A 72,089-nucleotide genomic window follows, 5' to 3' on the forward strand; every position below is an offset into this window, starting at 1 on the left:
GACTGCAGCTACTGAATTTAAATTTTGTTGTAAAATCTAAGAATTAACTCCAGAAGAGTCCAACAGTGTGTGAGGTGATGGCTGTTGGCCAGGACTCTCTAAGGACCCTGATGAAAAGGAAATCTCAGGGATAGAGTTTCTCATAAATTGACTCACCTTTCGAGCCACATGTGAGTCCATAGGTCCTCTCATGACTGGTAACCAGGCAATGATGTAAAAACTTTGGTCTACTTCTTCCTTCCCATATATCTTCCAGGAAGAAGAAATCAGAAATGCTAGAAGGGGTGTGCCCCTTTGGCGCACAGTTTTGGCTTTGTGCCGGTGGCTGCACGCCGCAGCCTCTCAGGATTTATCGGGTTGTCTGTCCCCCAATGATGATGTCGTCAGAGTCGGGGAGTGTCCCATGGCACAGCAGGCTCAAGTGGAAAGAGCCCTTAGTTCAATCCTCCAGCCAGCCTCCCAGACAGGAGGGTACTCTCTCGATATTCCCCCCCAAATTAACCAACTTCTATTAAATACAGAGGCTTACCTTATGCAAATATTCACAAAAGGATCAACAAACTCTGTTAAATAAGTTCAATAAGCTGGAAAAATAGTAAGCTGGAAAAGTGAGGCATATATTTAAATAAAATGCAAAAGCCCCAACAATGGTCTATGTTTCACCCCTAATAGGGCTTCCTCAGAGGGAGAAATAAAAAACAAATCACAAAATATGCTGCCATAAAAATGTATGTTACTTTAATCCTATGGCACTAAAGCATTTCCTACTGCTAATGCTATTTATATCAGCATTAACAGAGTCAACACAAACACCAAAGCTCAAAGAAGTTATAATGTTAAGAGTTATCTTTAATTTAATCAAACCATGGGAATCTATTCCTGAAGGACCTGATAGGTGTAGCTAAATAGCAGAGTATTTCCATTGAAGAGTGAAGGGAGGAAGAAGTTGGAATGTCTCACAAGTGTCTGATTTAAGATAATGGCACCTGCTGAAATTCCACCTATATTATGTTGTGGAGATTAGTGGAGTAGCAGACTCCTCTTCTTGATATTTCTCTGGAAACAGATACAGATGTGTATTGTTCCCTGGGACATCATGATTGGGTAGTAATGAAGCAGCTGATGGATATTCTGAATTCCTGTAAGGATGCCACAAAGGATCTGAGTTCTAGCAGTGCCACCCTGGTTTGGGTCATGGCTATTGTAAATATTCTAAAGGAAAAGTTAGAGGGCTTCCATGAACATGAGGGAAGACAAACTTTTGCAGTTAGTAGACTCTTTGCAGCAGCAGGTACAAGAGAGACTAAAATAGTACGTACATGCTTGCCACACTTTGTGATCCAGGGGTGAAAAGGAATTTTGCTCTCCAGTCCCATCATCTTACATCCATGAAGGAGATACTGGTAATTACAGTGTGTGAACAGAAGTGCCAGAGGTAGAGACACAGTAGGGATATATTACAGGAAATATTGGCAGAGGCAGAAGCACAGTAGGGATGTAGCAAGGAAAGATTGGCCACCATAGAGAGTAGTTCAAGGAGTAGCAACACCCTGTCAGTTACCAATTCTTCCTCATCTTAATATGCCAAAGACACATTACCCACAATGAACAATCTCTCCTGACATAGGCCCAGGGCTGGCATGTCCCAATAGGCAAACTAGGCGGTTGCCTAGGGCGCCAGCCATTATGGGGTGGCAAAGAGCAGCCATATGGGGCCGCGAGCAGAGCCCATCCCATTTATGGCTGAGAGGAGTAGAGACTCGATGGGACATGAGTGAGAGGAATTGTGTGGTATGAGAGAGCAATGGTATTTAGTGAGAGTGAAGGGTGTAAGGGTGTGTGTGTGAATGAGACAAGGAACCTAAGTGTGTATAAAGAGGGGCCTGTCTGAGTGAAAGAGCTGGGGCTGGAGCCAGAGCCAGAGCCTGGACCGGGTTGGAGAGGGAAAGCAAAAGGCAGATGGTTCACCTAGGGAGCCTAATACCCTTGTACTGGCCCTGCATAGGCCATTGCTAGAGCAGCTGTCAAGAGAGACCTTCAACCCACCCCAGCAAAGGACACCCAAGAACAAATTTCTTTGACATACTATATGCAATATTGAAAGAGCAGTTAGCACTTAATAGCCAAATAAGTAGGGATTTTCTGTCTATCTAATAGACAGAAAATCCCTACTTATTTGGCTGCTAAAATCTGGTTTTATTCAGTGGCCACTAAATAACTGGATAAGTTACTTATCTGGCTATCTTTTACTTGGATGAAAACTGAATGTGCAATGGGCGAATGGGAGGCACTATTTAGCCGGATAAGTTATCTGTCTAAGTTGTGATCTATACAGGGATATTCAGCAGCCTTGCTCTGCTTCTGAATATCTCATCTAAGCTGGATATGTCTAGCCTGCTAATTTTGATACCCAACTAACTTTTCAGTATCTTCCGCACTATGATTCAGAGCCCATTGAGGAGATGGACAGAGATGTGCTGGCAACTTGGGCATAAAAGTCTGCATTCTGGCTAGACCTAGCCATGGTGACTTAGCACTATCTTTTCTACCTACCAACCATTGTGCCTGGTGATTGTGTCTTCTCAATGGTAGGGTATATCATGAGCCATTATCACTCAAGGCTGGTACCAGATTTGATGGAAAGGCTGGAGTTTTTGAACATCAGTCTGATTTGTTTGGGTTTCCAGAATTTCAATACAAGTGGTAAAAGCATTGAAAACACTTTGAAAGTCTTGCTGCTGATCTGCTACTTGCCATGCCCCTGATATACCACAGTAGGGGTCTTTCTGCCATATGCCTATTTCCATGCCCCAGATGTACCACCTTAGGGGGTCTTTCTGCTGCTGTTCTACCTACCTGTCATACCCTTAATATAGAATCTTAGGGAAGTCTTGCTGCTACCACTCTGTCTACCTGCCAGGTTGCAGAAATTCCACATTATGGGTCTTTCTGCTACTGCTCTGCCTCTTTGCCATGATTCAGTTGTAACACCTTATAGGCCTTATTGCCTATCTGCCATACCCCTGATATTCCACATTTGGGGTCATGCTGTTAATATACCTACCTGCATTTCTATAATCGGACAGCATAGGAGTTTTGGTGCCTCCATGTTTGCTGTTTGAATCTCAGCCTAGTTCTTTCACCCTATTTCTCTGTTAGATATACTAATATTTGTCCCAGAAAAAAAAATTGAAAAAAGAAAAAAATACAATTTTCTTCTTCCATTCCACCTCTTTTCTGATTATTTGTATTGTTCTGTCCCTTTACAGTCCCAGCCTAGTTCTCAAGCCCTGTTTCACTGGTGTATATAGTAGGGGATTTCCCCAGAAAACAATATTGAGAAAAGGATAAACATACAAGTTTTACCTCCAATCTCACCTCTCTTCTGTTTTGCTGTTTTGCTGTCAAGGCCTGTCTAGGCCTTTGTGCTGTTTGCAATGGACTGCATGCCATGCCTTGTGAATTCTGAAACCTTTCTACTGTTTTGATGGACCACACTTCAAGCTTTGGAGGTTTATACACCTTTTTGTAGTTTGCGATAGATTGCACTCTGTCTAGGGAGTTTATTCACATGTATGTCATGCAATAGACTGTACTTCATGCATTTGGGGTAGACAACATTGCGCTATTTGCAATGGTCCGCACTCCATGTCTTGAGGGTTTAGACACCTTTGTGCTGTTTTTGATTCCCTGAATTCCAGCCTTTAGGACATTTGATGACTTTGAACTGTTTGTGATGCTATAAACGTTATGCTATGGTGTTTTTGACAACTTTGCACTGTTTGTAATTCTCCTCACTCAAGGCCTTGGGGTTTTAATGACTTTGTACTGTTTGCGATTCACCACACTGTGCACCTTGGGGTCAGTACTTGTCAGCATATATTAGCTATTATTACAGTTATTGGTTAGAAACAGCTGGAATCATAACTGATTTAATGAGCCACTCACAATTTCACTGTATTGGCCATGTATACATAAGATGTGCATGGCTTGATCTTTATAGTTTGACAAAAGCATTTTCTAGTCACTGGTAGGATTAAATACATGCCTCCTACTGAGACAGATATCCCCACTCTGGCTGTCTTTGAAGTTCTATTCAAATCCCTTTACACTACTTGCTATCTCTTGTTCTTGTCCTTACCATCCATTGCTTTGCATGCTTGCTGCACCACTTGGTGGGCCCTTTGTCATTCCCAGTACCTCTTGATCTATACAGTTTGAAAAAAGCATATGCTGCAGGTAGGATCAACCAGGTAGCCATACTTCTGTCAGGGACAGCCATCCTCCATTCTGGCTGTTTTGGAGCTTCTGTCCAAATCCCCTTCCCCTACTTCTGTCCAAATCCCCTTTTCCTACAGTATTTGCTAACTCTAGGTCTTACTCTGATCATCCATTGCTGTGCATGCTTCCTGTACCATTTCTCATGCTTTTGTTACCATTCTTGCTCCCACCTCATCCCTCAAGGTACACCTTGGATATTTTCAGCTATTCTTGCTGCATTGCTTCATTTCTACTATTTTTGTTTCTAATCACAAGCATCACTGCTGCCACCACTGTTCCAAGCCATTCTTGGTACCTTAGAGTGCTTCCTCAACTGCTCCAGCTTTCATCTTTGTATTTTCCAAATCCCCTCCCTCTATGGTACATGCTGATCCTTGATCTTATCCAGGCCATCTGATGTTTTTCACAGGCCTTACCCACCTGGTTACCTTTAACAGTGTATACATTTTCTTCAAACTCCATTCCGTTATGGTTCTTCTGCTTATAGATCTCATTTAGTATTTAGCTTTTGATGGATTTTGCCACAGCAGCAGGCAAGGGCAGTTGAAGTACACTCAGAACCAGAACCAATCTCCTCCATGATTACTGCTTCTGAGTTAATAGAGGCAGTATTTGCAAAAATCCATAGTTTAAGTGTTAATTGTTCTTAATTTGTGCTTAATTTATGTATGATATGTTATGATATATGATATGTTCACATTATTTATATTGTCTGTAAAGCCTGTTGCTAATTACTGTTTATTGTGAACCGAGGTGATGTTATTAACGTGCCGCGGTTATATAAAAAAACCCACAAATAAATAAATACATAAAAATGATTCAGAAGAATCATTGTGTCTTGGATTCCATGAATCATAAGATATTAAAGGGCTAGTGGCTAAAGTGCATTTGGTGTATCTAGTCAGTAGCATCTTAGCCTCCAGTGAAGACCAACTTCAAGCCCAAACAGTTAATAGCCTTGGAAATGACATCAGGCCTTCTCCAAGGATTTTTTTCTGGATTCTTCTTGCCTAGGGTTTTCTACTAATTTGGTTGGGATCTTTTTCCTCTCGTTGGGAGCCTTGGTGTATTCTTTATTTATTTATTTATTTAACAGTTTTATATACCGACCTTCATAGTAAATAACCATATCGGATCGGTTTACAATAAACAAGAATATAACTGGGGTAGCAATTCAAGTAAACGAAAGGTAAACAATAGGTAGGAATGAGTCAAAAAGTTACAATCAACAGGGTAAGAGAACTTGGAAGCTTGCAAGCTTACAATGAGAGGCATAAAGCAGCCACTCTGGGTGGCTGCTTTATGCCTCTCATTGTACTTTGGGTTCTTCATGCCACTCTTTTACTTGCTTTTACCCTCTATCACTGTCTTGGGGGGGGGGGGGGTTTCTGCCTTTGAACACTTCATACCAATATTGCTGCTGTTTGCTTTTATTGTACAGCCTTGGGGATGGAGGTGGGGGCTAATTCCACTGTTGTTTGTGCCCATTGCACTACTTTTGAAGCCTTGGGGTGATATGGACACTCTTGCTGCAGTTTTGCTGCCTTGGAGACCCTGCCACTGCTGGTACACTTTTACTCCACTGTGGGTCCTTGGGCTCTTCATGTCACTTTTTGTGCCATGTTGACATAGTCTTCATGTGTTGGCATGCCTTCACATCTATGATGATGTCTACTCACCGGTTTCATTAGAAATGATTAGAAAATCCCATTTGGAAGCCCAAAATAGCCTGCATTGCTTACTCTGTGGACTATAATGTTAAACAAATGAATTAATAAAACAAACATATTTTGTCATTAGAAAGAAACCTAACAAATAACGGTGGCTTATAAATGAAATGAACAAACTGAAAAAATGTTTTGACCCTGCCCATCCCTGTTAGTAACTCTAGTTTTCACTGCTACTAATACAGGTGTTACTATAATAATGCAGATGTGTTACCAACACTGGTACTACATATGCTCTGTTGTCTATTGTAAAACTGATTGTTAAGTCTAAATGACTAAAGGTTTTATAGTCTTTAGTAGACGGTGCTAAACTATGTGCTAATGTCTGCAGTCAAATTGGTGTGATAACCCTTGTTAGCCAATTTTAATGCAACTTAGTACATAAGCCCCTTAGTGAGGTAATAGATATCTAGTTAAAAAGCAGTATTTGGAAATGATTCTAAAATGCGATCCTCTGGCTGATGAAGCAGAATGTAAATTAGTGCAGTGTTTGTTCTAAATATAGTGATGTTCAGTGAGATAAAATTAGGGAAATTCAAACTGCATGAATTCTAAAAGATTTAAGACCATTGAGACAATCTTTAAAATAATCTTTAATCCCTTCACACATGTTTTCCTTTATTCTTCTGCCATTATTTTTTAAGAGAATATGTAGTGCTTACAGTCCTTTAGCAAAACCATTATTTGTTAATTTACATTACAAAAAAAGATATCCTGCACAAATCTGCTTATAACTAGGGGCCAGTTACAATTATCCAGCAACAATGGCAATTTGCAGACATGGATTTTGTGCTTCTCGAAAGAGAAATCCCTGGAAACCAATCACAGCATTGTTTCATGCAAGTAAATCATAAATTACAAGGTTGTTAAGGATGCATGGAATTACTAATACTGACTGACCCATTTGAAATGACAATTAGACCATTAGACAACTTTTGTAAACAAAGAGAGATATTAGCAGTACATGCCCTGGGTTTTGTTTACCTGTCGATTGAGATGTGTCTGCTTTTGTATGGATTGGATGAGTATTTTACAGTGCTATGCCTCTTGCAAGGGCAAGCATGGTATCCATTTACATTACATTTCCAGAAATACATTCCAGCACTTACCCTGCAGATTTGCTGGAAATGGATTATTCCATTGTTTTATTTCCTTATGAAGAAATAAAGGTCAACAAATGTGGACTATGATTAGCTTTCAAGAACTATACTTCCTCTGGTTTGGTGTCAGTTTAAAAATATATCTAATACCAAATATGGGCAATTCTTCAGATGTATTTAGGATGTTCCATAGTCAAACCAAACAGCCATACATGTGCATACAAATCTGTCTGCTCAAGTGGCAACACAGAATTGTAAAATGTGAATTGATCAATGGTATTTGTCAGGTTTGATTTTTCATGTTCATTGCACTGTTTGGCTTGCTATTTGTGACTGCATGGATTCCAAAGGTCGGGCAAATTGCTGTTAGAATAGTATTGTCACTTGGGTGGGTAGTCAGCAATTTTGAACTTTCAGGTTAGGCGTCCCCTTTTATTCAGCATTTTTTAGATTTGTTCAGCAGTCATGCATGAACTGTGTCTCTGTGACAATCACAGGATCTGGCAAAGGGTCCACAGTGCTTTCTCTGATCATCTGTCCCTTTTTAAATATATTTTTCTTCACTCATTGGTTAACTCTCTTAAGTAGGTTTATTTACAAACAAACAATAATAAATATACAGTAAAACAAGGAGAAGGAAACATAGCATTGTAAATGAGGGCAGAAAAAGAGTGATTAGCCCATCCAAGCTACTCAGACTAAGTCTCTTAACCCAGGTAGCCACGACCATTTGTCACTGGGGAAGGTAACAATGGCAGCACATACTCACACATTTCAAAACATCATAGAGACCAAATGTGGGTAAAACTGGCCAAAGCTTTATTAATAACAATATACAATCATAACTGTGTACGCAAGCCATAACATAGATCAAACTATCAAATGCCTCCTTGTGGAGGCAGCATGTCACTTCCAGAACCAGGGTCCACTGAAACCAAGCAAGGCCCTGTCCTCTGGGAAGCAATTCTCCTGCTCGTTACCGGTCACCTGCCTCACCCAAGCAAAGTGAGTGCCCAATCAAAAGGGGGGCATCCGGTCTGCAGCCACTCTGGTGCCAGCAGGCCCTGGTGGCAGACACCCCTCAATGCATCGAAGTATGGTGTACTACATGCTCCAGCCTCCAACTGGTGATCCTCCTCCTGGCTCGGGTACACCCGCTCCCAGCTGCGACATAATAACAAACATACACAAACACTATCAGGAAATCTGACTAACAGATAAAACCCAGCTTTAAGGCTGAGTTCACAAAGAAGGCAGCAGTGTGATGAGCAGGAGCAAAAAGGGACAGAACCAGGCTGTGCTGCCCACTCACCTCCCCACACTGCTGCCTCCACCCCCGGGACAGCCCCCTGGCTTCAAATGGCCCAAAGAGCCATCAAGGAACGACCCAGCATGTCACTGACATTGGGACCCTCCTCTGGTGCCACCCCTTCACCCTTGCTCCTCCCTAGCCGTCATGTTTACGGTGTTTGACCACAAATGCCCACACCACCAGGTGATGTCAGTGCGCCGGTGACATCATTGCAAGGCGCCGGTGCCACTCACACGCATGCATGACAATGACCCTGCCAGCGTGTGGCCTGCTGCCAAGAGCCTCCCAGAACAGGCCCAACCCAGCCGGTAAGTGCAGCTGGTCCCCCTCCCCTACATACTCTAGGCATGGCACTGGGTTATTGGTGGCGTCCTTGCACTGGCCCGGTGCCACTTGTTTGTCTCAGCTTATTTATCACTTGAGAACAGAAATTCTCATTGCCTAGACCAGCGCCATCTCCCTCCCTATGCACCCCATTGTACCTTTCAATTCTGCTCCCACCAACACTATCTATAACTGTCCCAACCCAAGTATATCCATTTCTTTCATATCTCCTATCTGTTATGCCCCTCCTTTCTTCACACCAACACCAGCCCTTTACCACCAGGCTTTGTATCGTAATAATAAATATTTTCAAATTCTGTCATCATTATATAGATATGATTAAATCTCATTGCTTTCTGTTACAATTGAAAAAAATAAATCTATAATATTTAAATGCAAAGATGCATAGATTAATTACATGATTAAGTCCAATACTGTAGAAATTAAGTATCTAGGTATGAAAGGAAAAAATGAGATAAGCACTGTAAACTGAGCTTATAAGACAAGAATAAAAAATTGAGACAAAATTAATCTTTCAGTGAGGATAAAGAACTGAAATTCTTATTTTTTGATCTATGCTGTAAATTATTTAGGAAATTTGACAGATTAGGTTCAAAAAAATATAACATGGCCTGAAAGGAGGTCAAGGGTCAGGGACTGGTGTTGAGGGAGGATGTCCACATGGACCACCAGGAATTTTTGGAAACATGGGTGGGGGTATTCAGATGGGCCATGCAGCCCTTTTAAGATTATGTGATAGTGTCGCTCCCCCAGGCTGGCCTGAAAGATAACTGCACCTCATTGAGGTGCTGTATTCTTTTTTGCAAAAATCCCCTTTAAAATCTTTTCCACATATTCTTTTTCACAAGTTTACATATTAATGAGCTGCTTTGCATGATTTTGCATCGCAGCAGCTTGTTAATGTGGGATTTAAATTAACATTTGTGCAGAGCAGACTAAATGTGAACATTTGCTATTGTGAAGCCCACTTTTGCAGAGCTTTCTCACTAAAGAGGGCTCTGCATGAAAAATAGCACAAAATGCTACATTTTTGCATTTTGATCATTTCTGAGCATTTTTCACGTGAAGCCCCCTTTTGCAGAAATATTTTATAGCCACTAAGGAGGTAATTTTCAAAGGATTTAAGTTGTAAATGTAATATACTATCGTAGCAATTTTCATAAGCCATTTACTTAAGTAAAGTGCAATCCAGTTTTACTTAAGTAAATGCTTTTTAAAATCAGGCCCTAAGTGCATAGCATAGGATGACCCTGTGGTCTTCCAAGGTGACTTAAAGATCTGCTTTTTACCAAGGCATACCACTGATGCTGGGTTTTGATTAGAAGGTTTAATTAGGGCTCTGAATAGGTATAGGAGCTTTTTTGGGATACAAACATGGTGGGGGACATTTTCTATGGTTACAGGGAAGGGTCCTTGGTTTTAGTTTTAGATGGAAAGGTTTGAATGGGAATTGTTTGGGATCAGATGGTAGTGGGAATGCATTTACATGGTTTTAGTAAAGGATAGGGTGGTTTGGGGGAGGGGGGGGCTTATTTTGAAACCATTTCTTTTGCTCTGCATTTTTATGCCTTTGGGCATATTGCACTGGTGTTATTGGTTATGTTTAGTATATATTGCCTTGATGTATTATAATATTTGTTTACATAGTTTGTAACTTTTTATGAATGTAATACACTTCGAGTGCTACTTGGTAGTGAATTATTTATTTTTTTATTTGATGTTTTTAATGTTAATCTCCTTTACAAATGAACCTTGAGGTGAGGAGCAATAAACATATCTAAATACATTCAATATACAGCAATATTTGAATTAAAAAGGAATAAATAAATAAAAATGAAACAAACTGCCAAAAAAAAAAATCCACCTGTTTAACACACACACACACACACACACACACACACACACACACATTTGTTTAGGAAAAACCTGGGTTTAATCCTTTTTCAAAAGGAAAAGTATTTTTCCTTCAATCTGATTTTAACTGGAATTGAAATACATAGAAACATGGAACAAGAATCCATGTGGTATTATTATTATTATTATAGCAGCACTCAAGGTGGTGTACTTAATAGACTTTAGTGCATAGGCCTCAATTAGTCGTCTTTAATAAAACATTTTTTCCATGTGCAGAATGGGGAAAAAGCACTTTGTCAATAAGATCCAGGTTCTTGTTCCTGTTTTTCTTGTGAGAAGTTAGCTGTAAAATATATCAGTTCCGGTTCCAATTTTAAAGTACATTGCTGTAGATTTCTGTGCTTTTATTTTGTAATGCATTTATTTATTTATTTATTTAGTTAAGAGAAGTAAGTACTGGATTTTACACTTGAACAGATATTGGTTCCAGTAGCAGCTGTACTTGGTGACAGGGAAAGCATTTAGGTAAGAAAATGATCTAGCTATTGAGGAAATGAGCCAAGCATTACAGAATCCTTAATATTATGTTCTGGCAGGATATTCTATTTTGATTTATTTTGTGTCAATGTATAATTGTAAAGCAGCTATAGACTGTGCCAACAGTGCACAGCAAAGTACAGTGATTTGGAAGGCATTCACCACTCAAGACATCTGTGATGTTGTTCAACTTTTGGTGGGTTCAGGGGAATTCTTTTTTATGAGCAATGGCTTATAAATAAAAATCTCCCTCATCAGCCTTTTAGGAGGTGCCATTTCATATTTGTCACTCAGAGATCTGCAGCTCCTGAATATCCGTTCAGCAAAACCGTGTTTATCTAAAAGAAAAATACTTTTGGAAAAAAAAATGGAGGTGGTATGCAGTGCTTTTATAATAAACAGAATTTCTAGGATTTTAAGACAGAATAAATATTATTTCATAGTAGCTTGTACTGAGCTTCAGTATAATAGAGAAAAAAATGGATTTTCAGCTATATTATTCCCCCCCCCCCCCCCCCCCGATATCTTTCAAGCATGAGGAAGTTAAAAACAAAACAATGAAATGTTTCTTCAGCAGTTCGGTCTCCGACAGAATTGCTGTGTATTTGTGAGCAACATATAAGCATCTCATGTATGTTTTATCATTTGTAAAGCATTGTATTATATTTTGTTACCCCTCTTCCTCAACAGTTACAGATCAATCATTTATAATCCCGCACACGCTTGTGGTAATCTATTTTCTTCTGATAATGAGTTATGTCTGACTTGTTTAGTTAATGTGAGCTTTGCATTCTTGGCAGCAGTAAAGCTCTGCTTTTCAGTTCCTACTTAATGCTTATATCAAGCTGGTGAGTAGAGCTGGATGCTTCTTTGCAAGCTTTCCATTCCTTATGTCTGGCATGCCAAGTCTATGGACTTGATTCATCCCCAGTTGGGACTCAGGAATATTTCCAGGAAACGTCAAGTTAATACACATAATCTTATCATCTGTTCGAACAGTTTGCATGCGCAGCCAGGAAAATATAAATACAATCCTTATAATTGTGGTTTTAGGTTGAGGCTCCTTATTATTTTTCAGGTATGCAAATAGCTCTGCTGACATCAGAAATATCTGGAATACGGTGGAGGAAGGGCATAAGAAAGAGAGTGCAGCTTGACATTGTAGTGAAAGATGGGCAAGAAGTTAAAAAGAACTTCCCACCTTTCAATCTTGTACAGGACACACAGGCCCCATGGACCTTATCTGTTGTTATTTATTTGTTTTGCTAATGGTTTATAATTCCAAACATAAAAGTAAAATTGGAATAACATGAACAAGAAAATAACCAATTTCAAGGGGATCAAAAAATCACAAAATGTAGGTCAGCATGTGGCACACAGCAAAAAACTTGACCAACTGCTTGGAGCAAAGAGAAAGTAGTCTCCAGCGTGGTCCAAATCATGAAGCTCTGCAATGGCCCTGGTAGTATCATGCATATGGTTATAATGGTCTTCTGAGTCAGAGGAAGATGGGAGAATGCAACTAGCAGCCAGGACAACAGGGATAATAATTTTCACCTATAAATAGAATTAAAATGGCACATTATTAAATGCTAGGTGCTATGAAAACTACTAAAGTATCCATTGGTTGGAACATTGTCATCTTCTGTTGCAAAAAAAGGGAAAAGGGTTAGAGCTGAAGGGAAAATCTGGACAAAGAGTTCCCTTCTGATCCTGTTCCATGCCTCCACTGTGTTACACCTTCTCATGTAGATATGCAGGGGAGAAAAGTTTTGGTTTGTTTGCTTTTCATTTCTGGAGGGGAAAGGGCGATAATAAATTTTGGGTTTGTTTCATGTTTATGCTGGTTGCTTTTGTTTCTCAAACTGAAATTAAAATTAATTAAAAAAAAACAAACTCCCAACCAAAATGGGGGCCTTCCTGGGACCCCTGCTGCGGGCAGGGGTCCCAGGAAGGCCCCCATTTGTAAAAACCCCATTTGTAAAAACCAGGGCCTCCGTGGGCCACTCCACACCCTTTCCCTCCCCAAATAAATGGCAGGGTCCTCCCCAAGCTCCTACGGGTCTGGCCTCCAGACACCCCCCCCCCCCCCCCAAAATAGGTGGGCCTGAGCCTACTGGCCAGAGCCCACCCAGTAACGGACGCGCCAGCCCACGAAATCTGGCGGTCCATAAGATTAAGACTGCGGTGCCGTCCGATGACGTGGCGGCCATCTTTACTCATTAGCCCCTATTATATAATAGGGGCTAATGAGTAAAGATGGCCAGCGCCATCTTTAAAGATGGCGCCGGCCATCCAGTGCTCCTACCATGTGACAGGGGCCGGCCAATGGCACGGATACCCTGTCACATGGTAAGGGCAAAGGGGCATCGGTGCCATTTTTTTTTTAGAACAGATGATGCCTGGGAACGGGAAATCTCTCCCCGAGGCCCCCCTGGATCTCTCCTCTCCACGAGGCCCCCCTGGATCTCTCCTCGAGGCCCCCCTGGACCACCAGGTAAATTTTAAAAGGATTTGGTGGGGTCGATTTAAAGGGTCGGGTGGGTTTTTTTTTTTTTTTAGCGGCGCGGGCCTCCCTAAAAAAAAAAAGGGTCAGGAGGGTGGGGGAGGCTAAGGGGGGGGTCTATTTAAAGGGTCGGCCATCTTTACTCACCAGCCCCCCTGGATCTCTCCCCGAGGCCCCCCTGGATCTCTCCCCGAGGCCCCCCTGGACCACCAGGTAAATTTAAAAGGATTTGGGGGGGTCAATTTAAAGGGTCGGGTGGGTTTTCTTTTTTTTTAGCGGCGTGGGCCTCCCTAAAAAAAAAAAGGGTCGGAGGGTGGGGGAGGCTAAGGGGGGGGTCTATTTAAAGGTTCGGCCATCTTTACTCACCAGCCCCCCTGGATCTCTCCTCTCCCCGAGGCCCCCCTGGATCTCTCCCCGAGGCACCCCGAGGCCCCCCTGGACCACCAGGTAAATTTTAAAAGGTTTTGGGGGGTCGATTTAAAGGGTCGGGTGGGTTTTTTTTTTTAGCGGCGCGGGCCTCCTTAAAAAAATATTAGCGATGTGAATTGGAATCGGAAACGATTCCAATTCACATATCTTAACGATCAGATTCCCCCCCCCCCCCCAGCCGAATCTGATCGTTAAGACGATCTGGCACACGATTCACATCTCTACTGTCCTCATTGTTTTGGCTGTAAGGTAAACACGGCTGTAAAGCAATATGGCCATAAGACAAGCTTGCTTTATGGCCAAATTGATTAACTGCTATATTACTTTAAGGCCGCAAAACAATATGACACTGGCTGACCCTGACACTGGTGCTATTGTTAAAGGGGGGCACAGTAGGATAGGAGCCATTGGGTTTTGCTCCTGCCACTTTGTAGGCTGGGTAGGCCATGTCCCCACTTATTTGTGGAGGATTCTAGGCAGGTCCTTGTTTTCTCGGGGGGGGGGTTGAGGGAACTGGAGAGTTCTGAAGAAGGTCTGGTCAGGCCTTGGTCAGGTTAGGAAGGGGGGGAGGCCTCCTTATTAATAAAGTAATGAACAAAAAATATCTGACAGTTTTCAAATACTCTTGGAGAGTTTATTCTTAGTTCATTCCATTTTTAATGAGCCAAAATACATTTTTTTTATTTTCATTATGAAAATTGCATTTATTTGAAAGGAATGCACACCCCTCTCTTCTGATATATTTCCTTCATGTGCCCCTTGCTTTCACTCCATAATCAAGGGGGGAGCTTCTTACCTTGCACCTGATGATATACATGAAGGCAGCAGCATGAGCTTTGAGGTCAATCATGCTTTGGAAAAGATAAAAAAAAAAGAAAGGAAAACTACAGAGTTAGCTAACATGGAATATGGTGATGAGAAAATGAACTGTTTTGGACACCGCCCCCGGAACGCTCCCGACACGCCCCGAAAACGCCACGCGGTTCGGGCCCGCCCCCGACATGCCCCCCGACACGCCCCCTCCGAAAACCCCGGGACTTACGCGAGTCCCGGGGCTCTGCGCGCGCCGGTAGGCCTATGTAAAATAGGCTTACCGGCGCGCAGGGCCCTGCTCGCGTAATCCGCCCGGTTTTGGGCGGATTTCGCGAGCAGGGCTCTGAAAATCCGCCCCTTAGTGTTTAAAAGGGTTCTGGAGTGAATTACAGACTCGTGAGCCTGACATCAGTGCTGGGAAAAATGGTTTGAAACTATTATAAATAACAAGATTACTTAACATAGTTTAATGAGACAAAGTTCTGTTGAGGATTTACTCAGGTAATTCTTGCCATCATTTACTATTTTTTTGAAACGTGGACAGATGTATAAAGGTGAGACACTTGAAAGTGTACCTGGATTTTCAAAGATCTATTATATTTCATCTAATAAAGTGAATGAAAGGCAAACATCTCCACTAAATGTGTCTGAGATCTTAGAGTTAACTAGTGATGACTCTGTGGGAAAAAAAAAGTGGAACTGTACTAGTAAGATTTGTTTTCTATTGGATAGAGACACAGTTCTAAAGTTATTTTTACGTAATAGATCTGTAAAATTCCACAACTATCAAATTTGGATCTATCCGGACATTGCTAAAATAACTCAACGAAGAAGGAAGGAATTTCTTGAATTGAGACAATTAGCCGAGCAGATTGGTGCTCAAATGGTACTGCATATCCATGCAAATGCCTGCTAAGACTTAATAATGTTAAATATGTGTATTTTGATCCAGCAGATTTAAAATTCTTTCTGGAGGCTAAGAAACTAATAGGGAGTAATAGTGGCTAAGAAGGTTGACGTAAAATGAAAGAAATAGGGTGCTATTCTTTATTTTTCTTAAGATATAACCTTTAAAAATAGCTCTATTTGATACAGATTGTTTACTGCTAAAATTACATAGTAAACAGGGTATCAATTGATAATTATCTTTAAATAAAATAATATTGGATTGTTAAAAATGTATTTAGTTTGTTTTATTTCCTGTAGCAATATTCAATAAGAATCATAGTTGCCAATATTTTTTAAATACCTATGTATAATGACAATGATATATGTATTTTATTTTTGACATGTTATGTCATAACATTTGAAAAAATGTAATAAAGTATAAATAAAAAAAATTGACAAATTTGCTTATGAGAGATTCATGAGGAAATATAAAAGTCATGGACTAGGTGGCAATGCTCTATTGTAGATTGGGAACTGGTTAAAAGAAAAAAAAAGAGTGAAGGGCTAAATGGTCTTTTTCTCATAAGAACATAAAAATTGCCATACTGGGTCAGACCAAGGGTCCATCAAGCCAAGCATCCTGTTTCCAACAGTAGCCAATCCAGGCCATAACACCTGGCAAGTACCCAAAAACTAAGTCTATCCCATGCTATTGATGCCAGTAATAGCAGTGGCTATTTTCTAAGTCAACTTGTTTAATAGCAGGTAATGGACTTCTCCAAGAACTTATCCAAACCTTTTTTAAACCCAGATACACTAACTGGACTAACCACATCCCCTGGCAACAAATTCCAGAGTTTAATTGTGCATTGAGTGAAAAAGAACTTTCTCCGATTAGTTTTAAATGTGCCACATGTTAACTTCATGGAGTGCCCCCTAGTCCTTCTATTATCTAAAAGAGTAAATAACCAATTCACATTTACCCATTCTAGACCTCTCATGATTTTAAAGACCTCTATCATATCCCCACTCAGCCATCTCTTCTCCAAGCTGAAAAGCCCTAACTTCTTTTGTCTTTCCTTATAGGGGAGCAATTCCATCCCCTTTATCATTTTGGTTACCCTTCTCTGTACATTCTCCATCACAACTATATCTTTCTTGAGTTGCGGTGACCAGAATTGTACACAGTATTCAAGGTACGGTCTCACCATGGAGTGATCAGAGGCATTATGAAATCCTCAGTTTTATTCACCATTCCCTTCCTAATAATTCCTAACATTGTTTGCTTTTCTGACTGCCATGGCACACTGAGCCAACGATTTTAAAGTATTATCCACTATGATGCCTAGATCTTTATCCAGGGTGGTAGCTCCTAATATGGAACCTAACATCGTGTAACTACAGCAAGGGTTATTTTTCCCTATATGCAACACCTTGTATTTGTCCACATTAAATTTCATCTGCCATTTGGATTCCCAATCTTCCAGTCTTACAAGATCCTCCTGTAATGTATCACAGTCCACTTGTGATTTAACTACTCTGAATAATTTTGCATCATCTGCAAATTTGATTACCTCACTCATCGTATTCCTTTCCAGATCATTTATAATATATTGAAAAGCACAGGTCTTAGTACAGATCCTTGAGGCACTCCATTGTATACGCTTTTCCACTGAGAAACTTGTCCATGGAGAAAGATGAATAGTGGAGTGGCCCATGGATCTGTACTGGGACCAGTGCTTTATAATATATTTATAAATGACCTAGAGATGGAAAAAATGAGTAAGGTGATTAAATTTGCTGAGGATACAAAATATTTCAAAGTTGTTAAATCACAAGGCGATTGTGAGATATTTCAAGAGGACAATGTGAAACTGGGATACTGGACATCCAAATGGCAGATGACATTTATTTCAAAGTATTCCATGAATTTGCATTCTTAGATACTGGTCTGGTAAAGAGTTGGGAGATTCAGGCATTTAATTACCTTGATTTGTTTGTTTTTATTTTTTGAGGTATTGTATTTTATTTTTGATTTATGATTTTATTTTATTTTCTGGGGTGTGTATTATGTGTGAACATGAAGATTGTTTTTATGCAATTTGTATAGTTTTAATATTATGCACCACTCTGATCAGGTTTGTACCTATATGGGTGGTATATACAATTTTTGAAGGCAATAAAAAAAAAAATTAATGAGGACAAGTATAAAGTGATTCACATAGGAAAGATCAACCTAAATTATAGCTATATGACGTAAGGTTCCACATTGGGAGTTTACCACCCAGGAAAAGGATCTAGGCATTATCATAATATGTTGAAATCCTCTGCTCAGTATGTGGCAGCTGCCAAGAAACAAATAGAATGCTAGGAATTATTAGGAAAGGAATGGAGAATAAAACAGATGGTGTCATAATGCCTCTGTATTGCTCTTTGGTGAGACCGCATGGAAAAGGTATTTATTTATTTTGATTTATATTCTTCTTTTCGCACTTTTTTCAGCACTTCAAAGTGGATGACATTCAGGTATTGTAGTTGTTTCTCTATCCCCAGAGGGCTTACAATCTAAAGGGGTTATTTTCTAAAGGCTTATCGCACTTGATACAGCCGTATTGCACGCGATAAGCCTCTATCGCATGCGAAAAGGCCCTTTTTGCATGCGATAGCATGCAAATTTGATTTGGGGCGGAGTCAGGGCAGTGTCTTTGCTGGCGGTGATAATATTACTAACATTATTGTCACCAGTAGCACTCCCAATAGAACCACCTTTCACAGCGCTATTCAGTGCGAAAGCCAGCAGACAAAGTTGCACCACTGTGGTGCAAAGGCTGCGGGTTTCACAGGCCTGCCCCCCGTTTTCACTGGATTAATCATTCTGCGAATGACCTAAGTTTATACCTGAGGCAATGGAGGGTAAAGTGACTTGCCCATGGTCACAAGGAGCAACAGTGGGACTTGAACCCTGGTTGCTTGGTTCCTAGCCCACTGCTCTAACCACTAAGCTACTCCTCCACAAAGAAGGGCAACCAAAACGATAAAAGGGATGAAATGAGTACCCTGTGGGGAAAGGCAAAAGAGGTTAGGGCTCTTCAGCTTGGAGAAGAGATGATTGAGAGATATGATAGAGGTCTAAAAAATAATGATTGGAGTAGAACGTGTAAACACAAATTGATTGTTTATCCTTTAAAAATCTACAAAATCTAGGGAATATGTAATGAAGTTACTAGGTAATACATTTAAGACAAATGGGAGGAAATAATTTTTACTCAATGCATAAATAAACTCTAGAAGTCATTGCTGGAGGATTTGGTAAAAGCTGATAGTGAGGTTGGGTTTAAAAAAGGTATGGACAAGTTCCTGGAAGAAAAGTCCATAAACTTGGGGAAATCCACTGCTTATTCCTGGGATAACAGCATGGAATCTATCAGCATTTTGAAATCTTGCCTGGTATTTGTGAACTGGATTGGCTACTGTTGGATACAGGATACAGAGCTTAATGGACCTATGGACTGACCCAGTATAGAAAATCTTATGTTCTTATATTAAATATTTAAACATGTATTCATGCGTAAACAACTGTGGGTAAAGTTGTACAGTGTCATTTCATGATTATCTACTCTGAAAAATAACACTACTTCATTATTCATGGACCTCTGTTTGCAGTGAATTCTTGAGCCCTTCAATAGGATGCTCTTTTTAGCATGATCATATTATTTTACCTTCAGGACATGACATGGTCATGCTAGTATGTTGACCTCCGGTCTTAGCAGGTATGAAGTAATATGTATTATTGAGAACTTGTTAAATAGCACAGAGAGAGAGAGAGCATACCATACTATTTAATGTGAACTTCGTAACCCTTCATTTGCATCTGGTGAACTTTATTTGTATGCTTGGACATGTAAAGTTTTGTATATGAATGCTAACATTGTCTTGAAGGAGTTGCTGCTGAAGCATAGCTAGTGAGAGCAGAACTTTAAAAGAATATTTTCTGTTTGAGTCTGCAATAGAGCTTTGAAGAATATTATTTTCAGTGTGGAAGTGTGATTGAGCTTTAAAGTACATTATTTGCTGCTTGAGAGTGTGATACAGCTTTGAAGTATATTATTTGCTGTCTAAGGGGGTCATTTTCAAAAGCAATCACACGCGAAAAGGGACACTCCCCTCTCAAATCTATATGTTAGAGACTATTGCCCAATTAGGGGAATGCAGTAAATGTTCAAACTAGTACTTTGAACAAACAAGTGCAAAATAAACTTTCACAGAATTTTGAAATGAAATAGGTGAATTACAAGTTTTTGGATACAGGGTAAACAAAATGTCAATTAAATTTAAGACTTTATTTTTTATAATAACTTAAAGAAAATGATGCAGACAGTAGTCCTGCAACAAGATAAGGGGCTACATGGTCTTTTGCACCAAATGCCAAGAAAATGATTACCTACTTGTTGAGGAGAGATTCTGAGGATAATTTTCAAACAACTGAGTGCAGCGGTATATACACTTGTATGTGGCCATGTGTAAATGGGCATATGATATATGCACATTTTATAAAATACATATAAGACTTGTTATATATGGGATGTGGATTGAGTGTGCCTTCATACGATGCTAAACTAATGTTCAGCTATCGTGTCTGTCAGCCATGTTCGGGCTTCAAAATCATTAGGCACCTCAATGTGGTTTTAAATTGATGTTTGTGTCCACTGGTTTGCGTGCTCATCAAATTATTGACTTATATGCAAGCCACTGCTCAACTTATACTTGCGAGTGTGTAGTCGATCTTGTGCTGCCGACACCAAGGCGTTTCGGAGCGGTGCTCCTTCTTCACGGGCTGTGCTTTGGCAAGAAGGACTGCTCAAACACTGTGGCAACTATATAACATGAAAATAAACCATTACTCGACATCCTAAAACTAGTGACATTCTCTGTCACTTAGTAGGGTTGCTCTGATCTAAGTATCGGATACATACTTGTTACGGTGGCTGGACCAAGCACTGTGGACTCCGGCGCTGAGGATGCAGAGAGTATGCTCCGCTATAGGGTACAGAATGCTTTCTTGTTAGCCTCTCAAAAGTGAATAAACAAAGTCAGTCTGTTCAACCTGCCAGTTACTGATAAGTCAGTCTGTTCAATCTGCCAGTTGCTACAAATAAAGCCTGTGCTGCCTTTTAAGTACCTTTGTTCGGTACTTACTTATAAACTACGGCTGCCACGTCCTGCTCCGTTTTCTAGCGCGGGAGTGAGGCGGGAAAAAACGCCATTTTTAAAGGGACTTGCAGCTCAGTCTCATGACGTGTAGGGCGGGGATATTGACGTCACACGAATGATAGTGACGCGGTGATTGCTGGGTGAGTGCCAATCATGCTGTTTTGTCATTAGGATCATGGTATTTTGATTTAATTGTCTGATTCTCTTTTCTTCTTTAAATCATTACACGGGTTACATTTTGTAATGTTATGCTCACTGTCTTGGAGCTATTCCATTCACGAAAAACTGCGTGCTTGATAAGTGCTAAATGAGTGACATCCACTCAATTTTATCATTGCGTCCGATGGGTTCCAATGCATTCAGGCGGTGAATCCACTGGTTTTCTTTCCTGTTGAGTACATTCTCACGATTGCCGCCTCGCCATGGTGTATTGACCTGTTCCAGCACTGCCCACTTAAAATCTCCAAAAGAGTGACCTACATCCACACAATGTTGCACCATTGGTGCCTTTAAGTCTTTGTTGTTTATTCTGCACTTATGCTCTATAAGCCGAATCCGTATTTTCCTCTTAGTCCTGCCTACGTAGATCTTAGGACAGGGGCATTGTAAAACGTATATTACGTGGTCCGAGTTACAATCAACATCGTTATTTAATTTGACCACATAACCTGTGCTTGGATGGGTCCAGCTGTTGCCCTGATGGGCTTGTGCACAAAATATGCATTTTCCACAAATCGTTTGCCCAGTGGTGACAGGATTAATAAGTTCTGCGGTTGCTGCCCTGATAACATGTTGTTTTTGTTGCATTCTCTTGAGTATGCAAACATAGGTGCTTGAGTGAATATTGGATATGGGCTTAGGACGTGCCAATATTTCAAAAGGATATTTCTAATCTGTGTGGTGAGTTGGGTGTGTTGAAGTACACAAATTAATTGTGTGCTGCTTGGTTTATGCTTGTATTGCAGAAGGGATTCCCTATTGGAATATACTGCCCTTTTGTAAGCACGAGTAATGACTTGTCTGGGATAGCCTCTGACTGCAAAACGTGAAGATAGTTTGCGCCTGTTTGTGGAATTCTGCTTCTTCTGAGCATAATCTGCGTATTCTAAAAAATTGACCAACCGGTAAGCCTTCCTTGAACCTCCTTGGATGATGGCTGTCAAACCGGAGTAAATTATTTCTATCTGTTGGTTTCCTATATAGTGTGGTTTGTAGTCTGGTTCCCTTCTTAATTATGTTGATATCTAAATAGGATATGGTCTCCTTATGATATGTAATAGTGAATTTTAGATTGGGATGCGCGTGATTCAACCACTGATGAAACTGTAATAGTGTGTCTACTGAATCAGTCCATATGAAGAAGACATCGTCTATGTATCTAGTCCATAGTTTGACATTCTTGAAAAATCCTGAAGTATAAACTGTCGACTCTTCAAATTTCTCCACGAAGAGGTTTGCCACATCGGGAGCCACTGGGGACCCCATTGCCACACCATGTACTTGTAAGAAATACTGTTGTTGAAAAGCAAAGTAATTATGAAACAGAATAATTTCTGCTAATTTCTGTAAAAAAGATGTGGGTATTCTATGTGGGCGTATTCTCCTTATTAATACCTCCTTCACGATGGATAAGGCCTCTGTCTGGGGTATATTTGTATATAGTGCCTCTATATCCAAGGTGACCAAAAAGTTGTCTTCTGCTACGGATTGTAATTGTGCCAGCTTGGATAGCATATCTGATGTGTCCTGTACATATGATTTTGCCAAAGGAACTTGTGGACGTAAAAAGTGATCTATGAATTGTGCCAAAGGTTCTAATATTGAACCATTAGCTGAAATAATAGACAAAGGCAAACAAAACGAAAGGGAAAAAGATACAAAGCACCGCAGGAAGACGATGCACAGTGGCACAAACCTTTCACCAGGTCACAGACCCAACAGAGTCAGCAGTAGTAAACTTATCTAGTCATAATCTTACGCCAGAAGAAGAAGCATTACTCAACGCGGATTGTCATTTGTACCCACCCACACTCATGATTCCTTTGATTGCAGAATCTCCTTACATAGGTTTTTTCGGACTTTAATGATTAAGCATTTTTTCCAAGATAATCCTATACAAGTTCCTGACATTTCGATACTTAAAAACAAATCTGGATGGATACCCCCAGGTCCCATCAACGAGCAGATTAAAGCTTATCAAACGTTAGTACTCAGGGATGTAGCCAGACTGGAGGAACAAAAGACACACACATATTATAACATCACCAAAGGAGAACATAGAGCGATGAAAAATTTAGCATCAAATTCCTCCATCACCATCAAACCTGCGGATAAGGGAGGAGCCATTGTTTTACAGAACTCCTCTGATTATGAGATAGAAATGTTACGACAAGTGCAAGACAAAAAGTTCTATCAACCTCTGATAACGGATCCCACTATGATGTTACAGGACAGAATACACTCCTTATTAGAAGATGCCAAGACGAGAGGATTCTTAACTACAAGAGAATTCAACTTCTTACAAGTACAACATCCTCGGACACCAGTGATATACGGAGTCCCCAAGATCCACAAAACCCTTATGAGACCTCCGCATCGTCCCATTATTTCAGCTAATGGTTCAATATTAGAACCTTTGGCACAATTCATAGATCACTTTTTACGTCCACAAGTTCCTTTGGCAAAATCATATGTACAGGACACATCAGATATGCTATCCAAGCTGGCACAATTACAATCCGTAGCAGAAGACAACTTTTTGGTCACCTTGGATATAGAGGCACTATATACAAATATACCCCAGACAGAGGCCTTATCCATCGTGAAGGAGGTATTAATAAGGAGAATACGCCCACATAGAATACCCACATCTTTTTTACAGAAATTAGCAGAAATTATTCTGTTTCATAATTACTTTGCTTTTCAACAACAGTATTTCTTACAAGTACATGGTGTGGCAATGGGGTCCCCAGTGGCTCCCGATGTGGCAAACCTCTTCGTGGAGAAATTTGAAGAGTCGACAGTTTATACTTCAGGATTTTTCAAGAATGTCAAACTATGGACTAGATACATAGACGATGTCTTCTTCATATGGACTGATTCAGTAGACACACTATTACAGTTTCATCAGTGGTTGAATCACGCGCATCCCAATCTAAAATTCACTATTACATATCATAAGGAGACCATATCCTATTTAGATATCAACATAATTAAGAAGGGAACCAGACTACAAACCACACTATATAGGAAACCAACAGATAGAAATAATTTACTCCGGTTTGACAGCCATCATCCAAGGAGGTTCAAGGAAGGCTTACCGGTTGGTCAATTTTTTAGAATACGCAGATTATGCTCAGAAGAAGCAGAATTCCACAAACAGGCGCAAACATTATCTTCACGTTTTGCAGTCAGAGGCTATCCCAGACAAGTCATTACTCGTGCTTACAAAAGGGCAGTATATTCCAATAGGGAATCCCTTCTGCAATACAAGCATAAACCAAGCAGCACACAATTAATTTGTGTACTTCAACACACCCAACTCACCACACAGATTAGAAATATCCTTTTGAAATATTGGCACGTCCTAAGCCCATATCCAATATTCACTCAAGCACCCATGTTTGCATACTCAAGAGGACGCAACATAAAACAACATGTTATCAGGGCAGCAACCGCAGAACTTATTAATCCTGTCACCACTGGGCAAACGATTTGTGGAAAATGCATATTTTGTGCACAAGCCCATCAGGGCAACAGCTGGACCCATCCAAGCACAGGTTATGTGGTCAAATTAAATAACGATGTTGATTGTAACTCGGACCACGTAATATACGTTTTACAATGCCCCTGTCCTAAGATCTACGTAGGCAGGACTAAGAGGAAAATACGGATTCGGCTTATAGAGCATAAGTGCAGAATAAACAACAAAGACTTAAAGGCACCAACGGTGCAACATTGTGTGGATGTAGGTCACTCTTTTGGAGATTTTAAGTGGGCAGTGCTGGAACAGGTCAATACACCATGGCGAGGCGGCAATCGTGAGAATGTACTCAACAGGAAAGAAAACCAGTGGATTCACCGCCTGAATGCATTGGAACCCATCGGACTCAATGATAAAATTGAGTGGATGTCACTCATTTAGCACTTATCAAGCACGCAGTTTTTCGTGAATGGAATAGCTCCAAGACAGTGAGCATAACATGACAAAATGTAACCCGTGTAATGATTTAAAGAAGAAAAGAGAATCAGACAATTAAATCAAAATACCATGATCCTAATGACAAAACAGCATGATTGGCACTCACCCAGCAATCACCGCGTCACTATCATTTGTGTGACGTCAATATCCCCGCCCTACATCATGAGACTGAGCTGCAAGTCCCTTTAAAAATGGCGTTTTTTCCCGCCTCACTCCCGCGCTAGAAAACGGAGCAGGACGTGGCAGCCGTAGTTTACAAAGTAAGTACCGAACAAACTTAAAAGGCAGCACAGGCTTTATTTGTAGCAACTGGCAGATTGAACAGACTGACTTATTAGTAACTGGCAGGTTGAACAGACTGACTTTGTTTATTCACTTTTGAAAGGCTAACAAGAAAGCATTCTGTACCCTATAGCGGAGCATACTCTCTGCATCCTCAGCGCCGGAGTCCACAGTTCTTGGTCCAGCCACCGTAACAAGTATGTATCCGATACTTAGATCAGAGCAACCCTACTAAGTGACAGAGAATGTCACTAGTTTTAGGATGTCGAGTAATGGTTTATTTTCATGTTATATAGTTGCCACAGTGTTTGAGCAGTCCTTCTTGCCAAAGCACAGCCCGTGAAGAAGGAGCACCGCTCCGAAACGCCTTGGTGTCGGCAGCACAAGATCGACTACACACTCGCAAGTATAAGTTGAGCAGTGGCTTGCATATAAGTCAATAATTTGATGAGCACGCAAACCAGTGGACACAAACATCAATTTAAAACCACATTGAGGTGCCTAATGATTTTGAAGCCCGAACATGGCTGACAGACACGATAGCTGAACATTAGTTAGCATCGTATGAAGGCACACTCAATCCACATCCCATATATAACAAGTCTTATATGTTTATAGTATGTGCATATCTGATATATGCTGGTAATAAAATACTTATACATCATATGACCATCATTGTTAGAATAGTGTTAGTCTAATATGGACTGCATCCATGCTATAATCATAGGTCATATTTATATAAAAGCATTTTTTCAAGTTTTTTCTTTTGCAAGTAAAAACCACTTATCTTGATGAGCGAGCTTATGCACCTCTTCAACCTTAGTGCCACCCAACACTGTCCCAGCATTTCTTGGTTATCTGCATCAGGGGGATTATGGAGGGGGAGGGAGGGGGAGATTAAAACAGTGACTGAGGTGGGGAATGGAAAGGGGGTTGGGGTAGATGTAAAAAGAGGGAATATAGGGGTTAGGTTGGATTAAATAGGACTTTCAATATAAAAGGGCTCAGTCTTTCTATGAAAATGCAGCTACTCTTTAAGAAGGTATACAGAATTACATGCAGATATAGTACTGGTCCATCTCCGTAGGAGGCATGAAAGGCATTTACATCATAAGGATTTTGGCCGGGTATTGTTGGCATCCAATGGGAGCGGCAAAAAATACCTGTGGGTGGGGCTTACTTATTTAGGAAATCAATACAAGCTGATAATCCTGATATTCAAAAGTACACAGAGAGTAAGATATCTTATGGTTAATGTTAAACCTTAGGGGTAATTTTGGTTTATAATTGTGAATTTATATGCCCCTAAAATTGAACAGGATTTGTTCTACAAGAACCTGTCGGGGACATATTCTATCATTTACTAAGGGACCTCTGTTGATAGGAAGTGACTTCATGTTAACTATACGGCCTGGACACAGATAAATCATCATCATTAGGGGGGCTCTGAAAATAAATAGATGCAAGTTAACAGCTTATGGTTAAAACACGAACCTGTTTGATGTGTGAAGGATATTAAACCCTACCGCTAGGAATTATACCTTTTATTCTCACCCACAAGGTAACCTACTCCACTTGATTACTTTCTGGTGGAAAACTCCTTGATGGGGGAGGTCTGGGACACCTGGGATAGAGAGATTACTTGGTCTGATCATTCTCCAGTGAGGTTGAAATGGGGGCTTACTCAATCTGGATAGGAAAACTTTATCGAAACGTAATGATAAAATAGTGTGGAAAAAAATAGAGGAGGCATACGGGAGTATTTGACATTGAATGTTATGGGGAGGTGTGGCCCAGTATGGATTGAGATGGTTTGAATGCTGTGAATAAGAGGGAAATTGATATTCTGGGCTTCTTGAAAAAGATGGAGAGGAGCAAAACAGACTGAGATATTGCTGGCTTACTATTAAGAAGGTGGAAGATCAGCACAAATGGAAGGGATCCAAAAATATCTGGTTGCAACTTGATAAAGAAAGAAAGGTGCTAAAAGATCTTTATGTGGAGTCTATTCAATACCAACTGATGCTGATGAAACATACACAATTTGAATTTAGTAATAAGACCTCTAAGTTGTTGGCACATATATTAAAAAAGAAGACAGCTCAATCTTAAATCACTAAAATAAGAAACAGAGAGGTAAGATGGTATATACACCTGATAAGATAAGGGAAAGATATGGCAATGTTATAGGGAAAACTATCACTGCATTAGATACCGAAGGGTATCTGGAAGGGGTTAATCTTCCTGTGATTAGTCAGCTTCAACAACAAACAGCTAGAGATGGAAATTTCTACACTTGAAATTATGTAGGCTATTAACTCGCTAAAGATCAATAAAGTTCCAGGCCTGAATGATTTTACTTCCTCTTTCTATAAGAAAATGGTAATATATTAGTGGATCCCCTATAGGAGATGTTTAATGCTGTATTAGTAGGGGAGGATATGACCCCATCCATGAAAAAAAATTGGTATTGTAGTTTGCTTAAGGAAGGGAAGGATAAGACAAATTGTGGATCTTACAGACTAATATTATTGTTTAACATCAGTATCAAGATAAGAGCTAAAAATGTGGCTACAAAGGTTGGTTGGGATGATCTCGGGATTTGTGCATTCCGACCAATATGTGTACATACTCAGAAGGCATATGACTGACAAGATCCACTGAATTCTTAATCTCATTTGGGTGGCATAAAAAAAATCAGGACCTGGCTTTGTTATTGACAATAGATGTGGAAATAACCTTTGACTGCATTCACTGGTCTTACTTATGGGTGGCCTTTCAAAAAGAGGGGCTTGGCAATAACTTTTGTAATTGGGTAAAGAAAAAGTACGACTCACCTACTGCTCATAATCGGGATATTTGGATCCTTTCGAATTAAACAGTCAAGGATGCCCTCAGAACCATTTGCAGCATGGATCAGATCATCACAGACGATACAAGGGATAAGAGTGGGATCGACTAATTATCACATATCATTATATGCAAATGTTTTATTTACATTGACTAACCCTCACAATTCTTTAAAGATCTTGATGGGGAGAATTGGATCAATATGGCTGGTTATTGGGTTTTAAGGTAAATCACATGAAGTAGGAAATACTAAATATTAACATTCCAACTAAGGACAAGGAGTGCAAAATTATTGAAGAATATTTTCCATTTAGATAGGTGACTCAGTCCATTTGTTACTTAGGGAAACACCTCTCAGTGAGCAGGAATCTGTCGCTGGGATTGAATTATTCCCTATTATTGCAAAATATTTTTAAAGATTTGGAGACCTGGAATAATAAGGCCATATTATTGTTAGTCAGAGTAGCTGTGCTGAAAATGAATGCTTTAACTAGACTCTTTTACTTGTTTCAAGAACTACTGATTAAAGTCCCTATGAATAAGCTGAATCAGAATCAGATGAAAGTTTTCAATTTTATTTGGAGACAAAGACTCCTAAGAGTGAAGTACAACACCCTTTATTGGCCAAGGGGGTTGGGAGGATTAGGAGTACCTCATATAGAAAAATATGCTGCATTCCAGTTGAGAGCAGTAGCAGAATGGTAACAATTGGGAGTGGTAAAGCAATGTGTAGCAATTGAACAGGGGTTGCTGGACATGATTCCAATTCAAGTTTATGCCTGGGTTCTAAGGAAATATAGAGTTCCTGGTAAAGTTATTAAACCCTTTGAGAAACTCACTTTAAGCAAATGGGATAAGTATTATTCCCTTATGGTGGCTTGAGGAAAGTATTCCCCTTTAACGACTATCAAATATAATCGAGGCTGTATATCTGGATTAGAATGGGGGTGTTTCAATTGTGGAAACAACATGGTCTGACAAGGCTGGGGCAGATTGCACCTCAAGGGGAGGTTGCCAGTTTTGCTGCACTGAGAGATAAATACTAAGGGCCAGATTTTCGAAACCTACGAACACATGTTATAAAATCCGGGGTCAGCGCGCACAAGGGGGTGCACAACTTGTGCACCTTGCACGCGCCAAGCCCTAGGGGGAGCCCCGATGGCTTTCCCCGTTCCCTCCGAGGCTGCTCCGAATCGGAGCAGCCTTGGAGGGAAACTTTCCTTTCGCCCCCCCCCCCCCCACCTTTCCCTCCCTTCCCCTATCTAACCCATCCCCCCAGCCCTACCTAAATCCCCCCCCACCTTTATTATTTAAGTCGCGCCTGCCTCTGGACAGGTGTAGGTAAGGCGTGCCGGCCGAGTGCCTGCGCGCGATCCCCCAGCCTAGCGGGCATTCGGAGGCCTCTGGCCACACCCCCACCCTGCCCGGACCCGCCCACTCCCCGCCCCTTTTTTTCGAGCCCCGGGACAATGCGCACGTCACCGAGCCTATGCGTGGGTTACGCGCGTAACCCTTTTAAAATCCTCCCCTAATTGTCTAATTCTGATTTATATGCCTATTTTCAAATACGACACTTTTTGGATTATAATGTAAAGTGGTTGGGTAAAGATACAACAGGAATGGAGGAATTATGCCCTAAAATTATAAATGCACGGGGATGGAACAGCTCCCCTATGAGGAAAGACTGAAGGAGTTAGGGCAATTTCTTATGTTCGTATGTAACATATGCAAACTTCTGACAGAAAGGCCAAAGACTAAATTGAGTTATAAAATAGCATATGAGAAAAAATGATGGCCTATACTTACCTGGTAATCTTCAGCTTCCATCACAGCTGCAATTTTCTAATTAAAAAAAATCACACACCCAATGCCCCCTTTACCCCTGCAGTCCAAAATGAAACAGTTGTTGGCTATGCCCTTGAAGCCTCCATCCCCACCCAGTCCCCACTCAAAATGAAACTGTTGTTGGCTATCCCTCCAGCCTGATCCTCATACAAAATGAAAAAGTTATGCGCTGCTCCCCCCCTGAAACCCACTCCCATTCCCTCAATTGTTTACCTTTTCAGAGAAAGTTCTAATGGCTATAGAACAAACCTTCCATGCAAGGGCAGTTTCATAATGAAGCAGGGTGAGGCGGTCGCTTCAGATGGCAGAATTTTGAGGCGGCAAAAAATGCCACTCTCAGAACGCTGCTGTGGCTTCCTCCTCACACTGCCTGCCCCTTCCATGGCTGCCAACCCAGGCCTGCGGTGACAGAAGAGAGGAGTGACGCTGCAGGCTGCCGCTGGAAGAGAGGAGTGATGCTGCGAGCCGCGACGGCCTGCAGCAACTGAAGAGAGGAGGGTCACTGCAGGAGGCCAGGCTGGCGGCGGCTGAAGGGAGAAGGGATGTGCCATGGGCCACCAGCAGCAGCTGAAAGTAGGAGGGCTGAGGGTATGGTGGAGGTAGCTTCCGAGATTGGCAGGGAGGGGATGGGTCCTGCTCTGGTGGCTCCTGAGGGCAGCGGCTGCAATGGCTCCGAGCTTTGCGGTTACTGGGAGGTGTGAGGAGGAGGAGCGAGCGGACGATTGGCAGTTGTGCTCAGCGAGGAAGAATGCAGCCCTCTAACTGCCTCTCATTCGCTTGTTCGCTCGCTGCCTGTGGTACGTTCGTACGAGAGGAGTGCTCAAGATGGAAGGTGCACGTTCACGCATCAAAGAAGGAGGTAGGGCGGGGGAAAGCGGAAGGATGATGCAGGTGCCGTGCTTGCTGGAAAGTGAAGGTGGAGAGATGATTCCATAGACATGGAATCTCGATCTCCCTTTTCCCTTACGGGCTGAAGCGTCGGGCTCCCCTCCCGCCTCCCAGTAACTGCAAAGCCCAGAGCCATGCGGCCGCTGCCCTCAGCAGCCACCGGAGTGGGCCCCATCCTCTCCCCGCCACTCTCGGAAGCTGTCTCCACCATACCCTCAGCCAGTGGCATCTGAAGAGAGAAGAGACAGGGGACAGGGCGAGTAGGGGGCCTGGGCCAGGGGGAGCCATCTCATCCCTCGCCTCAGGAGGCAGATTGCCTTGAGCCACCCCTGCCTCCACCCTATCCCTCTCCCTGTTTCACATAACCACACAAGCCCCCCCATTTCCCTCCCTCCCTTCTGACCCTGAACCCACATCCTACAGACCTTTGGAGTACCTAACATCTTTGAATAGATGTTCAGCAGCTTTAGATAAAGCAGATTTATGACATTTACCTTTTGTTATTATTTCTTAATGCTTACTATGATGAGAAAAAAATAATGAAATAAAGGTTGGCAATCTCTTCACTCTGAAAATAATCTTAAAAGCATAATAGAATAGTCCTGTACAAAACACAGTATACTGTACTGGGACTAGATGAGACTACACTCAATGATTAACCATTTTGAGCTGTGTCTACCCTTCCACCTCCTCCTTCTCTTCTTAACTCTCCGGCTACTCCATCTGTCTCACAACTGTTACTTTCCCACTTCTAACTGGCTCTTTTCTCAGCATCCCTGCTGTCACTTCAGCTTTCCTCTACTAGATAACATCATCTTTGCCACATTTCCATCATTCAGTGCATACTGAAATAGTACTTATGTGCCTTTCTACTACCCACCGTTATAATCAGATTAAAAAAAAAAAAAACAACAACCCTTGTGCAATTTGTGAAATCATTTTGTTGTAAACATGCAGGCATTGCCTGCCACACTAACTAGAAAAAAAACAAAACACCATAAAATAGTCAGTGTTGTTTAGTGAGAGGGCCCCATTTCACTGTGTGTGAGCCTTAGCTTCAGCAACACCCCTTCCCTTCCTATCCCTTATTTTTCCTCACTAGTACTTAAACTCTTCATTGCCTTTTCTCATTGTCATATTTTCCCTATCTTTACTTTTCTGCTTTCTTTTTTTCTATCCAAATTTTCCTCTTGCATAAAGAGAGGTGCTCAGCACAACTTCCCTACTGAGATAATCTAAGAGAGATTAGGGGAAAATTAGGCTGAGCATACTCAGCTTCTCAGAGGCAACATTTTTATCTTTTGACCATGGAATATTAAATCTTTCTTCTTGAAATACAGACTAAGCACCACACTGGATGCCTGTCCAGGTTTAGGGCAAATGAGACCAAATGTGTCTTCCTAGACTCTACTGCCTGAGAAATTTCTAATAATTCTGAAACATTTACACTATCAATAGGCATCATTACATTTTAACTCCTTTGACTCTTCCACTTCTGCCATTTTAATGTGAAGCTTATATCTATGTATAAATACACTCTAGTAACAGGGATTTTTTTAGATTTTCCAAAAAATAATTCTGCGTCACTTAAGAAGAAAATTTGAATTGTGGAATATTAAGAAATCAATAAGTTCATTTAATAAATAAAGTGACCTATTTATTAAGCCACAATAACACAGTAACAATGAGCAAGCGTTGCCAATTGTTATGCTCAGGCTTGTGAACCCTTGGGCCAACGGGAGGACGGAATACCTTGGGATGGTGGTCCATAGATTCTCCCGTCGGGTGGTGAGGCAGGAACAGAAGACATGACCAGCTGACCCTCGGCACAGGAGACAGAGGCGACTGTGAAGGCAGATGAAGAGTCGTGAGGTGAAGAAAGAAAGTGTGTCTTCACCACTGGAAGTCCGCGGTCCCCCCAGGAGGAGCCCGTAGGGACCCGGACCACTGGGACTTAGGTGGACCTTTGAGAGATCAAGAAGTTCGGTGCAAGGGCTGACTGGAGCTTCACGCCTGGAAGCCGGCAGTCCCCCCAGGAGGAGCCCGTAGGGACCCGGACCGCTGGGACTTAGGCGGGCCCTTGGAGACGATGGTCAAGAAGGAGTCCGAGGTCAAGTGCCAGAGGGCCGTCGCTCACCAGTCCGAGGTCACACACTGAGGGATCACCACTTGCCAGTCCGAAGTCACCCACCAGAGAATCACCGCTTGCCAATCCGAAGTCAATACCAGGAATCACTGCTAGCCGATCCGAAGTCAAGAACCAGGAACTCCAAGACAAGACAGGAACGAGGATCCAAAGCACAGGAAGACTCATCGAAGCAAGCAGACCTGACGAATGAAGGACGTTGCCAAGTCGAGGAATGAGCAGAGGAAGTCTCCTTTTATACTTCCTCTGCTCTAGCTCATAGGGATCAGCTGAACCTGGTTAAAGGGATCATGTCCCTTTAAGGCTAATGAGGAGGCACGGCCTCGTGCCTAAAGACGGTGGTGGCCATCTTGGATTTCCTCCGTGGAGGAAAAGCAGCCGGACGTTGCGAGGGGGGAGCAGGGACGGCTCCCCACTCGGCGGCCAGGGCGGGAGCCCGCGCCGAAGCAGCAGGCATCTGGTCTGGGGTTTCCCCTGGAGTTCCCGCGGTGGGTCGCCGTCGTGGGTGAGGTTGGGGGCCGCACTCGTGGCCTTCCACGAGTGCGGAACACAAAAGTACCCCCCTCTTTAGGGCGCCTCCCCGGAGGCCTGGCTTTAGCCGGATGGTCCCTGTGGAACTGCTCCAGTAGATCCCGATCCAGGATGTTAGCCAATGGCTCCCAGGAGTTTTCTTCGGGATTGAAGCCCTCCCATGCTAGCAGGTACTCCCACTTCTAAGACCTCTCGGACCTGATAGGTGAGGTCATCTTCGGAGGCAACAGGTTGGGAAGTCGGAGGCGCGCTTGAAGGCCATGATAAAACTAGAGGCTTCAGGAGGGACACATGGAACGTGTTGTGTATCTTAAGGGAAGGGGGAAGACGAAGTTGATACGAGACAGCACCCACCTGCCGGATGTTGGGAAATGGCCCGATGAAACGTGGGGCTAGTCGCGCTGATGGTAGCTTCAGGCGGATGAACTGCGTGCTCAACCAAACCTTTTGGCCCGGCCTGAGGGTGGGTATGGTCTTCTTCGTTGGTCAGCATACCTCTTAGCTGCCTGACTGGCCTTGATCAGGGCGCGCTGTGTGGATATCCATAGGTGGTATAGCTCGTCTGCAGAGAGTTGGGCTACCGGGGATGTCACCAAGATGGGGACAGGCAGCGGCGGACATGGCTGTTTCCCATATGCTATCTGGAATGGGGAGCCACGGAGCAATGAGAATTAAGAGCAAATTCGGCCCAGGATAGCAGGCTAGTCCAGTCATCTTGTTTCTCATTGACGTAAATGCGGAGGAACTGTTTTAGTGTCTGGTTGGTTCTCTCCCCTTGTCCCCATCTCCCGCCATCACCTGTCAAAGCAGCTCAGCAGGCACAAAAGTTTAAAAACAATTAGATTTAATGTTGCTGATGATGCCCGACTCATCTTGCCATATCCCTTTCCTTTGTTCAAAATGACCCCACTCCAAACAAAGACCTTCCCCGTATCCAACTCCCACCCCGAAGTAACAGGACCCTCCCCCTGGTTCCCCCAATATAAACTGTAATTCCTGGTAGTCTAGTGGCTACCCATCCCCACTTACATAGAAAATAGATTCTGTTGATCTAGAGAGGCCCCCCCAAAACCCCCTGCCCCCAAGATCTCCCTCTTTCTTAAGAAATAAATCTGTGGTGGTGCAGTGGTAACCAGGAGCACCCACTCCTCCCCAGCTCCAAGCCAGTCAAGACCATTTTCCAAAATGGCACGACCGGTCTTTGCTCCTATCATGTGACAGATGCAAAGGCCAGTCAGCACCATTTTGGAAAATGGCACCAACCAGCCCAGACCTAGGATGCATTCCAGGCTGCCACTGGACCACCATCAATTGATTTATTAGTTAAGGGGAGAATCCAAGAGTGGGGACTTTGGGGCCTCCCTAGATCACCACGGCATATTTTCTATATAAATAGGGGGGGGGGGGGTTGGGGGCCATTAGACTACCAGGAATTATGATTTATGTTAGAGGAGTCCTAGTGGGCCTGCTACTTCGGGCAATTTGGATATGGGGGTCTTTAGTTGGGTGGAGGTAATTTTGATCAAAGGGAAGGGGTTTAAAAAGGGGCAGGGCAATACCATGAGACATTAAATGTAATTATTTTATCTTTTGGGCCTGCTGTGTCACCTCAAAAGGTAACAGGGGGTTGATGGGGTCTACTTAGACCTCCAGGGATTTTGAACAGTGTGATGGGATTATTTTTGGATTGCATGGTTTTTTAAAAAGCATTTCAGGGTTATCAGAATGTGCATTAGTGACCCAATACCCCCAGAATCTTTTATATACAACTCTTAAGTTTGCATTACAATAACATTGCTTGTTTTTTTTTTTAATAGGATTACCTATGTATTGATGTGCCTAGAGGTGGACCAGGAGACAGAGCACAAGAGGAGACAGAGGCAAGCTGGAGCTTCACCAATAGCAACCTAGGGTTCCTTCAGGTTGAGCCCTTGGTTACCCAGGCCACCTGGTCTTAGGTGGGCCTTGCAGGATCTCCTTGAGAGAAAGTTCAGAGGTGTGCCCCACCATGATCAAGGGTGCGTGGTCGATGTTCAGGCTAGAAGTCCGGGGTGCCAGAGAAGGCCAGAATAAAGTCTCTGAATGTATGGCAAGGATCAAGGCCAGAGTCAAGGTAGCCTAGTGTTATTTTTTGTAAGGTTTGGGCTAGTATTCCTCAGGGTGCTGTATTCCTCAGGGCTAGTATTCCTCAGGGTGCTGGAACAGCGGCTCCTTCGGTAGCAGTGCTGTAGTGAAAAGAACTGAGAGAATGAGTACAATAAGATATTCACAGAATTCCCAGTATGGAGAAGCCCCGAGATAGGGAGAGCTGGCCCTCGAGGAGCGAGTACCAGATCCCTGGGAGCAGAGACTCATTGTCAAGTACTCACGCAGCAGTTCTAAATAGGAGATGGAACTGGCACTGGAACAGAGGGAGGCCCTCGAGGAGCGAGTACCTGGTTCCAGGGAAATAGCTCTGAGGAGTAGATGGTAGTAGTACTCACAGATGGTGTCTGTAGCGAATTCTTCTACGTAGAAGAGGAGATGGACACAGGCAGCGAGTCAGAGAACATGGGCCCTCGAGGAGTGAGTACCGGTTCCTGATAACGACCTGAAAGAAGCAGAGAGGCCCCCGAGAAGCAGGTACCCCATTAGCAGAAAAGAGTCCAATAGAAGTTGGAGGCAGAGTAGCTGGGTATGGAGAGCGAATCCCATCTGTAAGATTACCCTTGCTAACTCAACGGCTAGCAAACAACAGTAGGCTTAAATATGCGGGTAGCATGATGTCATCATAGGGGGACGCCCCTGAGGTTTGCGCCATAGAGGAAATAAGAATGAGGGTCGTGCGGCACGCGCGCCCTAAGGTACCTGAGGAGCATGGCAGGAGGCGGCGCCCAAGCAGGTCCGGGGACGCCGGAGAGGACGGCGTACAGATGCTGCAGCAGGGACGTACACAGGGAGCAGGAGGTGTTGCAGAAAAAGAAAGGTAGGTGGAGTGAAGCCTTCGGGCAGCGACGGTTGCAACACGTAGTCAGCCAAAGCAGAGGTCAATACCAGTGGTCAGTCCGTGGATAGTCAGCCAAAGCAGGGGTCAGGTTCCATGTGGCAGTCATACTTGGTCAGTGGTCAGGCAGAGGTCAGTTCCAGGCAGCTTGCAGACATGGTCGAGGAAACAGGCAAAGGTCAAATCCAGGCGGCGATCAATGTAGTCAAGAACAGGCAGAGGTCAGTACCGAGAAGACAGTCCGAGAGGTACTACCTGGAGAGTCGAAGGAACAGGAGGACTCAGGAACAGAAGAATGCTGGAACAGAACTGGAACGAGACTGGAAGAAGGCTGGAACAGACATTGGAAAGCAGAGGCAAACTAGAAATCACAGCGTGATCGACCCAATTGCCAAGGCGAGGAAGTGCAAGCAGGCACTTCCTTTTAAGCAGCGTTCAATCAAGGCGCGCCACGGAGCTGGATCCGCCCCTGGCCCTTTAAGGAGCTGGGCAGTCCACGCGAGCACGCGCCTAGGGGTGGGGCCAATGCCATAGAGGATGCCGAGCCCCGCCGTGAGGCCTGGCTGGTGGAGGAAGGCCCGGCAACCGCCACCGCGGGACGCCAAGGCCTGGCTGAGCTTGCTGCTGAAGCAGGGGAGGATGACCCGGGACCCATGGGAGTGTTGGTGAGGTGAATGGGCCCGGACACAGGCTGAGCATGGACGGAACGCACAACATGCTGCTTTGAATGTATTAGTAAATTTTATGCATGCAAAACAAGTAATTTCAATAAGGCCAGATTTGGGGGGAAAAATGCATAAATATCACAGATATTGTGAGATATCATGCAATCAGTTGTAGCCTTATTTCAGCTTATTTAATTTCCCTGTTGTTCTGATAACCTGTATTTAAGAAATTTAAAATAGTTCACATGTAAATATATGCTTGTAAAAAAAAGGGCAGTTTAGGGGCATTCTGCGGTGGGTCCAACAGTTACTATTTCTTAAGAGACTTACACATGTAGATTTGGCAGCTTACTCACATATACTTTATTTACATAGGCTCATTATCTGGTCTGATATTAAACATCTTTAATTGTGAAATACCAAGTGAGTGGGGGTCTGAAATAACTGGAGGGGAGTTCAGGCTGAAAAACCAGGAGGGTCTCAATGATCTGCACATGGACTGGGAAAACTGGTGGACAAATTGGTAAACTGGTAATTTCCTTCACACATGCATGTTACAAAATGTACAGATTTATATGCATAAAAAGTGACTTAAAGGGAGTAAGTGCTATTTAAAATACATGGGTAAGATCTCTACATGTATATATTTTTTTTTAATTGAAAACAAAAATATGCATGTTCAACAATTCAGCACCACTTAACTGTGTAAGTTCTGACTTATCTTGCTAAGTGGTAGCTTTGGCACTACTTAGTAGGGGTGTGCATTCGTTTGCAATGTATTGGCAATCTGCAATGTATATGCCATATTTGTTGTATTCGTGGGGGTCATGAAACATCTTGGGGAGGTCAGAAGTCCCCCCCCCCCCCCAAGACCCTGGTGGTCCAGCGGGGGTCCTGGAGCGATCTCCTTATCTCAGGCCGTTGGCTGCCAGTATTCAAAATGGCGCCGGCCGTCCATTGCTCCTACCATGTGACAGGGGCCGACCAATGGCACCAGTAGCCCTTGTGACATAGTAAGGGCAACGGCTATCGGCACCATTTTGAATACCGGCAGCCGACAGCCCGCATGCAGGAGATCGCTCCAGGACCCCCTCTGGACCACCAGGGACTTTTTTTTTTTTAATTTTTTATTTATGCATATCAATATTACATAGAAATTTCAGCTTGGATACAGTAATAAACATATCACATATAAAGCAATTACATGTGGAGAATTTTTAAATGTATCATATTAAGACAATAAGTAATCCACTAGGGGTTAATAAGAAAACTTAGCGGACCAGGAAATGAATAATTTAAACCCAATATACAATTGAAAAAATAAGGTAGCGCTTTCTATCTATCTTGCCTCTAATCCAAGACTAAAGCTTCTTAGGCCTGCGAGTCCAAATAAACTCTCAGTTGAGAAATATCAAAGAAAATATATTTCTGGTTTTGGTGAGATATTTCACATTTACATGGGAACCTAATTAGCATTTTCCCACCTTTAGTTTCAACTTCATTTTTCATTGCTAGGAATTGTTTTCTCCTGACCTGTGTCTGGCGAGACAGGTCAGGGTATATCCAAACAGGGTCGCCATAAAATTTTTCTAACCTCTTTCTCATATACAAACGAAAAACTGCATCTCTATCAGCAGAGAAAACAAATAATACATGTAATATGGATCTAGTTTCAATTTTTGTATCTACGGAGGCTTCAATTAATTCTGATATATTGAATTGTTCCTTCTGAGATTTATTTTCTAAATTTGTTTTCCTCCCCTTTGGTGCAACATAATAAATTTTAGCAATTGGGGGAATAGATTTTTGTGGCATCTGAAGTATAGTACCCAAATATTCTTTAAACATTTCTAATGGTTCTATCATATCATGCCTTGGAAAATTTATAATTCTTAAGTTTAAGTACTTCAGAGAATTTTCAATGGCTTCCAACCGTTTATCATATAGAATCTCCATTTTGGTGAACTTTTGGGAAGAGTTTTGTAACCCATTTATTCTCAGGTCTACTTCTTGTTGTTGAACTTCCAGCTTTGATACCACGGTCTCTATTTTGTTGAAACGTAGATTAGATGACTCTGTAGATTTTGTTAAATTCAATATGGCAACTTCCAGCGATTTTAATGCGGACCATAAAGAACTCATAGTTATTTCTTCAGGATTTTTAAACTGTAGCTGTTCATTTGGACCACTATGGCCTCCTTTAGTCTGGTCTTCTTCTCCAACCAATTCAGAAATAGAGTTACTTGTCAAATGGACAGAGGAAACTTGTTGTGCTGGAGGAGGAGTATTAGGGGCCCCGGGAGTCAAAGATGCCTCGGCCAGAGGGTCTGCCACCCGCTCTGTGGCATTCACCTCAGCGGCCATCTCTACCGGGTCGTTTGACGCTGCTGGTGAGAAAAATGCTTGGATCTGTGTTTGATTAAGGACAGGGTTAGGAGATGAGGTTATAACCTCCCTAATCCTCGCCTTTCTTTTTGTATGAGGCATTTATTTAGGAAACTATCTTCCCCAGGTCCAAATCTCAAATTCCTCACTTCCTTATTTATAATAGTTTTATCCACTAGTGGCTGAAGGAGGTTAATATGAAGGAGAAAGAAAAATTGTTACTCACTGTTCTTGAGGGTAATTGAGAATAATTTTAACAAATTCTCCAACAAAGCCGCGCGCGGCTTCGGCGACGCGCCAGCGGCGTCGATGCGCTGCAGGGGGCTGGCCTTTATGCTCTGACCAGCCACACCTGATGACGTCAGTGCGCAGGGAAAACGATGTGAAAATTTTTTAAGAAGGCAGGTAAGCCAGGCAGTCCTCACCCTCCTTTTTCCAACAAAAGAAGTAATAGATCCAAGCGGGGCCGGGTAACACCTCACCCACTGCTCGTGCAGGTAATATAGCTCCTCCAATCCTCCTCCCCACCAGGGACTTTTGGCAAGTCTTGGGGGGGTCAGGAGGGTGGGGGGTTGTAGTAAATTAAATTTAAAGGGTTGGGATGGGGTTATTTTTTTTTAAACGAATACATATGTAACTAATGAACGGATCGGGGTCCCCTGAGAACAGATGCAACGGATTTGGGTCCCGACGAATACGAATACCGAATGGGATGAATCCGTCCCTGCTGCACATCCCTACTACTTAGCCAGATAAGTCTTAAAAGCGCTAATTATCCAGCTAAGTAATCCCTAGATTCATCAAAATGCTATAAATTTTGCATGAATAACACCTGTGATAAAAATGGGGCGTACTTAGGGTAATTTTTGAGTTACCACAAAGCTCACTATTTTAGCGCTTCTCGAAGGTATTTTACAGCAATGCACGTTTATCACACGTGATATTTTCACTTCGCAGCATGCAAAGTGCCCAGATAGGCATTTCTTTGAGTTACTAGATGACCCTCCTATAATGGTATAAATATTTGACTAATATGTGTGTTACCCCAGAGGCTCTCTCTCTCTTCCCACTCCACTCCAGTCCCTGAAACGGGATTTGCGATAAATATCATGAATCCCATTTCAGGCATATTGCACAGCTTAATGCCAGGAAAAAAGGTTTAGTTATGTCCAGTGTTAAAACATGCAATAACGTGCATTACGCTATCGCACGCAACGTTAAACACCCCTCATTTTCATAAATCCCCCAAACTCCTCCCCTGTGACTACATTTTCAGAATTTACATACACATCATGCAATGCAAAAAATAAAGCATACGTTGTGGCATAATCGTGAACGTTAGGGCCCTAACGTCCATGATAATGCCCTAACACATTTTCATGAATGACCCTGTAAGATAGCAGCACTTTTAAGATATATATGGCTATTTTATTTATTTATTCATTCGTTCATTCATTCATTTATCTTATAACTTTATAACTCACCTTATCAAAAACTTTTAAGGCGACTTAAAGAGATGTCTAAGTTAAAAATGTGTTCACTGGTATCTTTTACATGTGCAAGAATTCTGCAGGGTAGATTTATGCATAAACCATGCATATATAGTGTGCATGGGTTATAAAAGACAGAAGCAGATCTGTGCACGGTCATATACATGTGTTTAATGACAAATGCACATATTTTTTAAAGTTATCCTATTAGATTTTAAGCTCTTTGAGGAAGGGACTTATCAAACCTGGAAAAAATGTTGGAAATCACCTTAAGTTAAATATTGGAAAGGCAGTCTAGAAATACAAAATATTATTGTTATTAGAAGTCCTGGTGATAAAATAGGCATCCATGTGGATGGGTTATCTGTCAGACTGCGAAGGTAGAATCAACTAATCTATCTGGCAGGCAGCAAACTCTATAATAATTAGATATCCTAGTAGAAATGTAGGTGCTCATGTAGTCAGGTCTGTCTGGCAGGCTATGCAAACTCTATAATAATTAGATATCCTAGTAGAAATGTAGGTGCTCATGTAGTCAGGTCTGTCTGGCAGGCTATGCAAGGGAAAACTGGTATTTGCTGGCAGTTTAGATTACAGAGCCTTGTGATTAGGCACAATAAAGGTGGGTGTTGGAGAGAAATAAGTATGCTGTTCTACCCAAGATGGTGAAGTACAATGAAGGAATACCAAAAAGACTGTTTGGGATAAAGAGATATCCTTCAGTTAGTCACACTCTGTGGATGGGAGCTGAGATATATCCTTAGCAGTAAGGAGACAATAACTGGAGAGATTGGTTAGCCAGAGGGTCTTTTTCTGCTGTCATTTACTGTGTTACACAAGAGAGAAAGGAGGAATGTATAAGAGGGCATAGAGTCAGCAGGAATGGCATCACACATTAGAAAATATCAACCACTGATATTAATAAAGATTTATAGATTCAAGTGGATAGGTGGCCATTTAATACAAATATTTTTAATCAAAGTAGTAACAATGATGCAAATATATTTGAAGAAGAAAGGTGCCCCAAAACACATAGCATATGATATCAGTATGATGACACTGAAAGTAGGGGGAATATGCACAGGGGAGGTGCTGAAGTGCTATAAATCCAGACAATGTAATGAGCACTTATTCACTCTCAGAACTGGGATATCAAGGTTGTATGAGCAGATTTAAGCCCAAATTTTCAAAGCCTAGCGCACGCAAAAACGGGGAATACGCACGTGGATGGGCTATGCGCGCCCTGAGTGCATTTTAAAAATGGCTTGTTGATGTACTAAAGAGTTCAGCTGGGATCTTATTGTCAAATATTCCTCCCTATGTCGCTTAGTATTAGAAGCCACTAGTTTATTTTGATCTTATTTAACTGGTTCTCTAGCCTCAGTAATTGCCTATCAATGTCGCATCGTCTCCGCACCATGAACCAAATTATGTCCCCCCTCAAGACTGTTTTGGCAGTCTGCCAAAATAGGACTAGATTGCTTAGGTGTGTCTGATTATTGGAAGCATAATCTTTCCATTTTGAAATACAGGATCATCCACCAAAAAATATGGGAATCTCTACACAGACTTTGGGAATATGCCATTCCAGTGGACAAATCAAGCCATATTGGAGCATGATCTGAAAGAGTAATGTCCCTGATCACTGCATCAGTAATGTCAGAAAACATATTCTTGGAAACCAGCAAGTAGTCTATCCTTGAGAAGGATGAGTAGGCTCTGGATAAGTAGGTGAAGTTCTTCTCCAAAGGATGTAGAAGTCTCCAGGCATCAACCACCTGCAAACTATGTTCCAAGAATGATATGCCTTTTCCCGGCCATGACCTTTCCCCTGAGACTGTGTTGGACTTGTCTAGGAGAGGGTCACGGACCCAATTGAAATCCCCACCCACGATTAAACTTTCCACCTCATAGGGAAATAAATGTTTGAGTATTTGTTCAAAAAAAACTATGCTCATAATTGTTGGGGCATAGACATAACATATGACCAATGGTTTATCGTGCAGCTCAGCAATCAAGCTCACATAGCAGCCCTTAGGGTCTTGAATATTATGCTTAATTAACAGTGGGGCATTCTTCCGAATCAACACTGCCACGCTGGCTGATTTGGTGAAAGCTGAGGCATATATCACTTTCTCCATCCAGGCCTTTTCAATTTCTGATGTTCTATAATTGCTAGATGAGTCTCTTGTAGAAGAGCCACACCTGCTTTCTTTTTGTTTAGGGCCGCTAAAATCTTAGACCTCTCAATTGCTGAGATTATCCCACAGACATTCCAAGAAATTATTCACATACTGTTTAAAGCCATCTAACACATCATCTCCATGAGGCAAAGAGTAAGTCACCAAAAGTAATGTGATGAGGAGAGTCCTCCCAGCATGAACTCTCCTCAAAAGCTCAGGATGAACTTATATAGCATCCAGAAAAATCATACCGCTCTAAAATTACTGTCAGCCGCTCATAGATTATTGCTTGCTTCCTAAATCCAACTTCAAAACCCCCCCCCCCCACTCCTGCCCTCTCTTCCCACCCCTACATCAATCTTTCCCATATTACAGGATTAGAAGTTACTCTTGTTACTGAGGCAAAACTCACCTCTCACCCTCCCCCATATAGTAACAGTAGAAGAATTCTCCTGCAATAGTAAATTCCCCATATTATTATATCAATTAACAATGTTACTCTGATCTGCGAATTGGAACATGAGTCCATAAAGATCAAGACAAAAAATAAAAAAAGATTTAAAAGAAGGAGAAGAAGAACACTTAAACCACATCCACATCCAATTGAAGTAGTTGTTCTCCTCTAGGACTCTAGCTCTGATATCCATATCATTCTTGGAACATAGTTTGCAGGTGGTTGATGCCTGGAGACTTCTACATCCTTTGGAGGGCGTACACAGATAATACAATGCTTTGCTGTTGAAAGAATAAATGCTGAGGTCTCAATGCCTGCACTAGCACAGCCCTAATTCACTAAATAAGAGTGTCTTCCTACCACCGTAGATCAAAAATAATCAAACCACTATGTATCCCTCCTGGGTCGTTAATTCTTCCAAAAACACAGTAACTACCTCCAGGTTGCACAAGTATTACTACAAGAATGAAGGCTCAAGTATCTGCTCTTTTCAAGTGTTCTGTGATGGTAGTTATGTTCTGCTTGCAAATCTAAATCTGCAACTCAATTTTTGATTGGAGGCTGAAGTAAACCATTTAACTTCCTCTTCATATTTGATCCACAGTCTGGTACAATAAAGTGAAACGCACTCCCAGCTGGAACAATTTTGTGCACACAGGGGAAAAATCATGGCATTGCACAGCTAATTTGGCGGAATAGTCCTGAAACACCAGGATTTTTTTTCCCCTCATGGGTTAGTTGTTTTCCGGCTCGTATGGCTTTCATAACCTCTGCTTTATGCCTAAAGTCAAGTAGCCGGGCAATTACCACCTGTGGCCTGTCACTGTTTTCCATCTTTGTGCCCAGCCAATGTGTGCGTTCCACTCTCAGCTTCCCACGACTGCCAGCAAGGTTCAGTTCGTGAGGCAGCCAGGTTTCTAAGAAGGATGCAAGGTCCCGATCTTCCAGTGTTTCCAGGAGTCCCACAAACATAAATTGTTGCGTCTGGACCTATTTTCTAACTCTTCCAGCCTCTCCTCCTGTTTGTCAAGGGCCTTTTGCAATTTGGTGACCATCGATTGCGTATAGTATAGGCCATCCTGAGTATTGGAGATCCATTGTTCCGCCTCTCCCATCTTCCGCTCAAAATTTGACATTCTAGCGGAGACCTTTTCAAGTTTATCCGCTATTCTTTTAAATTCAGGCTCCAGAGCATCCATTATGCCTGATTTTGATTCCGATATCGACAGCACTGCACGAGCTTCACAAGCACCTTCTGCATTGCTGGCGGCCATCTTTGGTGATGTCTGCTTACTCTAGTCTTTCTCCTTCTCCTTCCTCGCCAGCCACGCAGGCATTGCCGTTGTCAAAAAGGAGAGGCTGGTTGTGATCACCAACCCTTTATCTGACCGGTGGAAGGTAAAAAAAAAACAACAAAATCAAGGTGTCTATGGGGGTGGGTAATGGTAAGCCGGCCCAAGAGAGAAAGATCTTACATCCTGCCCTCTGTACAGCAACTCATGACCTCGGCCCAGAAAGATCTTTTTGCCTGAGCTTAGGAAGAAGCAAGGATGAAGAGAATGTCAAGTAGACTCTTGTACTAGATACATCTGAGAAGAAAAGTTGGACTTTTGTATTAGAGACAGCTGGATATTTTATTTGGTATTTGGATTACAGTTTAAGGGGTAGATTTTAAAAGGTGCATGCGCGTCCATGTGCACGCAGTTCCCGGCACACACACATGGGTGCGTGCATGTTATAAAATCTGTGGGCGGCGCGCACGGGGAGGGGAGAATTTTAGTAAGTTAAGCATGGCAATGCAATTGGGCCTTCCCCCGCTCCCTACTCCCTGCCTAACCTTCCTTCCCTTTCCCTTCTCCATCCGACTCCTAATCCCTATCTACCAGCAAATTTTTTATTTTACTATTTACTGCTCCCCTGGAGCAGAAACAGTTTGCACGCACTAGCCAACTGCCAGCACGTGCTTTCCTGGAGCAGTGGCTAATGGCCGCTGTCCCAGCCGGCCTCCGTCTAGCCCTGCTCTGCCCCTCGCTGCCCAGACTATACCCCCAACCCGCCTCTTTTTCAGGTCCCGGCACTTATGCACTTATCGGCACTTATGCATGTAGTTGGGACCTTTTGAAAATGCGCGTGGTGCATGCAGGGCCAGGCCACATGCGCAAATGTTGATTTTTATGCATGCGGCTATTTTAAAATTCAGTCTTAAGAGTTTTTAACCCAAGTTTGGGAATTTGGTATTTTTCTAAAGTTTTTTGTGCTTGGGGATACTTTTTCCAACTTGACCAGCCAATACAGGAACTGCACTCTAGTCATCCTACCCGACATGAGGAGGGCATTCTGGCTATAGATAAAGGTGCAAGGGAAGGGGAAGTGCTGAGAACATCTAAGATAGACAAGGACGTTTCTGTTTTCCTTGTAGTGATATTTTTTATGCTCTTTTTTACCATCTTGGCTCGTTCACTGCTATTTAAGTTACAGTAAACTGTTTATTTTAAACACCACTTTTGGACTTTGCTTGGTTTTGTTTTTATTCTTTTTCCCTATATTTTGGATGAATGGATGGACTTTGGTGTGAGCTTTCATTTTTACCCACTGGGATATTTTTGGCTTCCTTGCTCTTATGCTAGAAACGTTTGTACTTGGGTTGTGATCATCGAACTAGAATGTGAGCCTGTGACTGTAGTAGCGACTGACCATGCCAGGAGCTCAGGAAGATAGCCTCCCTCCCATCCAGACTTGGAACTGGACATGTAGCACCCCTAGATATGGCTAAACCACCCAAACAGGGGACCAGCTACACAATAATTAAAATGACATTAAATGTAATCTCCTCAGAACTAACCAAGATTAAAGGTCTGAAGGAGGGCCTGAGATCATCACTATAGGCAAATACTTGCTTGAAACAACAGGTCTTGACCTGTTTTCTAAAACATATAATCAGACATGAAGAACATTTCAAAAGGCAGTGCATTCCAAAGGGTCAGAGCCAGAAAAAAACAGTTCTATTCAGTGATTCCATCAGCTGCAATTGCTTCCCTGAAGGAATACACAAATATGCCTCATTTGCCAATTGTAAAGCCCGATTGGGTGCATAATGTGCTGTGTACTGTTCAAATAAACTAGGCCCAAATCCCTTATAGCTTTAAAAATAAACATAACTACTTTGAATTTTACACACCATGCAATTCTGGAGCCAGTGTACTCTCTCCATCACAGGTAAGATCCCTTTCTCTAGTTATAACCTGAAAGCACAGGAGTGACTGAGTTCTTGACCATCTATAACAATTCATGATGAACTTTAACATTTTACTTTTAAGCCTTTTGGGTTGCATAGCTGATTAATCTACCATCAAATCTTCATATGCTACCATGTAACTAAGGGTTGTATTCTTAAGTGTATGTAAATTTAGGTTTTCATTTTCCAGTTAATTAGGGGTCTTTGAGAATACAAAACCTCAGCATTTATATGTGTTTTCACAGTACAGGGACTATTGCTGGGTACCTTTTCCAGTTCAATTACATATATTTTTGCTGCTGAAGACTCATCAGCACGAAAGAGTGGAAAATCCAAGGCAGGCAAGGGGAAGAGTGAAAATATACTAGAGGAAGTGATGTTTTTCCAGTGTTTACCCAATAAACACCTATATTTTTTTCCATTGAAGGTGTTTTATTAATGTTCATTGGTTAAAACCTAAAATCACAAGCCCTAAATATAATGCACTTCCATTGAAAAAGATTTTGTGGCTTCCCTTCCTAAGATAGCTATAGATTTATGATTCTAAAGAATTGAAATCATGTTTGGGGTTAAGGTCATTGTAAAATCTAAAATTTTTATTATTTCAATATTTTCTTTCTGCAAGGAGTAGACTAATAGTATGGCAGTAGATTACAAACCATGGAAGCCAAGCTTCAAATCCATTGCTGGTCCTTGTGATGTTGAGCTGTTGCTTTATTCTTCATTACCTCAGGTAAAAATGTAGGACCTGATTTCCTAAGCATTTTTCCCATAGACATAAAATAGGAGAAATCCTTCAGTAAATAGGCTTCTTAGACTGTAAGCCCTCTGGGGATAGGGAAATACCTAAAGTACCTGAATGTAATCAGCTCTGAAAAGCAGAATATAAATAAATAAAAAGAAAATTAAAAAGAAAAGAAAAGAAAAGCAGAATATAAATAAATAAACCTATATATATATATCTCCTTTTTATCCTACATATGTCCATCAAATCATTGCAGAAGTTAGCAAGACTTACGATATGCACAGCACATTCAGTATCCCTAAAAAGATAATTTCCAATTTGCAAATGCTATCAATGATTAAGTGGCCTTGATTATAAGCATGTAGTTACTTAAGATGCTGAGGAGTGAATTAGATTTGGTAGACATATATTGTTTAACTGTTAATGAAAGAGATTCTTTAATCAACTTGAAGACTTTCATTGCTCTCCATCGGCCACACTTGACCATCCAATTTTGGAGATTTACTGCATACCCATGAAATTCTTTGCTGTCTTCGAGCCTGTCTCTTGAAATTCCATCCGTCCTGAGTGGTTCCTTGACCCAGCCCTAAGGGAACTTTATCTTCATAGTCATCGAAGCAATCCTCTTCAGCAAACAGTCTCTTGCATGAGTGCCACAGCAATACCTACTGACCATCAAGTCTAAGTACAACTTCACCACTTTGTGAGTGCCTGAAGTATTCATGGATTCCCAAGATGCAACACTCTCGTACCAAACTGTAAACACTTTTCTCATCTAGCCATGCAAGCCTGGAAGCAGCAATCCTGAGCTTCTTCAGTCTCCGCTGCCTGCTTAGCCTTGGACTTCCCTTCGGACTCCCACCTTCCGCAGACTTCACCTAAGTCTAAGCGGCTCGGATCCTCAAGGGCTCCTACCGGGGGGATCTCGGGTCTCCAGTGGTGAAGATTCTGTGGGTCTCCCGGCTCTGATTTCCTGCTCAACTCACGTCCTCTGGGCTCTCATCGTACACTTGTCCCCAGGTGACCGCTTCTAAGTCCAAGCGGCTCGGATCCTGAAGGGCTCCTTCCGGGGGGCTATCGGGCTTCCAGTGGTGAAGATCCTGTGGGTCTCCCGGCTATCACCCCCAGTGAGGGCCTTCCCTTGGTATTGACTTCACCATCTTCTTTAGACAAATTGCCTCCAGGATCAACTCTCTATCATCTGAACTATATGCATCGGACTTCCATTCGAATCTTCCTGACACCACTGCTATCCAAAAGCAGCTGGCAGGTAGTAAGTTTGTCTACTTACTCTCCTGGAGTTCCATCATCACAACTATAAAGTCCAGTTTGAAGTCTGATTTGTCTTTTCCTTGCTACCACCATGAAGATGATGCTTGTCTACTTGCCACACTTGCTCTGACTACCTTGAACCAAGAACCAGTCTTCATTCCAAGTTACTGTTCGTCTATGCCTTCTGTTTATCCTAGACCTCTGGTTCTTGATCTCTGCCACCTTGATCTATTGAACGAGATGCAAGCCTACTGTCCTGCAATCCTGTACCCTGCTTGTTTCATGTCTTCAGTATCTTGTCTACGTCTTGCCTGGATTTTTGACATTCTTCACCATGTCTTCAGTTACAGTATTACCATCGCTACATTTCCTCGCCAAGAACTTCAAACTTCTGTCCTTGGACCCTTGATCGTTTCCTGACGATATGGAGTGTTTCTCCACTCTTCCAAGCTGTTGATAAAAGGCTTGGGGAGGGGGGTCTAAGGAGGGGGTACTGTTACGATTCCTGCCCGCGGTGCTACTCTCCACAAACAGGGCTCTCACCTTCACCACGTTGCCGGGACCCACCTCTTGCAGCATGCGCCGCCAACTGTTTTTGCGGATTAGTGCTGCTACCAGGACACCTCACATGGCTGGGAAGCCGCCGACGAATCGCCTGCTCTTCACGGCCTAGCCGCGGCTGCTGACCACCCAAGCGAATACGCCCCTGCGGCAGGAAGCCCCGCCGGGATTTTCTTCTGCGCGGCCTAGTGCCACTTTTGCTGCCGCTGCTGCCATCTTCATGCGGCCTGGAGGCCGCATCCATCAGCTCCTCTTGTGGCGAGGAGCCGCCTCCGAAGTCCCTCTTGAGCGGCAACGGATGGCTGCTGCCACTCCAATGCGATCCTGCGGCCTGGAGGCCACTCCTGAAGCACCCCAGCTTTGTTCTGCTTCTGTGCACAGGCCACCGCTGTCCGTGGTGCTACTTCCTGTTCCTGCCTGCCTATAGGTGCCGGCACATGCCTCTTCACTGTATTTAAAGGACCCGTGGCCGGATATGCCCTGGGCTCCACCTGATGACTGCTTCCTGCTTCAGCCCTATATAAGGGCCCTGCCTGCCTTCATTCAGGTCCTTCAGATCGGGTTCCACAGTCGTCTGTGCTCTGTGACCAGTCCAGGTCCTCGGTGGTCTTCTCCTGCTTTGACGGCTCCGTCTTCATGTTCCTGATGTCTGATGTTCCTTCATCCGTATCTCCAGTTGTCTTCATGTTCCTGATGTTCGATGTTCCTTCCTTATTGCCTTTGTCTTCACCTCTGCCTCCAGCTCCTTGATCCCTCGATGGCCACTTTCCCGGCATGCCATTGTCTTTGTCCATGACCAGCCCACGGGTGGGCTGTGTAGGGCGCCTCAAGGAACAAGACCATTTTCACCTCTGCAGTGCAAGCCTCCAGAAGACTTCTGCTTGTATTCTAACTCTTGAACCCCAAGTTGGTTGAGTATCCTGTATCTTGAATCCTGAGCTTGCATCTTGTCCCTGTCTTTGGAGTCCCTTGCATTTATGGCCATTCATGTCTAAGACTTTGTTTGAACCTGCTCCGCTTCAGCGTGGTCTGTGACCAGCCTCAGGCGGCTGTGTAGGATATGCCCAGGTGCAGGCCTCTTCAGGATCTTCGCCATGTTCCAGTCTCATCTACTCCACACCTCATCTAGACCCTGCTTCGAGCCCAGTGTGGTCCGCGACCAGCCCCGTGGGTGGGCTGTGTAGGGCACGCTGCATCGCAGCCTCAACCCAGTACTTGATCTTGCTCCTGTATACTTTTGTCTGCAGTACCTTGCTCCTGAACCTTCATCCAAGAGTCTTTGCCTATGTCTCCGTCCAAGAGTTTTCGTCTATGTCTCCATCCAAGAGTCTCCCATATTCTAAGGCCTCCGTCTGCCCTTGTCCTCTGTCTGGCCTGCCGCCTATTGTCGGTACCCAGCAGCAGGTCTGAAAGGGCTTGGAACGGTCGGAGGACTGTTCATTGACCAGCATTGCATTGCTGGTCTTCTTGGGGCATGCAGGTCCAGTAGAGGGTCAGACCTTCAGTCTTCTTGTCTTTACTCCAGCCTTGTTCTGTTCCTTGTCTGTCCATGCTTGCATCATCTCACCTCTCACTGTGCTCTCGGGGCTCCTCCCTGAGCAGCATGTCGATCCAAGGGCTCACATCTCCTGTCAGAAGCGACTGCGCCTCCGCGCTCGTAACACAAATAATGACCAATTTCTAGGAAATAGCATGCTTCCCCTCTGTCTTGGGGAGTTATCAAATACACTCATGTCCTTATAAGGATACCGGGGAAAACGAGGCAACCTACCTCAACCACAAGGGCTTCCACTCCCACAATATGCAGGTGATCTGCAATGCCAAGGGAATCATCCTGTTGCGCTGATGGTGGACCCTTGGCCTGAGGTGGAGCTGATGCTACCCGCAGGGCAAGCCCTATGGGTCCCTACCATCGGGAGATGGAGCAGACTAGGAGACGGAGGCCGACTGTAGCTTCACCAATACCAGCCCATGTTCCCCTCAGGTTGAGCCCTTGGATGTTGGGGCTGGCTGGACTTAGGCGAGCCTCTATGTGATGATTCCCAGTTAGTGTAGACCAGGGTACGCCAGGAACCAGCAGAGGTATTGGAGGGCCAAAGATGGTCCAGACGAGGCAGGGTTCCAGAGACCCAGACGTCAACAGGAACGGAGTAAAGCAGGAGGCGTCCAGGTAAAGATAGGCTGAAGCCTTAGAGGGCAGCTCCGTAGGATACTGGAGGAGAGTCCAAGGCAAGCTGGAGCCGGGCAGGCAGCAGGGGGGCAAGGTACTGGAAGCAGAGCTGAGGTCAGAACCAGGAGATCAAATCAAGCCTAGTCCAGAAGAAGCAGGGGTCAATACCAGTGAGTCAGTCCAAGCGTAGTCCAGATGAAGCAGGGGTCAATACCAGAGAATCAGTCCAAACGTAATCCAGATGAAGCAGGAGCCAATACCAAAGAATCAGTCCGAGCGTAGTCCAGGCGAAGCAGGGGTCAATACCAGAGAAGCAGTCCAAGCGTAATCCAGGCGAAGAAGGGATCAATACCAGAGAAGCAGTCCAAGGGTACAAGGAGGAGGCGAAGGAACAAGTAGGAACAGGAACCAAGAACAACAGGAGGTTGATGGCGTGGAGGCAGCTATTCCAGTAGTTTAGAGTGTCGGAAACGGGATCCTTGAAGGGGATTAGGATCTGCACGTCGTCCGCATAAATAAAGTATTTGAGGTTGAGGTTATTGAGAAGTTGGCATAGGGGGAGAAGATATATGTTGAATAGCGTCGGCGAGAGCAAGGAACCCTGAGGAACTCCTTGCTTGGCAGCTACAGGGTGAGACTCTTTGTTGATTATTTTTACTTTATAGTATCTGTCGGTTAGAAAGGATTTTAACCAGAGGAGTGCAGCACCTGAAATGCTTATTTCCATCAGACGGTTGATGAGGATTGTGTGGTTAACTGTGTCAAACGCTGCCGAGATGTCTAGCAGAGCTAGTCAGTATGATTGACCTTTGTCGAGACCCAACAGGATGTTGTCCGTTAGTGAGAGTAGGAGAGATTCTGTATTTTTGCATTTCCTGAAACCGAATTGCGAAGGATATAGAATGTCGTGGGATTCGAGGTAGTCTGTGAGTCTAGTATTGACCAATTTTTCCATTAACTTGGCTATGAAAGGTAGGTTAGCGATAGGGTGAAAATTTATGGGGTTTGATGGGGCCAAGTTAGGTTTTTTTAGTAATGGTTTCAGAGAGGCCATTTTTAAAGCGTCCGGTACTGTTCCATTTGTGAGTGAACAGTTAATGATGTCGGCCAAAGGTTTGGTGATGATGTTAGGGATTGTGAGAAGGAGTTTGGTCGGGATTTGGTCTATTGGGTGCAATGAGGGCTTCATTTTCTTGACGATTGATTCTATTTCCAGGGATGATGTAGTATCAAAAGATTCAAGAAACCGTTTGTGTGTAGATGGGGCATGGTTTTGGTCAGGTGGAGGCTGGGAGTTGGGAATGGTGTTAGAAGATGTTAGCGGGGTAAGTAAATTTTTTATTTTGTTGGCGAAGAAGGCTGCCAGCTCGAAGGATTTATTTTGTGCTTCTTCTTCTGGGATGATTGGAGGGATAGGGGTAGTGAGTGTGGCAACATATGAAAAGAGTGTTTTTGGGTCGTATAGGAAGCCATGTATTTTTTTGGCATAGAAGTCTCTTTTGGTATGAAGAATAGTGGCCCTATAGTAACTCATTGTGGTTTTGTAGGAGGCCTGTGCAGTGGTGGTAGGATTCTTCCGCCATTGTTGTTCTTTATGTTGAAGGTTTTATTTGAGTGTTCTTAATTCTGATGAGAACCAGGGTTTTTTGTTGGTACGGGCAGGATTGATATTTTTTGATGTCAAGGGGCAAATTTTATCAGCAGCTGCGTGGGTGATAGTTAGCCAAGAGTTCATGGCGGTGTCCGCATTTGTGAGGTCCAGGTTAGTTAGTTCCTTGGTGAGCGTGTTGCTAAGTGCTTCCATGGAGCATGTTTTTCTAAATTGAATCGAGGATTTGGGGATGTTGGTGGTGGGTTTTTTCTTTATGGATATTTCAGTTTCAATCATCGAGTGATCTGACCAAGGGATGGGGGTGCAGGTAGGAAGAGAAGAAGTTGAGATCAGATCATTAGTAAATATTAAATCTAGCATGTGTCCTGCTTTGTGCGTGAGTTTGTTAATGATTTGTTTGAAGCCCATGGCTATGAAGGAGGAGAGGAGGGCTTCGCAGTTGGCTGAGGGAGATGGGGAGTCAACATGAATGTTGAAGTCTCCTAGCAGGATAGCTGGTGAGTTGGTATTGATGTGTTTAGCTACAAGTTCTATGAGAGGCGATGGGTCGGAGTCTAGGAGCCCAGGTGGAGTGTAGATGAGGCAGATTTGGAGCTGAGTGGATTTGAATAGCCCGATTTCAAGTTTAGTTGAAGTTTTAACTGGGTGTTGGGCTAGTCTTAGTTCTTTTTTTGCAGCTAGCAGTAATCCTCCCCCTCTTTTTTTTTGCACATATTTGCACATATACTTCTGATTTTAAAAAGTATGCATTAATTATCAGGTTTGGAGTCCATTGGCTCCTGGATGTAGATACCCTTTATTATGCTCCTCAGTGGTTGGCCCTCAAGAAGGTGTTGGTTTCTTCCATGCCATTGAACTGCCTGTCCGGTATGAGACTGCCCAAATCCCTCAAAACTGTTCCCATTGTAGACGCTACTCATACAGCTTTATGTTTTCTGGATAAGTTGATGAAATGCAAATGGAACTTTAACTCCTTGATACCAATATGGCACAATCCCTCACTACTCATTAATGGAGCAGTAATCAGGTGGCCCCTATGGCAGGCAAAAGGAATATGGACAGTTAGGCAGGTGGTAGAGGGGAGGTGGATATTTTCTTTTAAGGAGCTAGTGCAAAACCTTTGACTGCTTCCTTCTCAATATTCTAAGTGGCTTCAACTGCATCACTGAATAATGCATTGTGTTTCCCAATTTGCGTCTCCTGAAGGACTCCCTGAGTTTTTCTCCATTTCTCTTAAGTTCTATTCTTTGGGACAAGAGCCCTCATTATATTATAAGCTGTTCCTCTCTCTTTCTTATACCCAATGCACAGGTCTAGAAATAGTTTGGGAAAGGGACTTACTGTTAGATCCCAGATATCGCAAATGGAATAAGAATATGAAGGTCTTTCGGCAAGCTTCACCCAATCCCTAGACTTTCTATTGCATCGTACTACTTGGATTCCAGTTAAATTACTTAGGGTGGGCTTGCTTTCTACTGGTTTATGCTGGCATTGTGAAGCAAAAGACAGCACTTTGCAATATATGCCATTTGATTGTGATAAAATCCATCCATACTGGGATCATGTCTGGGAGTTTGTTACCAAAGTCCTTCCTCTCCATAAGCCTATCACCTTTAGAGTGATCATCCTGCATACATATGAGTTCTGGAACGTGTTCTTTACACACCAATGTAAACTGTTGGATATTCTTGCTCTAGCTTTACAACCAGCTTTTAGTAATTAGAAAGATTACAATTTGTTGACTGCTACCTTTTGATGGAATGCTGTGTGTATGGTATATAGGTGTGAAACAGTGGCCCCCATGCACCTACCACAGAAAATGAAACTTCAGGCTGACAACCAGTTGTAGCCTTTGAGACCTAGTCACTATACTGTGATTCCTGTTACAAACTTGCTAATCTGAGTTTATCTCTATCCTCCTGTACATTATTTTTAATTCTTTTGTTCTGTTAAATTTTTGTTGATCATTTTACTATTCTAAATAAACAGATTAAACTGAAAGAAAACAACAGTATGCATGAAACTTCACATGCACGTTACCTGTTGCAAAGAGCAGGTATAGCTTTCTGCAGGTGAGTTTCTGTGTGCAATTTTGCATAATTTTGAAAGCAAATTTACAAGCATAAATTCACTTTGAAAATGAGTGCAGCGATTTTATAAAATCACATTGTCTATGGTACGAAATAGTATGTGCCAAAACTCCACCACTTCTGATCATCATGATACTGCCCAGTCATCAGCCTAATGAATTTTTCTCCCTTCTTCTCACTGTAACTTTTAAATTTATTTTTTTTTGTGGGGGTGATCTACTGAGGAAACCTATTATTGACTGTGACACCAGCATTCTGTCAAGTTAAAGTCCCCTCTCTCATAAATTATATCTGCAGCGCTACACAGAGAGACAGAAACAGAAAAATCTTAGGTCTACATGCTAACATGACAGAGGGGAGTCTAAGATCTGGGGTGTCTTCAGATGTGGGAGAAAAAAAAAACAATAATTGGATGTAATAAATAAACAAAGCCTAGAAAGTCAAATGTATAATGATAGTTCAAAGACTGCTATAACCTTATACCTTATCTTTCATTCTATGAGTTTGTACAGCAGGTTCAAATTATTTTAGACAGAATCCTTTCTCTCTCCATAAGAGAAAAGTAGTTTCCATATTTAAAAAAAGTAAGGAACTTTGAAGTTAATTATTTTAATGATATCACCAGCTGCATATATTTTCTTAATTGTCCCCTTCTGTGCTATTGTCCATCGTCAGTGCCAGCAAGAAACTTGAAAAACCAAAGAAAGCAGAACTAAGCTAGATAAAAGGGTCAGTTTGCTGAGACAAAAGATGATATCATGTCGAGACAAATTACAGAGGTGCTGCGTCTAAATGTGCTGAAGCAATAAGAGCTATGCAACAGCCGTATCAGCAGGGCTGCAAAGTGGCTCTTGCTTACGCGCACTGCATATAAAGCAGACGGTCTCAAGCAGAAGTGCTGTTTTTCAGGTCACACGTAAGCTGCTTCTCAGCAGTGTCTCAGAATGCTCGCTTTTAGGCCCCCTGCAGGCCATTCTGCTCATACGCAGAAAATATCTGAGAAAGAAGTCATTAGCAGTAACAAGTAGCCATAAACTTGAGGGCATAGTTCCATCCTGCTAGCTCTTATGGTCTGGTTTTATTTTTTTTAACCAGCATTCTAAAGTAGCTACCACCTCTTATCCTCCAGGGACTGTAGACTGGGCTGTTACCCCTGAAAATGCATGTTGTAAAACCTGGCAAATGCACTGATACAACTATAGAAGAAATCGTTCTTTAAAAAAGTTAAAATATAGCTAGTATTACAGTAAAAATATTAGGCCATGCTTCACTTTACTATTAATGTGTCAACTTCTCCATGTTTAAAGATTTTATAGATAGACAATTATACGTGCTCTTAGGCATACAGAAGAAGGTCATTCTAGTAATTCTGAATATGTCCTTGATGGAGATCTGGGAGGGGCAGGGAGGTCTATTATTATATTATATGTGTCTATGAAAGATTAATAAAACAGGTTAGGGGGATTTGAGTAGCTAGTTTTCTCTTAGTTATAGAGAAACTTTACTTCTTTCTATTTCCAGTCCCTCTTTAAGATGGGGGGGGGGGGGGGGAGTTAAACATGGAGAAAATATATATTCATTTATGGATATTTTTCCAATGTCCATTTTAAATTTTTAGATTATAATCTGCCTTTATATTGTATTATATTGTTTATTTTATATTGTATTGTTATAATACTGGTGTATTGACCTCTTGGAGAGAATGACCAAGTTTTTTGATGGATGGGATTTTTATATATTGTTTTATACTGTTTATTAAGTATCATGATTTTAAATATATTTCATTACATATTGTATTATATATATTTAGGATGCATTTGGTTATGCATTTGATTTTATGCATGTTTATACAAGGTATTTGATTATATTTATATTGTTTTTTATATTTACTAAGAGACAATTTTCAAAAGCCTTTACACAGGTAAAATTGAGTTTTGCATGTGTAAATGCACTTTATACATGTAAGTGATCCTTTGAAAATTGTTAAAATATATGCCATTAAGTGCATTTAGTGAGAGTAAAGCCTGTTGAATTGCACTTAATGTGGGTAAATGGCTTTTGAAATTCACCTGTTATTATTTATGTTTTATTTTTTTAAATCATATTATGTGGTTCTTTGATAGGTAAGCAAAAATTAAGCAGGTGAAATTGCACTTTACTCTCAATATAAAACTGTATTCATACACATAACCAATGAAAGATATACACACAAATTTACAGAAATGTAAAACATACAAATTTTATTGCAGCAACTTCATAGACAAATAGAACAACACTTGTACATAAATAACTGAAGGGCAAAGATACAATCTCACAAAATGTGAATACCCTATTGCACGATTTCTAATCTATTTATAATCACTCTATGAGCCCATTAAAACCCAACAAACCACTATATCTCAATATCTAAAATACTGCCCACAATTCTTTTATCTATTTTTTATCCATTAATACATTAAAGTTCCTTCTTAAAGATGATTATACATCTACTGAAAACACTTTATATTGAAGGTTCATATAATTCATTCACAAGACCTCACGAATCTGAAGAATGACTTTTAAACGTATCAAAAGCAAACCGTCACAGAGAATCTTCCCCTATTAAAGGTTTATATAATTCATTCGCAAGATTTCCCAAATCTGAAGAATGCCTTCCAAATCTATCGAAAAACAATATTGTGCCATCACAGAGAGTCTTCCCCTGTGCCATCACAGAGAGTCTTCCCCTACAAGGGACCCTCATTTCACCCAACCGGGCTTCCTCAGGGGGATAAATATCCTACAATAGGCAAAACCAACAAATCACCATTATACATCAAAAATAAGACTCACTGCCCCATGCTAATCATATCCAGAATTAAAATATTACCACAGGAAGTCTTTAAAATATGCATTATGAAGCCAAACTGTATTACATCTATAATACCTAATTCAACGGTTTCCTCTTCACATCACTCCTATGAAGCTACCAAAACAGAGGAAACAAAAATTAGGTTTTAAATGTTTTAAATTCACACATATATACCACAGTTAAAAGTATAACTGTTACTTATGATTTATCCACACTTTTCAGAAAAAACACTGCATAGTATGCCTCCATACCAGAACTGCCAAGCACCACTGCCACCAGCGGCTTACGCTTGCTAGCCTCACATACTAACATCCTTTTATTTTAAATTTGCAGATCCAATCAAAAATGAGATAAAAGATCACATGAACACTGACTATTCTATATCATTAATAATCCCTAAAAACATCAACGTCTGCCAATTATAAATGAAACATTACTCCCATTGATGCAGCCTACAAGAAACATCCCCTCCCTGTGTCTCATGTAATTGTTTAATCACAAAGAATTTAACCTCCTCAATTGTATGCGATGTTGAATTCCAGTGGGCTACAAGAGGGGCATTTTCTTTTGATATCCGAACACTATTTTTGTGTTTGATAATCCCCTGCTTAATCTCACTCTTATTTTGCCCTACATAAATATAAGAACATGGACATATGATGGCATATATTACACATTTGCATTTACATGAAAAAAGACCAGGTAAGACATATATGGATGTTATAAATTCTTATGAGTAAATTTCCAGATAACAAGCACATTATCGCAAACTGAACATCCCTCACATTGAATTTGTCCCTATCTTCATTATATTCATTATGGGTGAAATTGCCGCTAACTAATCTATTCCTCAAGTTCCGACCTTTCTTTACGGCAAAGATGGGCTTTTATATAAAGATGACAAAGATCCCAAAACTGGTCACTGTTTCTGCACAATCCATTTCACTTCTGTCATCTGCAATTAGTATGGTAGGGTACAAACCACAGGGGGATATAGAATCCTTCTGATTCTTCATCAATAAAATTTTGCTGATTCGCAAACAAACCATGTTGAAATGCATTCCTGATACAACGGTGAGAATACCCATGGATGGTAAACCTCTGCACTAACTCTTGAGCACATTGTTTATAAACTGGAACTGAGGAGCATAAATGACGATATCTCAAAAAGTGACACCCCCCCCCCCACCCCCCCACCACCACCAAATGTTTTCCTTTATGCAGCGAGGGTAAGAGTATTCCTATCAGTCGGCTTCCAATAAACAGTTGTGCTAAGAAGACACCCCTCTTTATACACAACCACATCCAAAAATTCTAAACTCAAATTATTATGTTGAAAAGTAAATTCCAAATTATCATCTAGACCAATAATCCACAATTCAAACTTAGATAATGCTTCCACTCCATCAGAACAAAGGAAAACAAATCATCAATGTACCGTCACCAGAATGTGACATAATGAAAATAATAAGATGAATAAATAAATCTTTTTTCAAAATGTGTCACATACAATCTAGCTACTGATGGTGCTAGAGGTGACCTCATAGGTATTCCTTTAATCTGATGGTAAATAGTAGACCTAAATGTAAAGTAACTCTGTTTAATAACAATTGTCACCTATTGCATAATAATTTGGTGGCGATTAACTGGGACCACTAGTTCTTCTAGCAATTTATGTACAATATGTAGAGCACCATCTTGAGGTGTACTTGTATACAAGGAGATGATGTCATCGGTAACTAATAAAGTATAAGAATCAACATCTCCCAAAGAATCCAAAGCTTGTCTAAAATCTGTTGAATCTCTCACATAGGAACGGGATGTAATAACCAAAGGCCTAGATTTATCAATCGGCAGTAACTATCACATGTGATAGGAAAAGGGGTGTTTTTTATGGTAATAGTCTATTCATTACAATGTATGTTATCTTACTGTTTTGTATAGGTATTACTGCAAAGTGCATTAATGTTTCACACTTTGCAGTAATACCTACATAATTGCATTTTCCTACCTACAAAGTGCTCAGAGAGAGAGAGCGAGAGAGAGAGAGAGAGAATATCTACCAGGCCCCTGTAGTAGTTAGCTATTTATATCTCTATAGGAGGCCCACCTAGTAACTCGAGGTGAGGTTTAGGTAGTGGTGTAGGGGTTAGGAGCCACCTTTACATGCAGAGTGAGACATACGAACAGAACAGTACACTCTGTGAAGATTTTGATGTCCTTCGGAGAGAGGAAACTCAGACAATGACGAGGTTTGTACAATGTTCTCATAACCTAGCTTGATGGTAACACAAGAGTGTACTGTTCTGTTCGTACCATCTCACTCTGCTTGTAAAAGTGGCCCCTAACCCTACACTGCTACCTAAACCTCACCTCGAGTTACTAGGTGGGCCTCCTATAGTAGCATAAATAGCTGCTTACTATGGTACTATCCTCAGAGTTTCTCTCTCTCTCTCTCTCTCTCTTCCCCTTCCCCAGGCTAAAAATGTCAAAACAGAATTTGTGCATTTTTGCTTGCGAAAACATCATAATGCGAGTTGATAAATGGACCCTGTAAGTTTGCAATAATACATCCACAAATTTAGCAACAGGTTCAAAGACAGATCCTATCCCGAAACAATAGGTCTTCCTGGGGGGCCTCCAAGGACTTGTGTATTTTGGTACAGTCTAGAAGAAAGGGATAGTGGGTTGAGGTTCATAAAGGAAACAATGTTCCCTTTTCTGAAATACTTGAGATTTTAATGCCTGATCTAAGATGTGTTTTAATCTCATCCTGAATGTCCACAGTAGGGTCATGATCTAATACTCTATAAACCATCAGATTAGTTAGTTGTTGAATTGCCTCCTGTGTGTACCTGTCTTCATCTAATACCAACCATGGCCCCCACCTTTATCAGTGGGCGTATTACAATAGATTCATTATTTATCAATTATCCTTTCTCTTCTCAGCTACCTCTTGTTACCCCCTCTCCCAGTTTTGCTTTTCCCTGTTAAAATGTAATTTCTAAGCTTAATTGTTCATTGTAAACCGGCATGATGTCCACAACTAATGCCGGTATATAAAAATGTTTAAATAAATAAATAAATTCATCCTCCTGTAGGTGTTTAATGGCTAAAAATGTATTTCTGGCCAGGTTAAATTTAACCCTTTCTTTTTCAGCCTCAAACACCTTCAAATCTTGTAACACTAAGGGGTAAATTTTCAAAGGTATGCGTGGGTATGCGCATGTTATAAAATCAGGGGTCGGCACGCACAAGGGGGTGCATACTAGTGCATCTTGCACACACCAATGCCCACGACCTTCTCCCATTCCCTTCCCCCAATCTAAAGTTCCCACCACTTCCTCTAACCCTACCACCCCCTAGCCTATCCTAACCCCCCCAATTCCTTTTAACTTAACTTTTGCGCCTGCTCCAGACAGGCGCAAGTTGCGTGCGCCGGCAGCCTGCCAGCACGTGATCCTCTGACACAGCGGCAAATGGCCACTGTGCCGGAGGCCTCTGGCCCCGCCCCACCTACGGATCACCCCGCCCTGCCCCTTCCCACCCCTTTTTCGAAGCCCCGGGACTTAGACGCTTCCTGGGGATTGACGCGCATCCCCGGGCCTTTATAAAATGGGCCCAGCACGTGTAGGGCTTTGAAAATCCAGCCCTAACGATTTGAAAGCTATAATGAGAGGGTGAGGAAGTTCCTTGGGCATCCATGGTGAAGATCTATATAATTTAGTTTACCCTTCTACAACATGTTCCTTGGAACCAAAAAAATCAGCTAATCTTAATCATCAGAAAAACGTTAGAAGCTCCACCTGAGTCAAGAATACATCATATTCCTCAGTAGGTATAAATGACAACCCTTTATTCAAAAGGGACAACATGTGCTGACAGACCTTTAGTGGATAAATTGAATACAGACTAGTCAGCAAGGTGTCTCTTGCTGTTTCACCTTTTCAATGTCGCTTGTGCCTGTTGTAATATGTTATGTGAAAAAAACACTGTCACAATCCCCACTCATTTGTTTATTATGTGACCTCAAAAAATGAACCCTATCAGTCCTATTTTTGCTAGTGTTCTCAAATATATAGGGCCATTTATCAAAATGCGCTAAGGGTTTTCGCATGCGTTAAGGGCTTATTGCATGCGAAAGCACCATAACGTATGGTGCGATGCAAATCTGAAAAAGAGAAGGAGTGGGTTTTTTTCAGAGTGTTAATCCTTTCAGAGAGAGAGAGAGAGAGAGAGAGAGAGACTAGGCATAATGCCCTCACCCTAGATAGGTATTTATATCTCTATGGAAGGCTCACCTAGTAACTCGAGGTGAGGTTTAGGTATTAGTGTAGGGGTTAGGGGCCACTTTGACATTCAAAGTGAGACGTACGAACAGAACAGTGCTCTCTTGTGAACATTGGATGACCCTCGGAGTGAGGAAATTCACTCAAAGATGCTAGGTTAGGAGAACCTTGCACAAATCTCATCTTTGAGTGAGTTTCCTCACTCCGAGGGTCATCCAATCTTCACAGGAGAGCACTGTTCTGTTCACACATCTCACTTTGAATGTCAAAGTGGCCCCTAACCCCTACACTAATACCTAAACCTCACCTCGAGTTACTAGGTGAGCCTTCCATAGAGATATAAATACCTATCTAGGGTGAGGACATTATGGCTAGGTGCTTGCTTGCACTCCCTCTCCCTCTCTCTCTCTCCTTCTCCCCCTCCTCCTCAGTGGCCCTAATAGTAACATGGTCCCCCCCAGTGGTTGTATGCAGGAAATACCACATTCTGGCACTTATCTCAAAGTGCAAAAAAGTTATCACAATTTGCAATAACTTAGCTCTTCACATAGGTATTAGCACAAATTGCAATAAACTGCCTATTACCATAAAACACACCCCTTTTTCTAACACAGGCAATATTTAGTGCAGGCCATATTTTCATCGGGTGGGACATTGAATGACACCTTCCTGGGCATGCCTCCCCACTTGGGAGGATTTTTTCAGTCAGAAGAATCATCCAATGAAGAAAAATCACACTTTTTTTTTTTTTTACCATAATTCTTCCTACCTTTCTGCATCCAAGGATAAACATTTCCTAAAGAACAATCTTTTTTATCTCTGTCAAACTTATTTAATTTGTCTTTCTGAGTTTTGTCTTAAATCCAATTGTTTTTGCATATCTGATAATTGTGTATCATACATATCCTTAGGGAAAGCATTTTGCATAATACTAGTTTCCCTTTCAATCTCCTCTTTAATCATGGAAATTTGTTCCTTAATAGAAGAAATATTCAATAACATTAAATCATAGGCACATTTACGCAATACAGCATTCCATCATATCACAAATTCTTCATTATTTACAAAAAAGATTGGTTCTTTAAATATTCTTCATCCTCTCGGAATTCTTTTTACATGACAATATATGAAAGGGTCATGGCGTACAATTCCATTCTGATTAATTTTTTATTTAGTTTCATCAAAGCATTCAAGACATCTAAAGGCATATCAAACAATTTTAATCCCTAAATTTTAGGCAGGATTAGAATGGGGTTAGTGAGTCTTATTTTTGATGTATAATGATGATTTGTTGGTTTTGCCTATTATTTATTTATTTATTATTTATTTAATGTCTTTTTTATACCGATAGCCGTTCACACATCGTATCGGTTTACAGTTAAACAGGAACCATTGGGCAGAACCCTTACATATAACATTGCAAACATTATATTATAGGATATTTATCACCCTGAGAAAGCTCGGTTGGGTGAAACAAGAGTCTTTTGTAGGGGAAGAGTCTCTCTGATGGCACAGGGGAAGACTCTCTGTGAAGGCACATTTGGAAGGCATTCTTCAGATTCAGGAAATCTTGCAAATGAATTATATGAACCTTTATTAGGGAAAGATTCTCTATGATGGGTCAAGATTGTTTTTGATACATTTGGAAGGCATTCTTCAGATTTGGGATGTCTTGTGAATGAATTATATGAACCTTTAATATAAAGTGTTTTCAATAGATGTATAATCATCTTTAAGAAGGAATGTTGATTTACTAATAGATAAAAAATAGATAAAAGACATGTGGGCAGTATTTTAGATATTGAGATATAGTGGTTTGTTGGGTTTTAGTGGGCTCATAGAGTGATTATAAATAGATGAGAAATTATCGTGCAATAGGGTATTCACATATGGTAAAGATTGTATCTTTGCCCTTCAGTTATTTATGTACGTGTTTGTTCTATTTGTCTATGAAGTTGCTGTAATAAAATTTGTACATGTTTTATATTTCTGTAAATTTCTGTGTATTTCTCTCATTGGTTCTTTGATAGACCAGAAAGTGTGGTATATAAACTGTAGATTAGAATTAGATGTAATAATATCTTTGCCCGGAAAGGTGGAAAGAAGGCAAAACGATTACCGGCATGGTGAAAAAGGGGAGGTGAAAGAAGCTATTTTTAGCCAAAAGATCTTCATTCAAAAATTGGAAGAAGGGATCCAACAGAAGAAAACCGGATAATGCATAAAACGTTTGCAAGTTAATGTAAGACATTGATAAGACAGACTAAGAGAGAATTTGAAAGTAGTTGGCTGCAGAGGCAAAAACTCACAGTAAAAACCTTTTTAAATATATCCAAAGCAGAAAGCCTGTGAGGGAGTCAGTTGGACCGTTAGATGATTGAGGGGTTAAAGGGGCACTTAGAGAAGATAAGGCCATCGCGGAAGGAAGATTAAATTATTTCTTTGCTTCAGTGTTTACTGAAGAGCATGTTGGGGAGGTACCCGTACTGGAGAAGTTTTCATGGGTAATGATTCAGATGGACTGAATCCAATCACGGTGAACCTAGAAGATGTGGTAGACCTGATTGACAAACTGAAGAGTAGTAAATCACCTGGACCAGACGGTATACACCCCAGAGTTCTGAAGGAACTAAAAAATGAAATTTATTTATTTTATTTATTTATTTAACCTCTCTTTTATACGATATCCGTTCGCACATCGCATCGGTTCACAATAAACAAAAACTTTTGGGCGGTGCCCTTACATGTAACAGATAACTTAGTGAACTAGGAAAAATACAATTAACTTTTGGAAGGAGCCCTTACATATAACAAACATCAATGGGTAGATGCAAAGCAATAGAACTGTTACTATAACTATATACATGAGAGTGCACAGTACAAAATCAGTGGACATAAGGCGTTCATAACAAAATGACATTGTAAAATTGTAGAATTATAGAATTGAAGGAGTTATTAAACATGTGAATAAAGGTGAACCGGTAGATGTAGTGTACTTGGATTTTCAGACCTATTAATAAAAATTTGTAACCTATCACTAAAATCATCCATTGTACCTGAAGACTGGAGGATAGCAAATGTAACCCTAATATTTAAAAAGGGCTCCAGGGGCGATCCGGGAAACTACAGACCATTTAGCCTGACTTCAGTGCCAGGAAAAATAGTGGAAAGTGTTCTAAACATCAAAATCACAGAACATATATAAAGACATGGTTTAATGGAACAAAGTCAGCATGGCATTACCCAAGGCAAGTCTTGCCTCACAAATCTGCTTCACTTTTTTGAAGGAGTTATTAAACATGTGGATAAAGGTGAACCGGTCCGGTAGATGTAATGTACTTGGATTTTCAGAAGGCGTTTGACAAAGTTCCTCATGAGAGGCTTCTAGGAAAAGTAAAAAGTCATGGGATAGGTGGTGATGTCCTTTCATGGATTGCAAACTGGCTAAAAGACAGGAAACAGAGAGTAGGATTAAATGTTCTCAGTGGAAGGTAGTGGGCAGTGGAGTGCATCAGGGATCTGTATTGGGACCCTTACTTTTTAATATATTTATAAATGATCTGGAAAGAAATACGACAAGTGAGATAATCAAATTTGCAGATGATACAAAATTGTTCAGAATAGTTAAATCACAAGCAGATTGTGATAAATTGCAGGAAGACCTTGTGAGACTGGAAAATTGGGCATCCAAATGGCAGAAGAAATTTAATGTGGATAAGTGCAAGGTGATGCATATAGGGAAAAATAACCCATGCTATAGTTACACAATCTTAGGTTCCATATTAGGTGCTACCACCCAAGAAAGATGTAGGCGTCATAGTGGATAACATATTAAAATCGTCGGTTCAGTGTGCTGTGACAGTCAAAAAAGCAAACAGAATGTTGGGAATTATTAGAAAGGGAATGGTGAATAAAACGGAAAATGTCATAATGCCTCTGTATCGCTCCATGGTGAGACCGCACCTTGAATACTGTGTACAATTCTGGTCGCCGCATCTCAAAAAAGATATAATTGCGATGGAGAAGGTGCAGAGGGGCAACCAAAATGATAAGGGGAATGGAACAGCTCCCCTATGAGGAAAGACTAAAGAGGTTAGGACTTTTCAGCTTGGAGAAGAGACAGCTGAGGGGGGATATGATAGAGGTGTTTAAAATCATGAGAGGTCTAGAGCAGGTAGATGTGAATCGGTTATTTACTCTTTCGGATAATAGAAAGACTAGGGGGCACTCCATGAAGTTAGCATGTGGCACATTTAAAACTAATCGGAGAAAGTTCTTTTTTACTCAGCGCACAATTAAACTCTGGAATATTTTGCCAGAGGATGTGGTTAGTACAGTTAGTATAGCTGTGTTTAAAAAAGGATTGGATAAGTTCTTGGAGGAGAGTCCATTACCTGCTATTAATTAATTGTTGACTTAGAAAATAGCTACTGCTATTACTAGCAACAGTAACATGGAATAGACTTAGTTTTTGGGTACTTGCCAGGTTCTTATGGCCTGGATTGGCCACTGTTGGAAACAGGATGCTGGGCTTGATGGACCCTTGGTCTGACCCAGTATGGCATGTTCTTATGTTCTTATAATAAAGAAAAAAAATTAGCTGTTGTGGCCTTCCTTTCCTTTTTGCTTACATCTGCTGTTCAATATGTTATATCCTTTACAAGTCTAAGGCTCTGCAAAGGGGCAAAGGGATACCAGGTTTCCAGCATTGGCAGGAGTTCTCCAAGGCACCATGAGATGAGCAAAGAAGCAGCAAGAGGAGGAAGAATACCCCAAGGTGTAAAAAGGGATGCCAGCAATTGTGACATGAACACTTGATGGCATCACGAGAGGCAAAGTGGCACCAAAAGTGACATCAGCACCCTAAGGCACCATGAAGGGGTAATGAAGCAGAAAACAAGGCAGGAAAAATCCCAAGGTACAGATAAACAAGAAAATGTTAAAAGAAGTGCGCGTACGCCCATAAACGCAAGCAAAAATATGCTTAATTTTATATTGTGCATGTAAGAACACACACATATCATTTAAAATATCCCCACCACACATACTCTACAATGGTGATGGGGAGAGAGAGAGAGAAAGATTCTGTTAGAAAGACAATCTGGCACTCTATATATTTCCCATTGAAAGAGGAGCTCTTTCAACTTAGGGTGGGTTTTTTTGGTGGAGGAAATGTTAGAAGGGTCTATAGAACCTTGTGCCCTAGGCAGACCAATATAACCCTTCCCACCCCCAAAAAAAAAAAAAACCCACTCTATTGAAAGTGTCCCTTTTTCAGTGGGAGATATATAGAGTGTCAGATTGTCTCTTTAATAAAGTCTCTCAACTACACTGTGGTCTGACTCAGCTTATTTCCTCCTGACTTGTCCCCATCAACAATACTGGGGCCTGTTGCACTGTGCTTACCTTCTGACTTGTCCTGAATAATTTAGATAGGTTAAGACCATCTAGTTATGGTTATCTTGAGCCTATGTATCAAAGTCAGCTACACAAAATGGAGCGCTAGTATGTAGCAATTAATTATAGCTAAGCTAAGCAATAAGTTGTTTACTGCATTTGGTAATGAGACAATACTTAGATTAAGAAATAAAAATGAAACCGTGCTTTATTATTAGAATGTACCTGGAATCATTTAGGCAGGAAGAGAAGGGCCAGAGAGAGTGAGCAACTCTCTGATCCCTCTATCAACACTGTGCTCGGCCCAATGGACCCTCATGTTTATTGAGCAGGCTTGGTATCTGTGCTGTGCTCACTGGAGGAAGACTGGGAAGAGGTAGCACTTGGCCCCCTCCCTGAGCTGTTGATCTCTCTATCCCCCGTGGAACAACTTCCCCCTGTCAATCCAGTGGAAACCCGAGCATCGGACCCGTTTTGGGTTGGGACATCGATTGTGGAAGCTGGGGACGCCCTGTTCCTGGTGGGATGCTGAATTCAACGCATCTGACTCCATGCCGACTGAAGAACTGAGAGGTGCAGGGGGCATCGAGGACGGCGTTGCTGCTAGTCATGGGTGGAGCAGAGCTTGGCCGGTTGCCTTCGGTTCAGATCCTTGAGCTGGTAAGACCAGTTGAATTTACCCTGGAATCCATTTGGGAAGCGATCCAAGCTTTGAACATTAATATTTCTGATCAGATTAAGCCAGTCTTTAGTGATATGGCTGATTTAAATGGTCGCATTGAAGTTATGGAAACTGAGATTTCAGCTAATAAAAAGAACTTTGAGTCTTTGAGGAAAGATTTTGATACAACTACTGATTTGCAACACAATATTTTGAAAGAGAATAAATGGCTTTCATCTAGAATAGAATATATGGAAAATCAAGTGAGAGGGAGGAACCTGAGTTTCATTAATTTCTCCAAAGATCCACTTCTGGCACCAAAAGAAATGTGGAAAAAATACTTGACTGAAATCTTGAAACTTTCTGAACAGACATTACCATTAATATCTAAGGTTTATTATATACCTCGTTTCAAGATGGGCATTGTAGATAAAGATGGGATACAGGCTCTCTCTCCTGTTGAGAAATCATCTTTAGATTTAACAGCAGTTCTGGAAACGTCTCAGAAGGACTTGGTAAAACCATCTACTCTGATTGTTTCTTTTCTTCTTGATTCTGATAGAGACTGGATTTTAAGGTTGTTTTTTCATCATCACGCAGAACTTTTCCTGAATTTGAAAGTTTATGCCTATCCAGACCTCACACAACAAACACAGAAGACACGACAGCAATTCTTTTTACTAAGGCCTAAAGTTTTGGAGATGGGGGCTTTATTTATTTTAAAGTTCCCTTGCAAGTGCATTATTAAGTATTTGAATGTTTCCTATACGTTTTACAACCTTTGCACCTGACATCTTTCCTAAGTAATAAATTTACCTCTGTAACTTGCTCTTCTCCTATGCCTAGCTAGGATGTGTAAGTCTAAGATTGTTGTTCAATTTATAAGCCTCTCCTTCTAGTTTACTTTCCTTTTTTTTTTCTCCCTGATAGGGAAAATTACCTGAAAAAGTGATATTGGAATCTCTATATAGAGGGGCTGGGATTTGTGAAACTTTAAACCTTCCTATACTTTTTATTTTTGTCCTTAAATACTTATTCCTGTTTTTCACCTGATTGCAATTTCAAGTGTTTTCTGTATGTGGAAAAAAATGCAAAATTAAAAATTAAAATAATAGAATGTACCTGGAATTAAATCATAGTGAAACTATGTCTTCTAAGTAAACATATTTATGGGAAAGGAAATGGAATACATCATATAGTATTCTCCCTGCAAGATGGAGGATAAAAAGACAACTTGTTCTTAGAGCTAAGATCTAATAATGGAAGAAGAAAGGGAATATATTAGCTCATTATAAATCAGTGTAATTGGTGATGAAGGTATAAACCTCAAACATGATTAGTTCCATGGTGTGACGCAAATAGAAGTGTAGGGGAAATAGGAAAAGAGATAACTACTTCATTAGTTAAGGATTTTTTATAATGTTAATGAAAATGTATATAATGTTATGTTCCTGTCATTATGACCAGAGCAACTGTTGATTTTTATCCAAGCTTGCCTTTCATTGCAATAAACCACATAAGAAGAAGTGCCTGTCTTCCTTTAGTTTTAAGAGAGTGCAGCCTCTCAAAATGTTTGCTCTCTGGAGATAAGTGAGGGCCTGGATTTTTTTTTTTTCTGAAGCCAGGAGTTTTTATTAGGAAATAAGGGACGCATTTTCCTAATTTCTGCAGTCCCCATCAAGAACACTGGGGCCTGTCATACCCTGCTAGATCCTGACTTGTCCCCATCAACAAAACTGTGGCCTGACACTCACCTTGCTCCCTCCTGACTTGTACCCATCAGGAACACTGGGGCCTGTCACCCCCTGCTACTTCCTGATTTGCCCCATCAACTGAACTGGGGTCTGACTAAGCTTGCTTCCTCCTGACAAGTCCCCAACAACAAAACTGTGGCTTGTCACACCACCCTGCTGCCTCCTGACTTGCCTCCAGCAACAAAACTGTGGCCTATCATACCCTGCTGCCTCCTGATTTGTCCCCATTCACTACACATGCTAACCCCGCCCCAACATACCCCTAACATGCCCCTTTTTTGCATGTGCACTTTTGTTCACATATGTGCATATACACGTGCATCTGGCCCCTTTTTAAAATATGCAATACGCATGATCGGATTACATCGTGTATCTGGCCTTTTTTACCTGAGTAAGCCTTTGAAAATTTACCAGAAAGGATAGAAAGATAGGAACTGAACTTTTCCTACAGAACACTCAAGCAGAATTAATAGGTACAAAATCAACCAAGTATCTTTTTTGGTCTTATTATTAAAAAAAAAAGCTGGGACCCTGGATGGCTTAGTGAACTGATACAGATCACAGATTCAAAATCAGTTCAGGTTGGTAGTCATCAAAAGTCACACCTGAAAGCTATTTAGTGGTCTGTTTTAAATAAGATGGTGATATCAGTCCAGTTACCAGCAGACAGGATCCTACAACACAATAACATGCCATCACTATTTGGCACTAATTGAAACCCTTGTTAACAGTCTTAACAGTAAGGTCAAAGACTGTACAGAACTGTATGTCTAGTAGTGCTGTAAAATGCTAAGAAGTAATTAACCTGTCATCCTGAATAGGGTTGAGGGACCCTGGCAATCCAATGTAGGGAAACCTGCACTGTCTCTGCTCATGCTTTACTTTTTCTGTGGCTAAATAGAATATTTCAGCTCTATTTCTGCCAATGTGACACCTTTCAGGAGCACTAAATTCATAAAAAATATTACATTGTACAAGTTAAGTCTAGTTCTAAAGTATACACAAAAATGCAGTACTGCTCATCCTCATTTAAATCATTTTTTTTTAATGTTTTGAACTGCATCTCTGATTTCCCCCTAATCTCTGGAAGCTGCCATGTGAGAAACAATGACACTATAATTAAGAAAAGCAAAAAAAACCAAAAACAATTCACATGTAATGAGATCTTATTGGTTTATATGACGTTGTCTGTAATGTCATAGCCAATATGCCCCAATCAGATATAGCAAATGGGAAGTAATTTGTGGCTATTCTGCTGACCTGGTTGTTCTTAGAGGTTTAGGGGAATTGCAATGGGAGCTGCAATGGTACAGGATAAGTGTTAGTATTTGCAAGGAGTTCAGAAGATAAAGGGTTTTTTAATACTAGCCAATCTAAAATTCCTAATTTTACTAATGTTTGATATCTACTAGATTGTTTAGAATCTGTATAGTTTCGTGCTAACAAGTGAACTTTCAAAAGCTTACGCACACAACAGCGTACATATAGGCATATATGTGACGCATCCATGTACAATCCGTATATTTTAAAGGGGTCACATACACAT

This window comes from Rhinatrema bivittatum, chromosome 3 (genome assembly GCF_901001135.1).
Source record: "Rhinatrema bivittatum chromosome 3, aRhiBiv1.1, whole genome shotgun sequence".
Taxonomy (NCBI): domain Eukaryota; kingdom Metazoa; phylum Chordata; class Amphibia; order Gymnophiona; family Rhinatrematidae; genus Rhinatrema; species Rhinatrema bivittatum.